Consider the following 52,941-nt stretch of genomic DNA (forward strand, 5'->3'; position numbering starts at 1 on the left):
TAAGGAAATGTGTTGGGCGTGTGGGGAGGTGGAAACCAGGGATACATAAAATATTGTGAATCGGTGTCCCAGACACAGACATGCAACTGACAGCGCTCTTCTTTCAGCCCTAACTGTTATCTTGTTTCAGTTGTTTTCTCATATCATAACCCCTAGTGTGCAAATGACAGAATTTCTGGTTTCAAATGCTTTTTCGATTTCTTTTTTTGTTTTGTTTTGTTTTGTTTTGAAAATGCAGTGGTCCTTTAAACTTTTAAATGAAATAATTCTATCCATGGGACACTTTGGCCTTGTTGGCACTATACTCCAAGGTTGCTTTGGTCTGTCCCAGACAGAGTCCACACGCAACCTTGATGAATTGCACAGTGGAAAGCATTTTCAAATGCACCCATATCACTATAACTACTGTCTACTGTCTTTTTCGTGTGGGAACATATATATATATATATATATATATATATATATATTACTGCATGTAATGATACATTATGTTGTATGTATAACAAAATTGAAATCAACATGCATCACATTGTATATATATATATATATATAGTTGCTATATAAAAGTTGCTTTTTTTGTAGCTGTCTCATTTTGCTGACTCCCATGACTGGGAACTTTTTCACCACTGTAATCAAATGGGTACAGTAGATAGTCACCTTTATTATTTTCTGAAAATTATTTGCGGACGTGCATAAGCACAGGAAATTCTGGTGACAAGTTTACTTTAGTTATGACACAATCTCCCATCATTAACATAACACGGAGAACCTTATTTTAAATCCTTGGATGTGTTGTTGTCAGCAGTACTGTAAAATATGTGACTTGTTACTAATTGGAAAAAATTCCATGACCATTGCAGAAAAGGAGAAATCAGGATTTGAGTATATCCTCAAAAGACTCCAGCTCCGCACTTTCCTCTCAACCATCTCTGTCAAAAACTTGGAGTGCCTGGGCGTGACCAACGAACATGTTTTATAAATAAAGATTGCAAATGCTCTTTGTTTATCTTAGATGGCCCTGTAGATAAAGCCAACTTCGCAGCTGGCGCGCTGAGTTTGATTCAATCACACAGCCTTCATCTAACATCCCCCACCAACACACACACACATACACACATATCCATAAACCCACCCCCTATGATTCAGGGTCAGCCATGCCCATCTCCTCTGCTCTGCATTTAGGACTCATGAATAAGTAATGACATCTCTCATCACCTCAGAGCACTGACAGTCAGGCCAAGAGCTTTCATCTGCTCCAGCCCATGTTCAATGTTAATGTTTTTCTTCCTTCCTGATCATGTGACAGACAAGCAGCTGACCCGAAACCACCATAAACAGTTGCAACCTGTAGATGCATGACGGCGAGGAAATGAGAGTATCTAGCTAGATTATTTTGTTTTCATTTAAAGTCATTTAAAGCCAACACTAAAGTTTGCAAAGTTTATATAAAACCCATTTGCTCAAAAGAGAACTTTTGAATTCCCAGCACTGGTAAACAGATAATTGAATTATCAAATCTGCTTGTCAAGGATACAAATAACAAATAGTTTGCTTTAAAAATATATATGTATATATGTACCAAAGGAGTCATAGTATTGTAGATAACACAACAGAGGATTTAAGATACTCAGTACTCAAAACGTTCACTTCAAAGACGTATCTTAATCTGGGTCTTAGATTGTTATAGTAACTTGTAAGTGGTTTGGTGGTGAGGTGGAGACTAATGTGACAAATGTTTGGTTGTGAGTCTCACCACCAAATCATCTATACAAAAAAAGGGTATTTTAATCTTTTAATCAGAGTGAAGGTTACTGAAAATGAGCATATGCAGAAATGATACACCTTTGTGGGATGTTGAGGGCTTCTGTTTGTTTAGTCAGAGCTAGTACTGTTGTGACATCATAAGGAATCGTAACGGAAAACATTAAGGCAATAATAGAAGGCCAAAGGTTTCTTATTTCACTGTCACCAGATGCAGCAAACTGAAGATCCGCTCAACAATACACACACATGAAAACATTGCTCTGTAGCAGTAAAAAGACTTACTATTTAATATGTACCTTTAAAAAATGTCTAGATGCCAAAAAAAGTTATAGCATCCCTTCTTTATATAACTGATACCACAATCTGTCACCAACATATCCCCCAGCAGACCTGGACTTTGGACTGAAGTTGTCCTTCGTAGAAACAAGGTTTGTGAGTGTTATCCTTACAGGTCTATTGATTCATCTTAAATGATGTTACAATGGTGGGTTTTATTAGCTGATCTATTGACGTCTGGAACAATGAATTACGTTTGTGATTTGGCTCCAGTGCATCTTATCTCTCATTTTGAAATATGGTGAAAACAAAGCACCTGGTGATAGATTAGCCGCAAAAATGAGTGTGGTTTTTGTAGGTAGTAACTAATAAAACCAAACCCATCGCTATCTGTTATGCTTCTCGCTCTCTCTTTCTATTCCCTTTCATTTATTTGTCCTCCTCTTTTGTCATTGTTGAAGAGGTTGGCTGATGCCCCCACCACCACCACCACCCCTCCTCCTTTTGCATATTCATTTCATGTTAAATTGATGGATTAAGTTATCCCTGGCTCAAAATCAATCGTGGCTTGCTATTCCTTATTCTTTTACACTGGACCACAAACCCAGAGAGGGAATGAGAGAGAAAGAAAGAGTGAGGCTAGGAGAGAGAGAGAGAGAGAGAAGGAGAGAGAGAGAGAGAGAGAATGCATTGAGACGCTGATAAGGCTCAGTCCCATTATATGTCATTTTAAACAAAGAAGCAAAGCAGCCTGTGGAGACTCCCTATCAGCTATTAAACAGAGACGTAGCATGCAGCCTGAGATTGATGATTAGCATTTTCTCTGGGTAGAATAAAGATGCCGGCCTGGACCGGCGATAACCGCAGAGAGTAAAAAGCTCGTTTTTTTTCCCCTCATTTTCTCCTTTTTCTTTTAGTTTTTTTTTTTTTTTTTATCCCCGCTGCTCTTGAGTGCGTAAATGCCCATATCCAGAAATAAGTATTTTTCTCTCTTTTTTTGCCCTCTCTTATTTCCCCTCGCTCCCATCACGTCCTCCCTTCTCTTATTCTCTCTTTACCGAGGCAAATAAATGCACAGGCCATGTTGCTGTCCTTTTGTCTTCCATCCTTGTGTAATCTGTTAGGAGTGGACAACACAGAATCCCTTATGTCACAGCCAGAGACTTGTAAGTCCTGGCCAGATACAAGACAGAATGACACAGAATGAAAGCGGGGTAAAAGGGGGGATTTAAGTAAGAGTTTGATAGGAGCGTGTCAGGCCATTGTTTTCTTTGCTGCAAGACCAATGTCAACAATTGGGACAGTTTTAACAGCATGTAAGAGCAGCAAGGCAGCTGGGTTTTAGGTGTGAAGAAAGAATGTTCCTGCTTGATAATCTCTCTGCTGTTGAAAGGCATTGTATTAATCCACAACAAAATTACATTTAATCCTCTACATTTATGGTCTGTTCCTCTATTTATCTGTAAAATCCATGTTTCAAAGTTTTCCAACCGTTTTAGATAATATATGTTACATCCATATTTTCCTCATAATTATTTGATAGGGGACCAGACCAGAGTCAAAAGCATACTGACTTTCGCTTCTTTATTTCTGTTTTTTTCTGTTTTATGGAACTCTTTTATATTGGATGAGTACATTTAATGTTTATTTGAAAGATTCAAAAACATTCCCTTTGTATTTTTTCATTCCATGACCTAACTTTCTAAAATGATCTTTTAAAAGCAGATACCACGTTAGGGTTAGGGTTAGCACGTTAGGGTTAGCACGTTAGGGTTAGCATGTTAGGGTTGCCATGTTACAGTCATGCCTGATCCACACAAGTCTGAACTAATTGTGTTGTATCCTGTACCAAAGGTTGCAAACATTTGGCTGGTTTGTAAAGTTTCCATTGCATTCTTCTCTTTTGTCTCTGCTTCTTCCATTATGTATTTCCTTATTACAGATGTTTGCACATTATTTTTGTATCACTAGTGTGCAGTGAGCCAAGTTATTGATCTACTTCATCATACAACACTGCACTGCACAATCACAATTAAGAGCGCTGATTTGCATAAAATTTCAGTCAGGATAGGTCATCATGAGGTCTTGTTTCAATTGTGTTTGGGAGAGCCACATTTTAGTTGCAACCACAGCACCAGCCATACTTCTATCTATTTGTAATAAAAATACTGTATCTATTTGAACAGTATTTAGTTAGTATACTAGAATTCACACTGTCACCCCTGCATGTACAAAATACTCATAAGAACACGCACACATTGACATACACATGAAACTTTATTTGACCCCTTAATGCATAGTAACAACAAAAATATAAAAAAGAAAATGTGGAGCTATTGTGGAAGGGTGCAATGTAACCTCACTAGCAACACATGTACAGATACAATTATGAGGCTTATTGCACTCATTCAGGCAAATTTAGATATTTACACACACATCAATACACAACATTTGTCTTTTGATCTTCCCAGTGGTCTTCCCAAGTGATCTGAAGAACATCACCAGAGCTCCTCCCTTTGCTCATAGCTAGTACTGCAACAAAAAACAAAAAAAAAAAAAAAAAAAACCTCCATGATTTGTTCCATCTTTTAGCAGATGGTAACAAACAAGTCCCTATTTACATTGATATGATCAGAAAAAACTTTACACATTTTGCATAACGGTGTATCAGGCGATGGGAATTTTTTTTTTTTTTGGCTTACACATGCAGTATGTATGGTGAGTGTCCATTTTCATGTTCCTCAACTGCCAAAAATTCTAAATATAGTGAAATAAAAAGCATACCTAATATATAAGCACGCATCCAAAGTAAAAACTGAAAACTTGAAGATGTCACATGCATAAAATTAACTGAAGTAGACAGAAGTAAACAGTAAATAATCATTTGAAGACGAATGACATGATGGTCATATTTTCCCAGGTGCGATAATTAAAGATGACTTTCCTTCAGTCACAGTTTAAGATCCCCACTATAAAGAGTTTAACTAAATATCTTGGTGAAGATAAAGAAATGACAAAGGGAGAGTATAAAGTTTGTCACCACCATGGATGGTTAATTAGACCGTATGGAAATGAAAACAAAGAAACATTTGTTTAAGTGTTGACAGATGTGGTGAGATGGAAGGACATTTCTCAAAAAAAAAAAAAAAGAAAAAAAAAAAACTTACCAAGAAACATGACACCAGCCTTTCACCAATCTGACAGCCTGTGTCCTCACCCATCTTTAAAATTCTTGCGTATTCTCACCAATTGCTCCGATCAAAGGCAAATAATTTTGTATTGAGTCTTTCGATCAGTCCATTCAGTCGGATTCTAGAGAAAATAATTACCCCCTCTGCTTCTCCAAATAATTCTTTCTCTCTTTTCTTCTCTATCCAGCTGTCCTGTTGGATGGCCTAAAAGAGGAAGAATTCAGAAGTACAGGTATATAAAAGTTTGATATTTGAAAAATATTTTACGGATTAATTGGACATACGCTCTCTCTCAAAATTGATACTACTTTTGTGGTTTCTATTTTACGGTATTAACTTGGCTTGATAACTTCCTGGCATCTCAGCTGATTTCCTGGCAACCCCGAAAGCAACAAGATTTCAACAGATGACCATAGCTGGTACAGAAATGCTGCAATAGCACGTTACCAAACATAACACTGAAAAGGTTTTTGGGTTTTGTTTTTTTTTTTTGCACTTGTGTTTTTGTATGGATGAAAGGATCTGCTTTATAAGTTTTTCTACTGCAATATTAGCCTTAACAGATGTCCAGTTAAGCGTTCTCTTCAGTGGTGGGAACCATTTCTCTTGTTTTGCATGCTGACAGGCTAGCATTGGCCAGTTGGCTGGCTTTCCCACTGAGTCACTGTGCTGTTGCCTTGAAGAAGTAGCACTGCTCAGAGGACCAATCCGAGTTTCTTGAATTGTAAACGCAAAGATGACTTCAGCGCTGAAGCACGACTGGAAATTAAACAGCTGTTAACAAAAGATACAAGAAAACAAAATTTAAGGGAATGCGATATGTTAAATTATTAAAGTTTAATGGTCGTATTGTCTTTAAAAGGAACGATTTTCTTTTAATTCCCAGCCTTTGTGCTTAGCTAAGCTAACCAGCCTCCAACTGACGCTATGTTGTCTTACAGTGTAAAACAAGAAGATTAATATCAAATCAAAATCAAATTTATTTGTATAGTGCCAAATCATAACAAAGTTACATCAAGGCACTTTACATTTAGAGCAGGTCTAGACCAAACTCTTTATAAATGTATTTAAAGAGACCCAACTGTGTAGAGCGTCTCATTAAGGTATCAGCGAGAGACAAAAATAAACCTGTTTCAAACATTTTCAAACCTGTGGCTCATGTGTTGCTTCTGCTTCATTATCTTTGAGTTAAGGACTCAACTTTGCGGGAATCAAAAATAAACTCTGTATTTCAACCTTTAAAACTGTCATCTAAAGCCATCTCTCCATCTAAATCTCAGGAGATACAGCTTCTGTTTGATATTAAATGAAGAAAGAAAGAAAGTTTGGCAAACATAAGCCAAACATGAAGCACATTAGAATGACAGAGACATTTCAAAGAGAAGTGCACCCTTATCTGAGAGTAGCACATACATAACAATAGATGAGGGCCACTAAAGCAATATGTGTGCTTTTTAGTGAGTATCATTTAAGCCAAATCATATACATAATGGATTATTCCTACTAAATTATGGAGCATAACACCTGCCACACTATCTATCAAGCTGGGAGTGTTGTTCTCTACCTCAGAAGCCAGAGTGACGCTCTTAACAGATGTACCATGTTAGTCTGGTGAGCATCAAGAGTTGCATTACGTGTTGTAAAAATCTTTCAGATTTTTAAAAGAAAAACCAACTGTTCAGTTAAAATTTGAGGAATCAATTAACACAGTGCAGTTTTGCCATCTAAAGCAGCGGTTTGTTCTTCACTGTGCGTTTCTGTCTGCCTTCTGCTATGTCACACACAGACAAAGGTCAAAGATGTCCTTGTGGTTTATCAAGGTTCTAACACTGAGGGAGATCGGCAGTTTCTGTCAACCAACACTCAACCCTTAATGATAGCACAACAGGGTACATGTCTCTGCATTGTGTGTGTGTGTCTGCTTATACAAGGGCTTCATGTAAGAGTTTATCTGTTTCCTCTTCCTGCTCTCTATCACTCAGTCACATTCCACAGCCACAACGAACTCCCTTTAAATCCCCAAATAGGTTTGTGTCTCCAATTAGTGTGTCGTCTCTGTTTATTCAATGCTTCAGTCTTTATTTTATAATTTTTTTTCTTTGTTTGAAGAGAATATTTGAGAAATTCAATTCGTGGAGGAGATTGAATCATGTTGAAAATCAGTTCATGAAACGAATGAATGAAAATCATTGAGATCCTCAGTGCTGCTGAATATTGCAAAAAAGAATTTTCACTGTCAAGTGTGAAATGTCATATTCATTTATTCAGTGTATCTGTCTCACCTCCTGAGAGGCTGATGCGGTTGAAATGGGGTGTGATGATCTTCCCCATCAAACGTTTCCCTTCTCAAGAGGGTATTCAATACCACTTACTGAAACCTTTACAAAAAAACAAAAATACACACAAAAACACAGGCCTATATAATCCCTCGTTAAACACCCAAACCGACCCACTTTGTGTAGCGTGTCTTTGTTCTTGCTTGTGTAAAATTACAGTTGTACAGATGTCCACCAGGCAAAACTATGCTGACAGACAGGCATGCAAAGAGGACAGCCAAGCACTTGTGTTTGCCACAAAGATCTTACTTGTCTAACAACTGGCTGTGTCCTGCCCAACATGTGGCGTTGGTTACAAAACCTGCTCCACTAAGCAGGAACCCCCTTCATCTCCCCGAGGAACACAGAGGACGATGGAAGGTGCTTTCCAAGATGAGCAGCAAAGTGGCTTCCTCTTTCAAAGACCCGTGGATGTACACGGATCATGGATTCCTGTGTTAGCTGTGAGATAGCACGGCACCTGGAGAGGCCAGACAGGAAGAAAGCACAAGAGGCGAGAGAAAAGAGATGAGAGGGCGGAAAAAAAAAAAAGAAACTGCAGAGAGAAGCCGCTTAGATTTGATGCCAGGGACCGGACAGGCAGCTCTCAGATTTCAATTGTCCGTTGTGTGAAATTGCAATTTCCAATGCTGACAATCTGACTACCTTCCCCATGCTACCCCTGTCATTCTGTGCTCATCATCAGCATATCATGAAATGTGTAGATTAGCACTTTCACAAAAGAGCACCGCATTGAGATTGACCGTTGTGAATTCCACTGTCACCAGTAGGCTTTTTACAAAATCCCCACTCTAGGATAAAACTGCAGCATGATACAATTGTTTGAGCTTTTGTTTTATTTTAGAAAAAAAGTCTCTCTTTTTCCTCAGTCCAAATGTAAAAAGACAAAATGTATGTCTTTATATCACATATAGGCAAATGGAACAGAGGGATATGTCTGCTTTTAAAGCTTGGGACGGGGGTAAAACAAAGGTACTTTGGTGATTGACACTTCCAGAGAGTCCCCTGCCAGTCTGGTGCACAATCCATTTCCTCAAGCCAAAGTGTTCTCTTTGTGTGTTGAATATGTTTTGGAACATGCCGGCCATTGATTGACATGGGCGCAGGGGCTGGTAAAACACTGCTGTGGTGTGAAGCAAACAACAGTCCGTCTGTCACTCTGCCTCAGATGTTTGGCCCGAGGGGGTATACTGGTATAATAGTTTTACAAAAACCTGGACATTCTCTTTATTGTCCTCATTCACTCTCCTCCCATTCTATTTCATTCATTCTAACAGCTTTAAAATGATCATTTTCATTTGTATTTTTCACCCCTTAATTTTTGACTTCTCTAACATCTCTTCTGTAAATTGTGCTCTTCCTCCTATTAAGTTTCTCTGCCTTCTTTTGTTAAGTAAGACACAACGACTCCTAAAATTTCCTTCAGGACAAAGTTAAAAGAGCTGATTTTACCAAGTTTTTAAAGGAGGGCGGGGGAATTTGAAGGTCTTAAGTCTGCTTACCATTGTGGGAGAGCCTTTACTCCCCAAGAGCAGTCAACAGTAAAAAGTACGGTCTATCAAGACTTCTCTTTTATTGAAGTTAGCATGCTCGCTCATTTCTTTCCGATAGTGAGTCACTGTAGCATCTTGAGGGGGCAGATTTGAAACGTTTCAATTCAAGAATTAATAATATTAATAATAATTTAAAAAAAGTCAACTGAGCAGCTATTCATCCAAATTGTAGTAATGTAGTAACTACTCAAACTCAAAAAAGCTCAACAACAGTGATCTTTTGCCTGCACCATTAGAGGACAAACAACTTCATTCTCCTCTGACCTCTATATTTGCATAGAAAAGTATGAAATTTTAGTTTGTCAAATAGCAATCAGCAGAAAACTATTTAAATAAACTTTACCATTTTAGAGTATTTGGTACAATCTGGCTTTCAGGCGGATATTACGTTAAACAATGATAGTGACATATTTATACTTGTTGAGGTTATTGAAACTTTTTTTTCTTCAAACAGTTGGAAGGCATAGTAGTTTCTTGCAACCTTGCACCTTTTTGTTTGAAATGAAAACGGTAGGAAAAAATATGCTGTCTATATAAAATGTCCTGATGCTTGTGTATTTCCAAAATGTCATATGGATTGATTCAACACAGGCATTACAATTTTAATCAGCGGTGTAGAACCAGGTGTTAAAACGCATGCGGCAGCCCTCCAGGCCATAAAAAATTGGACAAGGCAGCAGGAAATTGTGTCTCCTCCAGAAACAAGTGTTTTGTGATTGTTTACCCCATGTCTTTAAATTGCATTTCTTCCTTTTTAATTTAAGCACCTCAGCTGTGGGATTGAAAGGGGAAACGAGTGAGGGGAAGGTGCTGCAGGAGGAATGAGAGAAACCTTTACCACTATTTTTTTTTCTTCTTTTTTCTATTCCTCCTTTCTCTCTAGTATTAACCCTGTGTGATGTGATTTCTGTCAAATGCAAATGTCACGACCTGATATGGTCAGCCCACAGGGCACTTTGACTACATGCTCCACACCCAAATTAAAATAAGAAGTTGAACAGTGTGTCCACGTGTGAGTGTGTGTGGCTTCCCACAAGTAGGCACGTGCCACTTGTTTTTGCGTACGTGCCTGCATGACTGGTTGAGTTTGACATTGTTGCAATTACAAAAATGTAAGCAAAAACATGATTGTTTTGAGGACAAGGAGAAATCAAGTGTGATAAATAAAATACAACCTCCAAAATGAAGTGCCTTTTCTCACACTATGCTTGAGTACCTGTATGAGCATGTCTTCCAATCAATATGTTTGGGAGTAAGGGACTTGAGAAACTGCTGTGCGTGCACATTTCAACCTATAAACAATAGAGCAAAGCTCTGTGGTGTAGGTAAATGCTGCTTTTATCTCTTTACAATACATCACTTTGGTATCAAGTCTGTCTTCAAAAATGTTATTGTCCCAAACGGTTGTACCTGTGAGGGTCTAGCATCCACCGTGACCCTGACTGGTAAGCAGTAGGAAATGATAGAGGGAGAGGTTACACCTGAGAGTTGAAGGTTTTGAAGTTCAATAGCTTTGCCTTGAAAACTTTTTTTACAATCTTTTTTTAATTTGTATTTCAAGAAAATACCCTTTATTGTCTAATATTCCAATCTCTCTTTTTTCCTTTATGCCATTTGGTAAGAAAGTCAGTGAAGCATGTGATATCATGATTGAGAGCTAGTCTCATTTTGAAGACTCAACAGATGGAAATTACTGTGGAAATTACTTCTAACAATTATGCCACATGCTAGTCAAAAACCAGTGGAGTGTTGTCCTGTGAATGAATAAGCATATGTGTGTCCTTGTGTTTTTGTGAGCGTGTGTTGAGGTGAGAGGGTGTGAAGTTTATTCTGAAATAAGGCAATCTGAATGTACTGTGAGATTTTCACCACTAGAGGGCACTATAAAATCAGTTTTAAAGAGGCACTCATTTGAGACAAGGAACAATACTATGAACAAGCATTAACAAGTTGGCCATGTGAATAGGGCAAATATGTATTATGACTAAAATTTGCATATGTTTAAAACTTTAGTGCTGAATTCAACCATGTTATCAAATGCTTAATCTTAAACCTTAAACAGTTGGATCATAATTGAAGAGTTGTAAAAACACAGCTACCAATAATACATTAATAGAGCTCAATCTATTAATGTCTAACACAAATTTGTATTCAGTTGGATAAAATAATAAGTCAAAAAATTATATTTACATTTGTGACTAATATATAAAATAATCATTGGAGATAATCTTGGCAACCTAAATACTGTAGTTCCCAATAATTGCATGTAAATGATTTATTAATATTGTATTTATCATGTCATATATGGCTGTTACGAGCCATTTAAAGATCATCATCAATAATAGCACCCTGCATTAATTTAGGGAAACAGACACACACACACTCACACACAGAAGACAGATTGTTCTTTTGGCCCATACGGGGCATTTTCACCCAGCCATCCTAGAATAAACTCCAACTCTCACAACTCCCACTCTTTCACTGCAAGAAGCCTGAACGCAGCTCCATCCTGCTAATAATAGGTAAATACTTTCCTTTTGTTCTGAATATAGTAGTTTCTTCATTAGCAGATGGATGGATGAAGGGAGGGAGGGATATATAGATATAATGTGATGTGAAAAAATTAGGACATCCCATTAAATAGTCAGCTCTTTATTAAGAAATGTTCACACATCAATGTCCAATTTTGTTTTTATTTATTTCTGGAAAAAATGTATATAGTTTTTCTCATCAAACAGAAGATATGAACAAAAATGTGTATTTTAATGGAGGAAAAACTTAGGACACCCTACCCCCCAATAACTGGTGTTGCCCCCTTTGGCTGAAATAACTTCAATGAGACACTTCTTGGAACCCTCTACCAGTCTGATATCTGAAGAACGTTTGCCCCACTCCTCAATGCAGAATTCTTTCAGCTCTGAGATGCTTGAGGGGTTTCTTGCATGTACAGCAAGTTTCAAGTCACCCCACAGAATCTCAATGGGATTAAGATCTGGGCTTTGACTTGGCCATTCCAGGAGTCTCTACTTCTCAGTGTTTAGCCAGTCCTCTGTGGATGTACTGGTATGTTTTGGTTCATTGTGATGTTCCAACTCCTTTAATTTTTTTTACAAATGACTTCACATGTTCCTCAAGCACCCTCTGACGCACAGTAGAAATTGTAGTGGATTCTATGATGGTGAGCTGACCAGGTCCAGCTGCAGCAAGGCATCCCCAAACCATGACACTTCTTTGTCTACCTTCTCTCTGGCAAACTTCAGTCAGGCCTTAATGTTTTTGTTAGAGAGCAAAGGTTTCCTCGTTGCACACTTCCCATGAAAGTCAAGTTTGTGTAGTCTCTTTCTGATAGTAGAGTCATGCACTCTCACATCGACAGAAGCAAGAGCCTGCTGTAGGTCCTGTGATGACATTGTAGGATTCTTGATGACTTCTTTTGGCATCTTGCGGTCTGCTGTGGGGGTGAACCTGCTTGGACGGCCAGACCTGGGCGCGCTGGCAGTTGTTTTGAATGGCCTCACTTGTATACACTTTGTGGACTGGCTCAAATTCTGACTCAAATTCTTTTGAGATCTTTTTGAATCCCTTACCAGACTCCGACCTGGTAAGCAACTGAAATCTTCTTCTGAGGGCCTCAGACAGCTCTTTGAATCTCACCATGGTGCTCACTCTCACTTCAACAGTCAGGGGCACACTAAACTAAATGTCTGAGGTTCAAATATATTGCTCGGGTCCCTTAGTATTGTAGAAATTGATATTAAATATCCATATGCCCAAATATGTTAAAAAATATACAGGCTTTCGTAAGGTGTCCTACTTTTTCTCACTTGACTGTAGATAGATGGATAGATTTAAAAAATTTCTGACAAAAAGACCTGGGCTTCTGATAATATAAAATAAATGAATTGCAGAGGTAAGGCACACCATGTTTATTGCATGTGCTTAGTTCCAGTTGTCTGTTGTTATTCATTCAGGCTGAAATATAGATTAATTTAATTTTACTCTCTGTGGGAACAATTAAGGAATTTGAACTAAATTTGAATAACTATATTCCAAGTATTGGAATAACTACCTCCTCATAAGCATGTGTAACAGGAGAGCTTCAAACATAAAAAGGAGGTCTGACTTGTACACATTGTCAAGCACTTGTTGGGAACGCGGAGTTTACTGGTGTAATTTTACTGTATTCTTTATCCTATCCTATCCTGTTTATATCTTAAAAAAAATCAACACAGCTGAACATTATAAACTGAACCAATTACTGTAGATTTATTTTATTTTTTTTAATCATGCTGTTTGGAATGTCCATAAAAACACATTCCAAACAAATGCCAAGGTTTTGATGCGACATTATTACAATTGTTTTTTTCTTTCCTCTAAACGGAAGCTGCATCCACGTTTAAATGCCAGTTCAGATAAACCCAGTTTGTAGTTGGTGTCGTGAAGGCAGCATCACATCGTGAGATGCACAGGGCGCACCGTGATATGGATGCGAGCGCTGGCCCCTGCGCATGCGCCCTGTCCAAGAAACGAAATCGTGGTTCCGTTAAGTTAGCATCAAGAGCTAGCGGGGCTGCTCCAGGTTCGCGGTGTGCGGAGGAAGGCAGGAAGATATCTGCGAGTTCAGAAAAATCCCCCAGCTAATCCTCGAGCTAACCATTATCCCTCCATGCTGCCGGGGGAAAGGAAGATAGCGTTAATAACCCTGCACTGCCACCTCAATTAGCCACGGTGAAAGACAGATAAGTGGGGGGGAAACTGCGTCCTGTGCTAAGACTCTCTCAATCTGGATAAATCAGTTTTCCTGCTGAAGCGTCAAGAACAACAGTAAGACGAAGAAGAAGAAACATCTGCAGCCTCGACGTGTGTTACTTCTCGGAAGAATGAGGCTGCCCAGTCACAAACATTGTGCGGTGGAAGGAGATGGAAAAAAGATGGACCAAGCTCCTCCGTTCAGAAACCCTTTTGTGCACGTTTTGAAATTCACCCCTCTGGAGAAGGCAAAGGTAAGCGTTGCATTCCCAGCCAAAATTATTCAACCTAGTTGCGGATACGTTGACCTGCTGCTCGGGCCGTTTGTTGTGAACGTTGACGCTTCAGCGGCGACGCAGTGGAGAGAGACTGTCACTGCTGTTTAACTTGGCAGTTTTTTCCCCGTGATTGCATGTTGTCAGCTGAGCTAGTGTTAGCTAGCAAGCTAACGCTAGCTACATACATGTTGCTTTTCGCCTCCTGGCTTGCCCCCACCCCCTCCCTTCCCCGCTCTTAATGGCGCTGTAACTGGGGTGAGAGGCTTTTAATAAATGAACGCATAGGTGGGGTTTTTCCCACGACCACATACAACCTGCAAAAAAAAAAAAAAAAAAAACGTCTCTCCCAGGAACAGCCCACATAGATGAAATACAGTTATCTGAGCATGGCCGCCAATTCAGGACGGGCCTAGCTTGTTGCTCTGTAACCGTTGCCATAGATATCATGGCAGTGGATATCATGAGGGCATGTCTCTTGTTAAACGTAGTTATTTTAAACACTGCTCCGCTTCCAGATTTAATTTGCGTTCATTCGTATTTTCTTCTTTCCCCTCCTTCGTGCTTTGTTGGCCATCGCGGTGAGTCCTAGACACCAGCCAACACATGTGGCTGTGGAGGGGTGGAGGAAACGCGATGGAAAACTGACAGTCATGTTTCTCATTCCTCCCCACCAGTAGTTTATATAGTCCCCCCCCCCCCACACACACACACACACACACACACTCACACTCACACACACTCACACACACACACACACCGACAGCTGTTAATATTTACAGCCACTGCCAATCTATTTAAAGGAAGACCAGTCACCTGATTGATTTAATTTACGTTTTGCAACATAAAATGGACATGCAGTGTTTCCGTCAGTGGATAATCAGATTTAGAGGCTTCAGGCTTCTCTGCAAAAGGAGTTACCTCGAAGGCCACCTCAAGATTGCAGCCAGCACTTTAGGATTATCAGGCATCATTGCCCGAAAAACTATCAAAAGTTATAATTGAATTGCATCTTACATGGGTTTTACAAGGCAGAAATTGAAAAGCTACCCTAAGCTGATTGATATTGCATTAATTGCAGAATTGGACTGTCCAAATATTGCAACATGTTGCATCTTGCACGGATTATTGGAAACATCCACTCATCTGGTCTACCCGAGTGCACTGAAATGTGTTGTGCTTTCAAAGTGGGGGTTGTTATAAATTTGGACGTTCATATTGGGCCCTTAGTTGTTCACCTCATAGAGCTCTCAGGACAGATTTTTAGGAAGTGTTTTCTCTATGAGTTGGTATTTGTTAGACACCAAGTAAGTAGGTCCTTTTTCATGCGTTTATACACTAGCACAGAGATTAAAATGTGGGTTGTAGAGAAGTTTCTATGGGCTTAAGAAGTGTGAAGATATGTCCCTGTTGAGCAATTAATGCTAACATATCTTCAAGTGAGTAGTATATTCAGACTAGGGAGGAAAAAAGAACTAAAAAACATTTTGCATGCCTTTTAAAAACGGTTAAGAATATATTGTTTCTGGACTCTTATCACCATATCTTGAGAATAAAAAAAAAAAATAACCAAATAACCACATCTTGTGAAAACCAATTTTCTTTGTAAAGCCGACAAATTTGGAATTAGCAGAAGCTTTCCGAAGTTGCAGTTGCATCGAGGACCAGCAGTGTTTATCATGTTATCTGTAATGTCCAACCATGGTTTATCTTCATTTCTTGGTGCATAACTGCAAAATATTAAAATACCAACAACCATCGTGTTTCCTGTATAGTGTTAGTAAACCCTTTGAAACTGGTCCCCACCTGTATGATATTTTCAGTCACAGACCCCAGCCTAATGGGAGAGCTTCAGTTTATGAATGGCAGGTATGAGAGTCTCCTATTAGCTCTGACAGAGATCAAAGGGAATGTCAGACGGATCAAAACCAAGGGAACAGTTTTTGTTTCTTGTATAAGTTAGTAGAGCAATACATGATTATTATTTGTTGAGACTACAGAATGTACTACTGTCACAACCTTTCTTTTGCATTTGCTGCACCATGGTTTTGTATGCGCCAATGAGAATTTGAAGAATGTTTGATTTTTATCACTTGGTCAAAAATAGATTATTAAATATTACAGATTACATTGTCATTTTAACATAAACTGGCATGTAGCATGGCATGTATCTGGTCACAATGTGGTATTTTCCTCATACCTCATAATGTAAACTGTGTTTTATAATTATATTAAGGAAGCCAGAGCAACATGACACTTTAAACCAGCTTCTTGTAAACATAAGTGCTAAATAAAATAAACAGTCAAAGGCTGTTGAAAATGATTTTCCTAGTTTTCCTGATGGAACTGGACCCAACTGTCTTCAGAATGCTGGGCTGTCATTGCTTTCATACCCACAGCAATATGAAAAAGATGCAGTATTAACTGTAACACTGAGAACAACAGATGGTCCACCTGCTGACTTGCCAGTGAACTGGTGAACCCACAAAATGCATTTTAGGCTTTGAAAGTGAAATAATGTGTTCCTTGTTTGCCTATTGTGGCTATTCTACACTATAGGTGACAGACGGATACTGAATGGTGAAAGATGGCTAACAATTTTTTTCTTTAGTGTCACAACTACTATAAAAGACCATACATGTTTTTTTTATGTTGCAATAGTTGGCCAGAGATTCTCATATTTCAGTACTATTACAAACATTATAATCTGAAGAGACTAATTATGATGGATTGGGCTAAAGGCCTACTGCATATAGTAAACCATCCAACTTGACTGGAACTAAAGAAGTTTCACTTCTTTTCCAGTCAACTAGTTTTAGTTTTTTTTTTGTCTTTTGTCAAGAGATAGTTGCGGCAAAAAGACCTTCAAGTTAAAAAGGTGAAATTTTATGACAAAAAGCCACATTAGTTATTTGTCCCAGATGGTTGTTCAACTATTGATAATACCAGATACTCAATATGCCACTAGGTTCTAATCTTATTCAGTATAATGGCCCTTGAATCCACATACGGGTACTCATGCTGTAATGCACCTTGATCTTAGCTGCAGCTCAGCTCAGCTACCGATGAGCTAATTGATCTCAAGACTTGATTGGGTTAGTCCTTCTGTGAAAGCATATTGGAGTGTTTTGTTAGTGATTTAGGATTATTGGAAAACATCTCACTTTTAAAGTAGCCAAAAAGCTTCGAAATATTAAATTGTCAGAAGGAAGGCTACTAATTTTGAGGGTAATTTAATCCTAATTCTTAGGTCTGAGAAGCCTAAGTGACATTCCTGTATGATTTGTGGGGGGAACCGAACAAAAAAACTGAATCCGTCTTTATTCTGTGAACGAAGGAATTAGTCACAGATTCCCATTCCACAAAGCTACAAAGAGGTCCACAGAGAAGTCCGGTCTTTAGATTGACCTAAGCAAGTGACTACAAGTTCTCAAGGCCCTGTTTTTAAAAGGTTTATGAAAGTTTTGTGTCAGCAGCATGTAAAATACTGATTGTCACATTGCCCACATAACAGGTTTCCACCATAAATGTTACTTTTCTCGTTGGATCTAATCCTGCTAAATTGGTCTACATGCCCCACCACTAAAAGAGATCAATTTTACCAAGGAGGTAAAGAAACTTATTTCTCCTTGCAGCCGATCACGCCATGTGATCAAAGGGTAAAAAAAAATAAATTAAGTGTGAAAATCAGTGTTTAAAAAACCGAAGGATCAACCACATCTCTAAAATGAGTAACATAGCTGTGGTTCATAGTTTCTGTCAGATTTCAATTCGTATTTGCACAATGATGTTAATGTGATGTCTGAGTTTAGTAAAGAAAAGTAATTCAACATAAGCGGTTGCTCTGCGTTTGTTAATGTGAAACTGTAGATATCTCTGTGGATCTCACACAGTTAGAAAAAGCAGTGTTTCTACTGTAAGGGCCATCAGCTTCCTGGTCTGTCACAAGCTTTAAAAAGCAATGCCAAAGATGCCCTTCTAGTCTGACAATGGATTAAGAAACAAAGTAGATTACTTTTAAATTTACATCCGCACAAACACGCACACAAGGTCTATTCTTCTTACCTTCTAGGGGTGTACTCAGTAAGGCATAGAAATAAACGCAATACAGGTGACATCTGGTTCACAGTTGACTCCAGTTGCATTTTGTTTGTGTTACACATCTGCTCTTTTAAAGTAGCTGTAGCAGTTTTGCAGCCAAGATGCCTGATTTAATTCCGTACATTAGTTATACACTGTATATTTACAATCCAGAACATTTGTTGGCAGCTTCCATACAATTCTCAAGGCCCATTCATTCACATAAATGTTAATTTTGTGTCCCCAGTCATTTTCAAAGATGCCTCTGTCTAAATATGCATTTTATTACGATGTCTGAATTCACTCTAACTCCTAAATAACCCCTCGGCTTGTGTAATGTGTTTTAATTCCAAGTGACATTTATGCATTCTAATGCTTTGGGGGTGAATAAATAATTTAACAAATGCATTGTACAACTGTTCTGAAACATTTCTGTCAAGACCCTTTTAATATAAGATAAAGTACTAATGCTTACAGTGTTGTTCTTTCCTTTCTAAAACAATGAATGTTAAATACATATACAATGATAACTGTGTGATAGAAGTAAAAAAATAAGAAATAAAAAATTTGGGTCCATTAAGACCACTTTCCTCTGGGAAGGGCTGACTTTTGAGTCAGTATCTTAATACTGATAATTAGAAAAGTAAATATTTTGGGGCAAAGGAAAACGATCAGGGTATGTTACTGCTATATCTGCAGTAGGATTAGAGTGTAAGACCCTAAAAAGCACATATGCAATTGAGACAATGCCATTATAATGCAAGGAACACTGAAAACGTTTCAACTACTGTCACACTGTGTTTGTTTTTCATGGTTTATCAATAGTTTTCATCCGTTTGGAAAATTTAAATTGGCTATAATTGAAAACAAGAACTCCCCCTAGATAAGTGCAGATAGCCTTCATTCTTCCCAAAAGTGGTTGCAAACAAGACAAATATTGACAGAAGATAAGCACTATTATCAGTCAATCAGTCATAAAAAGCTCCAAAGTAAATAACCACCATTGAGCTCAAACAGTGAAGTGCCAGGTTTCATCAAAGCCTTCAAAAATGAAGAACATGTTAGATGGTAACACGTGCATATGAGCAGGCAGCAATTTTTTTCATTATTATCTCACATTTGCACTCTCCAAGTCATGAATATTGCTTTCTGCTTAAAATCATGGAATGCAGCGCTCTTTGCAATAATGGTATTGTTCGACTTACCACTTGTTTTGATGATGAGTCTACAAATTAGAGTATATAAGATGTGAGTAAGGGAATGATTATTTATTTTGCATACTATCTGTAAAGATGCCTACAATAATTATCACAGATGTACTCATTTAGATCAGTTCCTGTAACTCTGCTTTCCTCACTCTCTGACAGATCGCGTTAATGACAGTCACACTATTCCCCATCCGTCTACTCATAGCTGCATTCATGATGCTCCTTGCTTGGCCTTTTGCATTCCTGGCCTCAGTAGGACGCACCGAGATATCCGTCGAACCCCAGTGCCTCTGGAGGAGGTGGGTGACTTATTTGCATATGTGTACTTATTGAAAGGTAATGGGCTCAAAAATGTTGCTTAGCATGCAAGTCAAAAAACAACACTGTATTGTTTTGTTTTGTTTTTTTTTTTAACAACACAATACGTCATTTGTTTCCAGAAATATTTTACATGTATAGTTGTAAGACTGCAGTTAATTGAAAAGCACCAAAAGTCAAGTTGAAATTAGAAGAGTGAAAACATCCTATTTAAGGTTAGAAATATGTATGATTTTCTTAACCATATTTTTTTCAGAAACAGCTTTCTGAGATTAAGTATAGTTATTCACACGTGTGTCTGGTGCACCATACTCCCTGATTGTGTAATTGGCTGCCCAAAAAACTCCCACAGCAACCACAGGTCTCTCCTTCTTAAACACTTGTCTCAAACATCACACACACAAGGTTAATGAATGAGAAGGTGAAGATGTCATGTCTAGATAGGACACTTGGTTGTAGATGATACTCAAAAGTCCAATTGTGTGGGTGCAATAATGAGAGATGTCTACATTGAAGAAATGTTGTTGTTGTTTTTTTCCCTACTCTATCACTATACCTATCTCTAATCTGTATCTGTATTACAATTGCTGACAGTTTATTAACTGTGTGTCTACATTTTAAATTGAAATTGCACCTAACACATGAATTATTTCCTTTCTAGACTGGTGGACATAATTCTGAAGATCATCATGCGGGTCATGTGGTTTGCAGGAGGTTTTCATTGGATTACTGTGAAAGGGCAAAGAGCGTTGCCTGCAGAAGCACCCATCCTTACCCTAGCACCCCACTCTTCTTACTTTGATGCCATCCCTGTCACCATGACAATGGCTTCAATTGTCATGAAGGCTGAGAGCAAGGACATACCTCTCTGGGGCAGTAAGTAGCATTAGCTGAGAGATTATGACTTATGTTTTCACAGAGATATGGGTAGTATCATGACTCTAATATGAAGTGTAATTGGTTATGACAACACTACAAAGTATAATTCACAAATGCAGAATATTTGTGTGGGTTCTCTGGCATGTAAAGTATATATGCGCTTTCTGCTGTAGTGTTTGTTGAGACAGGCAAAGTGGTTTGATAGAAGAAAGGCCACAACAGTTTGTGTAATTTAGCTGCTGCATCGTCAGTAAACACCAGGGATTGCACAATTTACTTCTGAGAAATGTTACGAATGAAAGAAAAGGCTTGTAGTGGAAGCAGGACTGAGAGGCATCAGAGCTCAGATGTTTTTGCATGGTTAAATGATTGCACTCAGACTAGAAAAGGAAAATATCTCAGCCATAACTCACAACATCCTGTAAATACTTAATGCTATGGATGTTGAAGTCCAGCTTATCAGGCATTCTGCAATTGCCATTAATGCCCATGAAGCCAGGATTTTATTTAATGTTACTGACAGGAATGTTTTCAGGTCTACTTGCTTCTGATTGTAATCTGAACCAGAAATGTCTAGAAGTAAAACTGGAGATCTTGGTGACTAAAGTCGAAAAAACTAAAACTAGCAGTGTCTGTACCTTTTTTTTTACCTTCTGTTAATTGCAACTAAACCATGAAGACATAATGATCAGAAATGGTTAGATTTTAAGTACAACATTTATGATGATCGCTACATCTCATAATGTTCCCTACAAAGAAGGGTCCTCACCTATCTAGAGTTACTGTCTGGACACTGACCAAGGTCTTCAGTACAGTTCAAGTAGGTATTTTGCAGTAAGGCTCAGTACTCACACTGGTGTAATAGCAGATCCTATTAACTAGCTTGAAAGTTCAGTTGCATTTCCAGTTGCCAAATTAAGCATTTGTTCGAATGCCCTTGGCAGCAGGGCGCACAGTACAAGGGCTAGGTATGTGTTATTTTAGGGCTCCTTTCGCCCCTTCCTCCCTTTCTTCCCGCTATATCTGTGATTATCCATGAAGGCTGCCAGTTTTACTTCAGGGATTGAAATATTGAAACAATATTTTGACTCGATTGCATAATGGCAGCAACATCAACTTCAGTCAGTTAAAGTGATGCTTTGAAGGAATTTAGGAATTATAAACAATAAACCATACAGTTTGAGGATTTTGTTTGGTTGTATGGCAATACATATATAGCATGTTTTGTCACTGAATCTTTTGTAATATCTCAAAGTTGTTGAATAAAGGCAATCCACTAATATGTGTGATCAACTTTAGGTTGACTGGGCTTGTTAGCCTTGGCATAGTAACCAGCCAACAATGACTGGACAAGTAAGTGGAATCCAGAATAAGCACTAAGACCTGATCAGCCACTGTGACGTGTGTAAAGTGTGTGTCAAGGTACTAGCCAGAGTCATAATCCTTTCCTGCCGGAAGACAGCTCACTATGGGAGTCAGTTTCTTCACCTCATTGCTTCACCTTCTTCTTTTGTCACTTTGTCTTGACCTCACTGTCCTGAACTTGTTAGTTTGTTTTAAAAAAAAAAACTCTGTCAATGGGCTGCAATCACAATCAGTTTAGCTCTTTTTTCTGATGAGATTGTAGATGCCAGAAGCATCTTCAAAACCTTTGCCAAGGCTAGACACAATGAGTCTTAGCTGCAGATTGAACACTACTACTAATTTATTTTAGTTGTTAAGGTTCATTGCTCGGAGTTTATCTGTCTGTCACAAACAACAGCTAAACAAGAGAAACTTCAAAGTGGTTTCACTCCTGTGAACCTTTACTGGTTGTTAGAACTTTCTTTAAGAAATAAGTGTTGTAATTGTAATCAGTGAGCAGCTGTGTGAATACAGTATTAATAATGAAAAGGAAAAATGTGGACGGAAACCTATAATAGTTTACATTAACAGGTTTACACATTTGAATGAAAAATATGCATTGAAGCTCATTGATTAAATAGTAGTATTGTGTGATCACATAATTTTCTACATTTCTACGAATGGTTATGAGTTTTATCTCAGTCCCACAATATGGCTGAGTTTATACAAGCTGGTATGGATGAAATATGATATCTGAAATAAGAGATACTCTGTAGTAGTGTAATAATGATTAGTGAGCAGTACTGGATACAACTTTGCCCTTGTCACTTGTAGATTCCACAATTGTTATTCAGCAGTCCTTTACTGTTTAAATGAATGCCACATTAATATAGAGCAATCTTTCAGGACAACCACATTCTCCCACTCTTTATCATGGTGCAGCTCTCTAAGTGCTTTGTGAAAAACCACCATTTAAGTGGTGGCTGATGGAAAGAGGAGCTCTCCTGAGTCAGTAGAGCAAAGTTTTTGTACAACTGTATAGCTTATTTATCAGTTTTAAATATACCAAACTGGTATATATTTGCGAAATATTCTTTCTTTAGCCAGTACTGGCCATGTTCTTTTCAAATGAAGTGAAAACATCAGACTGGGCTATTTGAAATTATTGTGTTATATGGTATATGCCTAATCAACGGAATCACAATATGTAGTAGACACAGATAATCACAAGAAGCTGTTCTTCTCAGCTATCAGAAGAAAAAACAACACAATAACCTTCTGTGGATTTGTGTTTTCGCTAATGATCCCCCCCTCCTTTTTTTTTTTTTTTTTGTTTTTAGCTTTGATTAAGTACATCCGACCAGTGTTTGTGTCACGATCAGACCAGGACTCAAGAAAGAAGACTGTGGAGGAAATCAGACGCAGAGCCCACTCTGGAGGAGAATGGCCTCAGGTAAGTGAATGGAAGTCAAACACCTAAAAACAGCATACTTGTAGTGGCTGAGAGTTTAGTGCGCATGTTATCGGAGCGTGCTGGGTTCGGTTTTAGCCCGGGACCTATGCTGCAAGGTGGTTCCCCTCTCTCTCCCTGTTTCCTGTTTCCCTCTCTGCCACTTAATAGTTGAAATAAAGGCATGTAAAACCCCTGAAATAATGCTTTTTAAAACAAGATACTTAGAGCTACCAAATTACCAAAACCAACTGAAACTACCTGACATTAATATTGAAAAGCAAAAAGAAAGATGAAATTGTAGAATATTAAAATTAATTATAAAAAACAACATAAGTCTTTCTAACTTGATGTTTGGGTGGTTTGTTTTTTTTTTGTTTGTTTTTTTTCTGCTGCTTTTCAGTGTGTAAACCATTATTTATTTTATCTGCAGATAATGATTTTTCCAGAGGGAACATGCACCAACAGATCTTGCTTAATCACCTTTAAACCAGGTAGCTCCTCGATCATCAGTTTCATTTGTTTTTAGCTTTTTACTGCTTGTCGTTGACCTTTGATATGTAAGATATAAAAAATTATTTTAACATCATATTAACTAATTATATATATATATATTTTTATTATTTATTTTTTTTTCCCCAAGTTTCTTATACATAAGCATGAAATAAGAAAAAGTGATTTGACTTCCTTATTGTGTATACAATCATGTCAATTGAATGTATTTCATCATTGATTCTTGTAGGAGCCTTCATTCCAGCTGTGCCAGTGCAGCCGGTGGTGATTCGTTACCCTAATTTACTGGTAAGATTGTTTAAGGGTATTTTTTGTGACACTGCTTAATAGTGAACTGTTTGTAGAGTCACATTTTTGTTATTATGTCGTCATTTGGTTTGAAATATTAAGTCTGTAATATCAGGGAGAATAGAAATACAGGTAAATAACCTAATGTTATTCATGGGTTATCTGTGCAATTTACAAATGTGATTGGCTCCCACAACAGTAGTTTCCCTGGAGTGGTCCATCACCTATCCAGTGATCTGCATCATGAGCCTTCTATACTCTGTTCTTACACAGATTTAGCTCTGAATTTGACTCTTGTATTATATATACAGAGCTGTTTCTGTTATTCCTCCTACCTTCATTCATTTAAATAGGAGATAGACAAAATAAAACAAATAACTTATTACTAATGATTGATGTGTTTATGAGTGTGATGTTTGTATCTGTATCAGGCCTGACTAATGATCTGTATCATTATTGGCCGTAACTAGCAATGAGTTCTGTATCAGACTTTGATAGTGATTGGTGTCGGAACCAAACCTTGCCAAAGATCGGGGTCTGTATCTGACCTCTCAAGATAAGTATTCAACCCTGTTAATGACTGGTCTCAGAACAAGTCCCAACAAAAACCATATCAGTTGACCCTAAATATTATCCATTGTAACCACACACTTTAGACCACTACAATTTTTATGAAGCAAATTTTCCAACAGTGTCAACATAAAAGTGGAGCATGTTATACACAGCATAACGTCAAAACCATATGGTGGCAGTGGTTGAAGAATAAATTATGATTCTGCATTAGCAAAAATGTTTGTGCTCCGTGTGCTGTGAGGCATTTGCATGGGCTGTGTTTTTGTGTGTACAAAACACATATCTTGAGGTTGCTCGGCATCTTTCCAAAGTCAGGCTCACTAACTAGGTAAATATTTCACTAGTCACATGGTAGACCAAAGATATATATATATATATATATAGACATAGACTCCACAAAGGAGAAAATGTTGTAGGGCAAATGCATTTTGCAAACTCAGCAGAATGCCATACAGGATTGTGAGATCCTCCCTCACTCAACACATGGCGTTGTGGTCATATTCCTGAGGCTGTAATGGTAGTACCATCTTGGAATATTAATGATAAATGACAAACTTGACACAGCAGTTTTTACGAATCCCTGGAATATTGAGGCTTTTTGCCTTAAACTAACTTTCCATTCAATTTGAATACATCTAGCATGCAGGCAGGTTTTCCATATGTGGGGAGTGGCAAAAAGCTGCTACAGCACGGTTCAATGATAAACAAAAGTCAGAAAAGATGTTTCAAGAAATATCTCAATTTATACATGCATTAAACGCAAATAATGAATATTTTGATGTGGAAATACACAAAGCTTATTTACTGAAAGCCTGTGAATGCTTGCCAGCAATGCTCCACCGCTGAAATCCACAGACATAATGCAGGTCTGTTTTACGTTGTAATCAGGTAGAGAATTGCATACAACGCTCCATAAGGGACTTTTGAGTGTTGTTTTTTTTTTTTTTTTTAGTAAGAATTAATTCAGTATATCTATTAATTTGTGACTCATATTTGTCTTGGTCAAGTATGAGCAACTTTGTTTGAGTCAAAAGGCCTCAAATTCTGCAAGTTCACATGAGGAAAACTTGGATCTGACTGTCTGTGAAGCATAGCTGACTCTTAATTCAATAAACACCTATTGGCAAGCTTTTATCTGTACTCTTTTTCTTTCTTTTTTTAGATGTTCTTCAGTAATTTACAAAACATCTGCTGTAAAAGTGTGTTTAGGCTATTCAATTCAGTGGAGTCACATTTTTTTTTCTTTCTAGCCTAAACACTTGAATCCTTTCGCTTTTTTTTTTTTTTTTTAAGGTACGTGACCAGCTGCAGTCAAAGCTGATCTAAAACTACACCCTGGAAATTTTAAAATCTGTGTAATGCTAATTTGGATTCATGTGCTTTTTACAGGACACAATCACATGGACATGGCAAGGACCTGGAGCGTAAGTACACATTTTCATGTTCCTCAATTCTGCGTGCTGTTAGGTAAAGTTATAACACACTGTTCGAGTTATCCATTTCTGTTCTTCGCTTAGATTTGGAAGTGTTGTTTGTCCTGTAAAGGTACTTGATACACTATACTTTTTTACTTGGTCTAGCTAAGGACAAAAGTAATAATTTAAAAATACCTCTATCCAGAGCCAGGCATGTATGGGTAATTTAATCTAAATTTGGAAAGATATTTTTCTCCTTGTCACTCCAAGTATTGAGGAAAGCGTGAAATGCATGTTCACTGTTTTTGGACATTTTGAACCAACAAAGATTTTTTTTTGTCCTTGTATCATTCAGTTTTGAAATCTTGTGGCTAACACTCTGCCAGTTGCACAATGAGTTTGTGATTGAGGTGAGTATCTCTCCATGTTCACGTCATGACTATACAACATGCCCTAGCAATGCTCATACTTCTGCACTTGCAGATCTCAAAATAAGTATAAGAAAACATTTTTTTTCTTGCCTTGAAGACCTTGTTATGTATGTGCATATGTCTCCTTTTTTATGTCAATAATTTATTTTCTCATTCCTGTTTTAAAATTTGAGTTTTAAGTTTATTTAACTCATTTTTCTGGTCACCCCACAGTTTCTTCCTATCTACACACCCTCAGAGGAGGAAAAAAAGAATCCCACTCTGTTTGCCATCAACGTGAGGCGTGTCATGGCTAAGTAAGCTGCATGTATCGCTGTTGCGTGACAGGGTGAACAGGGGTTATTGTTTTCTCAGTCTCATTCTCCTCTCAACCAAAAGTTTATACACATATGCAATGTAATTCTGTAAGGTGGTTCCTAATGTAAACATTAAAATGTCATAAACCTACTTACCCAGTATTATGGCTCTGAACAACGCCACTTTACTTTTCATATAAACTATGCAGTGCTCATGTTGTACAGGCTGTTCTTACTACCTGTCCTCTCATACTCCCACTCTCAGTGCTTCACAGCTGTGAACCTGGGATGGAAATGTTTTGCAAGTGCCCAAAAAAAACTGTACACATAGTTCTCAATATCAAAAACGTAATATCAACTACTTATTGGCCATATAAGCATGAAGCACAGTTTGGATTGATGTCACACGTTGATGTCCTGCTATTGTCTCCTCCGTGCTGTGCTCAGAGCCCTGGGCGTACCCATCACAGACTATTCATTTGAAGACTGCCAGCTGGCCATGGCAGAAGGCCAGCTAAGACTGCCAGTCGACACCTGTCTGCTGGAGTTTGCCAAGCTCATAAGGAGACTAGGGTGAGTCACTCAAACCTCCCAATGCAATCAACTCATCAATGAGAATTAAGTGAGGTGCACAAGGGCAAAACGGACAAAATATTCACCAAACACCCTGGGCTTCCAAATTCAATATGTGGCAGTGGTATTTATGGTAAGGATTGTGTCCTTTTCCCCCATGTGTCCATGACTGGAAAACGGTTGGGGGGCATGCAAATATATTCAATTGAAACCAAAGTATTTCAAAATCATTTAGCCTGAACTGGTGATAAAACATTGTCAGAAAAGTTCATATAAAACTGTAGTTCAGTCTGGAAGAAAATGATACAGAAACAATGCCTCTCCACTGCTGTTTTAATTCTTTTTCTGCTATAGCCATGTTATTAATTAGCATAAACTCTCTTCTCCTCACCCTTCCAGGCTGAAGCCACAGAACACTGAGAAGGTTTTGCAGGAGTATGGGAATAGAGCCAGGAAGCTGGAGGGGCAAAAGCTGGGCTTGGATGACTTCGCTCAGTTCCTGGATGTGCCAGTTTCAGACATGCTGCGAGACATGTTTGCTCTTTTTGACGAGGTAAAGGCTGAGGAATTTTTTCAGCCATAACCTTGATTAGTTCCTGAGACTTTCCATTGGCATGCACAAAATTTTAACTTAAATCCAGAATTACTTCCATAGCCTTCCATTTACATCGATTGCAAATATAAAACTTCATATATAAGCACATACCATGCTGTAGTTTAGGCAAAGATGTGGCCTAAACTACAGCACAAATGCTTACACAAGCACTTGTGTAAGCATGGAAGCTCCACTGAACACTTTTAATTTTCACCCAGGGATAAATTTGCTATGTAGCACCCAGACAAGCTGTGAAGGTTTCATGTGTCACAGCGTGTTTAGGACTTCAACAACAGTCACTTGTAGCTACTCCTGTGAAATAAATAAATAGTCCTATCGCATGCTCTGTCTTGATCTTTTCCTAACGTGGTGTTTTCTCTCGATTTTCCAGCATGAAGACAACTGCATGGATATCAGAGAATATGTGATAGCCTTATCTGTTGTATGCAGACCTGCCAAAACTCTGGAGACGATGAAATTGGCCTTCAAGGTATGTTCTGGTCCAAGATTTATGCTTATCTAACGACTGAGCAGAGCAGAGTTTTATGTGTTTACTCGGGATTAGCATGACATTTGCTGTGTAAAATGCTTCATGCTGTTATACTGTTAGAGGTGTTGCAAGCAGCGTAATGAAATGAAAAGGCACATTCAGGGTGGTTACCACTGCAGCTAATCTGTTGTGGTCTCATGAAAATCAAATAGTTCGATTTGGAGACACTTCCATTTTTTCACCTGAATTGCTTTGTATAATTCTTATGAGTAAAGCAACTTACTTGACCTCAGAGCTTACAAACCCACTGAGAAGGAAATGTTTTATGTCAGAAAAAGGACATCCACTTAAAGTCTAATTTTGCTGGCATAGTCAAGGGGACACGTCATAAGTCAAAGGGCTGGCATTTACATGTCCTCCCCATTTTATCCACTCCAGATGTTTGAGGCAGAGGAAGACGGTGCCATCACAGAGATGGAGTTGGCAGTTATACTGAAGACAGCTTTAGGAGTCTCTCACCTCAGCGTGTCACGTCTGTTTACCGCTATCGACTCTGAAGACACAGGGAAGATCACTTTTGGTAAGAGTAGATGAAGAGTTGATGTCTCAAACTTTGTTTGGCTCTTGTCTGACATTTTCCACACTCTCATGAAGTAGATGTAAGAACCAGGTCAGCTTTTAGTGTAATCTGTCTCACTGTGTTATCTTGTTTTTGTTTGGTTAACACTTTCTGTGTCTCTGGTGCCCTCTTGTGGTCTTTCCACAGACAAGTTCAGATACTTTGTGGAGCAGCACCCAGACTTTGCTGAGGAGTACCTGCACACAGAAAACATAGGCCTCCACAGCAGTCCCCGCCAGGGTCACCAAATTAAGGCCAGCCTGTCATGTTTGAACCCGCACGACACTGCCACCTCCAAAACAGCTAATGGTATCTGCCCAGATTTCAGTCCCAAAGACCACGATGGCACAATATATGGACTTCTGAAGAAACACAACTGAAACCATTTCAAATGGGGAAACAAACTCCTCTCCTGGTGAGAGGTTGTTGTGTAAGGTGGAAAGGGTTGTTAGTTTCTTGTCAGATAGTATCCTCAAACAGTTCAAACAGTAAGGGACTACATTTCAGTAATCACAGCTATGAAGATGAAGAAGTTTACCTTACCTTTTTTTATTAGTAGTATATCCATGAAATTTTCTAAGGTTATTATCAGCATAGTAACAGTTTATTTTGTTATAAATGTCCCTTTTTTTTTTTTTTTGTTGGTCGCTGCAGCAAAGATCATCAAAATGCCAAACACTGGTTGTTTCAGATACCATGCTTGAATACTTGAAGGGCAAGCACTTACAAAATTCCTGGGGCAAAAGGTTTTTTTTTTTTTGTTTGTTTTTGTTTTTTTTTTGTGTGTGTGTGTGTGTGTGTGTGTGTGTGTGTTCGATTGTTTGTTTTGCTTTATTTTATTTTATCTTATTTTTTCCCTCCAATATAGTGTTCACTGCATGTTTTTAAAATGAGGGGAGCAAGAGAAAAACACAGTGAAGTGTATTAATTTTTAGTGAAATCTTTTTATTTCAAACTTTTGACTTCATTTCTTTAATAGTAGCTGCCTTTTGAACTGAAAGTGCAGAATGCATGGGCTCATGATATTTTGAGTAGTACTGAGGATTATTTATCTCAAAAGCAGAAGCCTGTTGGTACCAGTGAAAATTGTTGACCACTTGATGCGTCAAGCTTCAGTCGTCACATTTGAGGTGAACTCAGACCTCTGCAATTTGATGGTTGAAATTGCCATGAGCCTGTTTTTACTCACACACAGTGATATATTTGATTTAGCTCAGGGTTCAGTGACAATAATGAAAAATGTAACTTGTATGATGTCATAATTTTGATGCTCACTGGGTTACATGTTTCTTTGTTTTCTTTTATTCCCTCCTATGACATTAGTACTCATCTGCCCAATCCTTCATCCCTATAACTTTCATTTATATTTTTTTCTTTCAGGCTGGCAGATGCAAGTTTTTATATATATATATATATATATATATATATATATATATATATATATTTCAAATTACATAAAGTGGACCAAAAATGCACTGTGTGACTTCATGTCACTCGACCACTTTTTTCCAGTCATTGTGGTGTAGTGGCTTTAAAGGAAAAACAGAATGTGTGAACATTGAAAGAACATTCAGTTTTGTGGCCAAGTTGGGTTCCCCAAAAGTATGGTCATACTTTTCCTTTCTGCATTGCTCTGCTTCACACTTTTAAGCATTTTATTTCTCAGTCAGTCTGACATCCCCACTGATCCAATGAGTTTTAAAGGTCTAACAACTAAACTTTGGCCAAGTAGTCTGCTATTTTCTAAGAGAGGCATGTTGCACTTTGCTGCTTAATTTCACTATAGGGACCCGTCTGGAATTAAAAAAGTATATATTTCTGCCTAATTTTTTAGAATGATCATACTGGCACAAAAAGATTTGTCACAAATTGAGTTCAGTGACTATGTAAATTGCCATTCAGCTCCTGGGCATAAATTGTGTTTAAACTGTAGGCTGGGTGGCTTTCAAATTGAACTAAAATGAAGAAATTCACAAGATTTCACATTTTTTAGCGCAAATCAAAAAAATTGTTGAGTCGTTCCTTTGTGTTTACTAGTGTTTAATTTATTGATTTTTAGGACATGCCTACCTTAATTAACATTCGGAAAAAGGTCATTAAGGTTCAGCAGTTCTTACCTGAGATCTTCAAACTTGTGTCTTGTGCTTTCTTTTTTGTAAAACATTCACCTTAAATTACAATTCTGATGTCACTTTCTGAAGTGGTGACAAAACCTTTACTTGTGATACATCAACTTTTTGTTGATTATGATTTCAATCATTTCCTGACAATACTTTAATTGGTTCTATTTTTATTTTATTTTTTTTAATCTTTAATGTTTTTGGAAATGGATAAAATAACCCAAAACTATACAAAAAGGAGGTACATGCGCGCACACAGAAATGAAAGGTAGATTATGCTGCAGCTTCTTCTAAATGTACATACTGAGCTTCATGTCATATCAATTTCTAGGAATATGATTTGTTAAAGGGAACGCTCCTCCAGCAGATGAAACATAATACAATCTATTTCTAGCAAGTGGCATTGGGATCTGTGCATTCATAGTTTTATTCTTTTGACTTTTTGTTTATTGATACCACCATATGGATTTAAAACATGTGGTTTATACATGATTCTGTAAAGTCATCATGTCGGTGAGCATCACATTCCCATCACAGTCATGATCACACATGCTGTACACATGTCCCTGTTATGGCTTTCCGTGAAGCAATATTTCACATTTCTTAAGCCTTCTCAAGATATATGCTTTTGAAGAGTTCTGATATGTATTTTGAATATTCCAAATGCAGGACATTTTGTGAATTTTTGATATACGTATATGAATGATTTTTATTTTCACTGCCATGACAGAGATCTGTGATCTTCTCTCCTCTGCAGATTCTATTGATGATGAAAATTGAGCCACATTTTTTTCCCTTTGTATAATACTGCAATTGTTTTTGTGCTGTATTCCTCATACACAGTGTAAAGTTTTATTGTTGTTATTACTATTATCGCTGAGTTGATTGCTTAGAAACAAATGCAGATTTCATATGGAAACCGATAGCCTTGAATCTAAAGAATTTTTATGCTAAAAAAGAGAATGTATAGACAATCTTGTCACAATCAGAAGCAACTCAAAGTGCTGATCTCCAGTGGACATTTTCCTAAGAAGTCATGGTTTTCAAATGTATACTTTTTAACTTGTTTGATGCCCGTCTCCATTGACTTTCTCTTATTTTTGAGACGTGCAGGTTGAGCTAAGCAAAGTGTGAGTGTGCAAGTGCGTCAGGCCTTGAGGTGTCTGCCACCACATGACGGGCCGCATTGCACACCCAACACTCCAAATTCACAATCACAATCTTTTAGTATTGCCCTTGTACTCTTCTGTCCTTTAACTGTATGTATTTGTGCTTGCACTTTAGATTAATTTCTCTATTTTCTTTAAAGGAAATATCAGATTGCTGTAAAGCATGTTTGTAGGTTACAGTATTGTCGCTCACTTCTGTTTATGAATAATTTTTCATTCATCTATATATTTGCTGCGATAATGCAAGCAGCACAGAAGAAATTAAGGCTCACATTTGAATGGAAGTTGTCCTCTATCCCACATTTTTTAGATCGACTTTTCTGCTTTGTCTCAGGATTATGGATATTTTATAGCTTGAAAATGAATTTGACAACTTGTAGAACTCAGCAACACCATACAGATTTAAGTGGCTGAAAATTGTTTGCACCATGGAATGGCTAAGTATTAGATGTACTCTCAAGTGATGTGATTTTTACAACAGGTGGTTGAAAACAGTGCACCCTGTATGTATGTATTAGGGAAATGTTTTTGTACATAGGTGAGAAATCAGAGGGTGAATTACAAATGACACATTGATACAAATTGATCTCTGAAGACCTGACCCAGGATGAAATGTTCTGAGCCGCAGTAACCAATGACGTTTGTTTCAAAGTTGATCAGCAAGTCAAATACATACATTTATATTTACGTTTACACTCGGAACAACTCCGCTTTGCAGTTGTATGAGAGAACTTTCTTCTTTCTTTTCACACTTGTTTTACTTCCCTTTTTCTCAGTCAAGGAGAATCTCATTTTCTACTTGCTATCGGTCTAAAATGTAAACCTGCAAGAGATATTTATGCTACTGCTGCCTGCTTACAACAGTTTGTCCATCAGTGAGCCAAAGACGAAAGACCTGTGTACTCTAACAGAGCGATAATGTCTTTCTGATGGCTTATTGTGTGTGGACCAAGAAACTGAACTCTGTTTTCTCTGTAGATATATTTACTGTTTTGTTTGGTTTTTTTCAATAATCAACAGGTTTTATTTTATTAATGCATTTTGATGAGAGTCATTTCTGCAAGCTAATTTGGATTTGTCTGTTCAGGACTGCTATGATATAACTTGTTAGTGTGACTCTTGGATTGAATTAAAAAAAAAAAAAAAAAAACAATTAACATTCAGCTGTGTCACCCTCACAATGGTTATTTGTGCATGAAAGTGTCTGTTTTGTTCCAATGCATAGAGAATGAATGTGTTATCCTGAGTGTGTTTGACAATTTGTTAGCACATCTGCACGAAAATGAGCCAGCTCTGCTCAAGTCCCCCCCCAAAAAAAAGAAAGTATTCCCATATGCACTTGAGCGTAATAATGTCCTCACTATATGCTGTATCATTTTAGAAATGTCTCCCTCTTGAGGTTCACTGTGAACATGCAGTCCTTTTTCAGCATGCTCAACAGCAGGAATAGAAGATTTTCATACACTTACATTGCATCGTATTGTACAACCAAGACTGGCAGCAAAAATCTTTATTGGCAGTCAGTCAATAGATTTTGAATGAAATGTATATGATACATATTAGGGCTCTTCATGGACGAGTTGACATTGTTAAATCTATGCTTTTACTTGCCATCTCTTCTTTCAGTGACTTTAATGTTAATCCCAGTAAGTCTTCTGCCTAGCCAGCAGGAGGGTGAATTTAATGTAGTTTGTCATTTCTCATTCAACGTGTTGATCTCAATTATTTTTGTTGGTTTGCATGCCTGGCTAGTTAAAGTTTGTGTTTAAGCACTATTCTCTGGTCTCTCTCTCTACAGGTTTGACTGGCAGACTTGAATTGAAATAGCTCAACTCTTTCTGTTAAAACATTTCTCAGTTACCAGACCAACTAAAACAATGTCAGTGATATCCTGATTGCCATCTAGTGTCAACAGCATGTTAAAGGTACCACTTGTCAACAGATACTGGTTGGACTGGCGCACACTGTCACATTTTGCACATTAATGGTCCCCGCACATTGAATCCAAATGACTTTTTCCTCCATCACTCCAATGTGTAGTCTTCAGGGATATGTTTTGACAGCTATTTCGCGAGGGAAGGGGTGCATACTCTCTCCATAATAAATCCTCTCAGTTGTCCTATGTTCCTAATGACAGCCTCTACACCCATATCAACTTGCTGTAAACAAGAAATCATTAGCATCCTGACATGCTGTTGAAGATGGTAAACCTTATACCTGCTCAACAGCATGTTAGCAATGTTATTTTAAGCATGTGGCAATGGCAGCATCTACCTTAAGCTGCACACAGAGCCTTTACTTTAGCTGGCTGTAGACTCAGTTAACGAAACAAACTAATTGTTAACTGTATGTAAAAAAAAAAAAAAAAAAAAAAAACTACATTACTAATATTCCCTCGAGGTCTGGAAGTTGTAACAAAGTGCTTGTAATGTTTTCTCATTAACAGGCATATATTATTGTCAATAACAATGTTTATTACTGAAGGACAGTTTTTACCATTGCAGTGGTAAAATTGTGTTCTGTGTTTAAGGGGCATAGTTCTAATTGTCTGAAATCACCGGTTGTGAAAGACTTTGTCCTCATTCCTCTTTGGTGTCTTTATTAGTTTCTGGGCTTAGCAGCCAAACAGCAGGTGGAAGGGTTAGGGTTAGATCAAACAGCTTGAATTGAGCAGAGGAGACTGAACGTGATCTTTCTAGGATAATGTCATGATAATGTCAGCTTTTTAATGCTGTAAATTGAACTCCCCCCCAGACAGGAGATTGTCCTCTGCTTCATCTGTCTCTTACATCTCCTCCTCCTCTTCCTCCTCTTCTGTCTGGGTCTCAGCTGTTGCATTTAGGAAAACAAGACATTGATTATGTTCACCTCATCACTGTCCAAGCTCCATCAGAAACCTCGTACATCCAGCACGACTTACATTGACCCAACGATTTCTGATATGAGGCCTGAGGCATGATGGATGATTTCACTTTATAGGTGTGTGTGCTGCAGTGGCGGCAGTGTTAGTGTGGGGATTAGAGGCTGATTGATCATCATGATTGGCTTGCTAACAATAAGCTGTCGTTCCGCACATGAGGGGCATAACTCTGTCCATGGGCGAGTGAGCTGATTGTGTTATTTGATGCCCTGGTCCTGTTTTGGTTGGGTTTGAAATGGGAGAGCTCTGAGTGACAAGACAGATTGTGTTTGAGCCTGTCACACATTTATAGGTAATGAGGTTTCTGCCAATTGACAGGGTGATAAGGTGCATCATTGAGGTCCATTCAGGGGAGATGCAAGAAGAGGGAAAGTAAAATGAACACTCAAAGTCAGTGAAACCTTATAGTCTCAATTACTAAATAATCTGCTTTGCAGTTTTTGCTTTTTCAACCGAGGTGCTGCTTGAGGTGGATGGGACTCAGGATTTTGCAATAGATGAATCAGAAACCTTAAGCAGTGTGCAGGTCATCATCAACCAAGTGTGGGAAATATATATGCAAAGTCCTGTTCAGCTATATTCTTACTGTTGAAAAATACCAAAGGAGGTTTTTGTAACAACTCATCTGATTATTTCCTGAGGAGTTTAGTATATTTCCTGAACCAGAGGCCAATAAAAAATCTCATTATGTCTCATCTCTCTCCTCCTTCTCGTCCTTTTAATAGTGTAGTCCTAAATGTCTTTTCTCTTTTTAAGAAACTACATCTTATGATTAAAAATGGGCCTAAAATATGTGCAAAAATAAAGGAAATGTTGAATTTTCCTTTTGTTTTTGATTAACTTTTATTGACGAGTCAAAGAACAATATTTAAAGCGGTTTGAGATTAGAAAAAGAGAAACACTGTAACAAGCACTGTTTACACAGTGACTTTAACATGGTTCTTAGTTTTTTTTTGTTTTTTTAAATACAGATAGAAAAGCACAATGTGATGCTTTTGCATGCTGCGTCCACAGTATTTCCACAGTCAAGTCATGATATCCACATGTCAGCTCACTAACAGGCCGAGCTGACATCTGCTCATCATCAGCAGCTGGGTGATGACAGTGATGCTACTACTACAGAGGAAAGTAATCTAAATGTGTTTCTGTGCAGTATGTCATGCAATCATCCTCCAGTTTTTCTGTCAATGTGCAGGTGTAAAGAAAAGTCATCCAGGAACATGGTCAAATCAGGTGGCAAAAATGTGCTATGACAGGAAAGTGGAGGAGGAACAGACGGGGGGGGAGGGAGGAGAGTGATGGTGATGGGGGAGGGCGGGGGGTTTGTTGATTGTTTCTCATATTTCAAGAGTGGTCCCGCAGACAGATCTCCACACCACAGGAGAGTCCAGGCTCTGTGTGTCTGTCACTGGAGCCAAGGAAGGTGGGAGGGCTTCTTCCAACTCATCACACATTTTCCCAGTTCCTCTCTTCATCTCCTGTGTCTCACTGCATTTGTTTTCCTTCTGTTTTCAATAACATCCCCACATTAATCCGGGTTTGAGTCTGAACCTCTCAAGGACGGTCTGCGTGAATATGGTCAGCATCGGTTTGCAGCACATTGAAGAACATCAGCAGAACTGGAATTAAATTAAAACTGACAGGAAAAGCTTTCATCAGACGTTTTGTAAAGGTAAGTGTTTAATTTCCAATGGAACATTTCTTTTGTTGAACATTTGAAGAAGTAAAATTAAAATTTTGAATTTTAATGTCCAATTTTGTCATTTGATGTTTACTGTTATAGTGACAGAAAATATGCTGAATTAATAACTGAATTTGGCGGGTACAAAATAATTGTACTTCTTGATTGAATAAAAGATTTCATATCAATATAAAAAGTGCAAAGAACGTATGTTATATTCTGTAGAAATGTAAAACGTTCATTATGATCACTGTCCATCACACTCATTCTGGGAAAAAAAAAAAAAAAAAAAAATTCAAAATTAAAATGAGAAATATATCCGGGGAACAGCAGGATGTAATCAGACAGGGATTGCCGATGTTGGGCCGAATCTGTAAGCAAAATGGCGATCAACAAGTGTGAAATGAATAAGCTCTGATGGCCTTGTAGAGACTCGCACACCCCACCCCCCGTGTTACCCCCACCCCAGATCCCATCACCCCATATGAATGTTTTCTTCTCCTTTTGCTTTCTGGCAATTCTGAAATTCCGTATATGTCTTTTTAAATCCCACAAAAACATTACAGCTTGTGTCATCAAAACCTAAATGGTAAAGGCTTTTGTTAGATTATTATCAGATTTTATGTCTTTTTTTTTGCTGAATTATTCTGTTGAGTTTCCTCTCTGGCTTTTTATATTTGGAAAACGATTTCTCATAGAGGGCAAGTTCACGTTCTCTTGTGTTTTCTGTCTAATTCTGCACTCAAGACTCATCCACTTCATCTACCTCCCTTCCTCTCCCACAACGACTTAAAGCATTTCAAAGTCTGAAGCCCCGTGCACCCCTCCATGTTGACGGAGAGGGTCCCTGTCAGTCTGATGTCCTCGGTCGTAGCCCCGGAAAAGCCCACCTCAAACACCATGGGCCCTAAAGAGGTCAGTGTAGACCTGAAGCCTGTGGTGCATTAACGACATGTAATTCATCCTGATTAAGGACATCTTTGCTTTGACTTGGTCTTGAGCTATGGATTTTTATGCATCTTTACTGTGTGTACCATACAGATGACACAAAAAATGCATGAAATGAAGGTGATTGTGTCCGTCCATTTTGTGTGTGGGAAGTGAAAAGAATCATGCATTTGTGCATGTAAATGTCACACGCCGTAGAATTAGATAGACAGAGCTTGATAATTGTACTTTACGTCAAACTAATTGTTGTTATGACCCTCCAGGTGGAGCTGATCCTCGTAAAGGAGCAGAACGGGGTCCAGTTCACCTCGACCACCTTAGTGAATCCAACTGCGAGTCAGACCAACACCAGTGTGGAGGAGGAGAGAGAGACCTGGGGAAAGAAAATTGACTTTCTCCTGTCTGTCATCGGGTTTGCTGTGGATCTCGCCAATGTCTGGAGATTCCCCTACCTCTGCTACAAGAATGGAGGAGGTGAGACGGATGGAAGGAGGGGAGGAGGATGTTTTTGGCCCCGGTGTAAAGAGTTTAAAGGGTCTGAGAGAGAAAGCAAAGAGAGTAGTATGAAAACAGGGAAATGAAGACCACCCTCACTTGATGTATTTTTTCATCTGCAAACACTATACACATATGCACACACACACACACACACACACACAAACAGGCGTACATGTCTGCATGTGTGCTCCTTATTTGTACTGGTTGCTGTTTGTGATCAAAATAGGGGAAAAACTACCACAGCTGCTCCGAATAGATTAGCTCTAACAATCAGTGCCACTAATTATGGCTGTTTAACATAGAGCTCTCATTATGTTTAAGAGCAGTAAATGACACTGTAGTCCTGGTCAAAGCTGCCGCCCTGTTCCAACACGCCGTTGTACATGTATTTAGGGACAATATTGCTGACTTTCATTTGGAGCAATTAGTCCGAACTATTTTCACGTCGGCCAAGCACAGATTTTTATTTATTTAATTTTTATTTTTTTTTGTTCTGCTCTGAATTTTTAGGTTCAATAACTATTTTAAGTACATTAAAATGCCATATCAAACAAATTCTCAGTATACTCTGTTTGACTTAATTTGGTTCCAAAACTCAAAATATTATTATAACTGATGATAATAACATGCTTTTGTTATTAAATCTCGTGTGTTTGCAGGTGCATTTCTGGTGCCATACCTGTTCTTCATGGTGATAGCAGGCATGCCTCTCTTCTACATGGAGCTGGCTCTGGGACAGTATAACAGAGAGGGGGCAGCAGGGGTCTGGAAGATCTGTCCCATCTTTAAAGGTAGGAAGTGACTCAACTCATGCCCGCACATGTGCAAACACACATGATCATGCATGTGAATACTGTACATTTTCTGGATGTCCATCAGCCTGCACGCATGTCTCTCTGTGCGTCTGGTTATATACCTCCTTTAATATGTACGTGTCTTTCTGTCTGTTTGTCCTCCCACATGCCCGCCCGTCCACATGCCAGTCTCTTTTGTCTGCTCGTCTCCATGCTGAGCAGCGACAGGCATTGTTTATCCTCCCCAGAACATCAGCAGTTCTGTTGGCACTCAGATGGAAAGCAAATGAAAATTGGGCTTTTAGACTCTTGTCTGGATTGTCCAACTCCTTCTGTCAAGCAGTGGTGGGGAGCTGCTGGGCAAAGCGCAGTTTAGGACCCAACCAAACACACATTATTGGAGAAATGCGCATCAAGACCAATCCAAATTTCTGAGCAAAGGGAAATGTGGAAATATGCCAGTCATTTGTTGTTTATTTCAACCTATCTGTCTTTGTGCTGCATACCTGGCCCTGGTGTTAATTTGTTTACAAAGTTAGTAAACATTTTTCTATAAAACAAGAAGTGAAATAAAGCAGTCTCAGTTTAAAGGCAAACCCTTGGTTTATGCTGATTTGAAGGTGCCCCTCAGTGTGTATGTGTTGCTTCATGTGTTTCTGCTGTGCGTGTCTCTGAGCACGAGCCTCCTGTGTGCGAACATGTGCCGTCTGTCAGAGACCACACTGCGTACGTTGATGTTCTAATCACACGCTTCGCTCTCTCTCTGCCTCACAGCGGGGGGATAACAGTAATTATTCAAACACACACATACACATGCCCATATTGACAGTAATTATTCTGATCAACAGGCTGGTTTCCTCGCAGGATCAATGCGTTTGAAGAAAAGGACCGAGAATGGGAGACAGGGAGAGATGGAGAGATAGCATGGCCACATGTGGTGTTAATAAGAGGGATCGCTCTCCGGACAAATATCACATCCACATTACAAAGGAATCAATAAGGCGCAGTTCTGGTCATGCCTCTCAGCAAAGGTTAACGATTAAATTCAGCCTTAGAAGATTGGACATTGTTTCAGATTTATAGAAAGGGTAGATGTGTTGATAATTAAAGCATGAAGAGGCAATCTTAAGAAGTTGTGCGTTGTGAGATCTTAGGCATGTTTCACAGGCTACTGTACCCACCTTGAGCCCAGGATTGTGCTTTCTGTTGTGTGCTTTGGAAGGGATCATTCAGGATGTAGTCACTGCACTGCAAATCTGTGCCAAAGCCTAAACTATATGCAGAACAGGTTATCTTTTTCTTACTGATTAAGTGTATCCTGCATGATACTGTACAGTATGTTGCAGTGAAGAATGAAAAGGTGGCTTTGTGTCTCCAGCAAGACACTAAATGATTTCCTCATCATCTAAGTTTCACTAAATTCACCGTTATTTTTCACGCTCTAGCATTGTATTTTTGTGCGCTCCTGCCAAGACATAAGTTCATTTTCTTAAATGTGTCAAAAATATAAAAATAGGTCATTCAAAAGTGTGAGCAAATTGAAGTCCAAAAGCAAAGTTCAGAATAAGACTGAGTAACGTTTGATTACATTCCACTGAGCATCTTTACAGCCATGGAAATCAGGCATGAAAAGCAGGTGCCTGACCTGTAATTCAGTGTGGAGGACGCTTAAATATCCCTTTCAGATATCTCAGGTACTAAAGTGAGCAGTGTCCGATGTCTACCCAGTTGCCCACACCCCCACTCTCTGGCCAAACGCTTTTCTTTGCTGTCACTAAGTCTACTATTTGTTTTTCCCTCACAGGCGTTGGCTTTACAGTGATCCTCATTTCCCTCTATGTTGGCTTCTACTATAACGTCATCATCTCCTGGGCGCTCTTCTACCTTTTCTCCTCGTTCACCAGCGAGCTGCCTTGGGTCCACTGCAACAACACCTGGAATAGCCCTAACTGTTCAGACTGGGCAGACAACAGCTCAGTCAGTGACATTTATAAGGCCACGCCTGCTCAGGAATACTTTGAGTGAGTTGGTCCAAAATTCACATCTTCCCAATTTTGCTGATATATACAAACATGGAAAAGGCATTAAAGTCAAACGTACTGTATAAATTTCTGAGGAAGCTTTGGTGAAGTCAGGCTAGAGTTGGCATGACGGTTCTTTTTCAAGATTTAGTCACATATGTGAAGTACAATTCTGAGCAAGATGTAAAATAAGGACATCATGAATTATATTGTATAAAAATTGTATCTTCAGTTGAAATATTTGGTTGTTACAACCTCCCGCCACGTGCAGCTGACCAGGTGTCTGCTTTTTCAACAAGTGATGGGTTGTTCTATTGTGACAGATGAGGCATGTCATCCGTGCGAGTTGAAATGGCAGTGTGCTGTTTACCCAGAACCACCTGCAGACAATTTGACCACATCAACTGAACATAGATGATCTTTGGCAGTCCCATCATCCAAAATTACCTGAGTCAAGGTGTCAAGAATTTTCAGTGGTATTTTTTCCACCAAGCTTCCACCAAGGCTAGGCATTGATCGTTCACACAGCTTAACAAGTGCCACGAAGGTGGCTGTTCACTGCCATTTGTGAGAACTTTGGTAGCAATTCTTTACATTTAGTCTAGATTTTAATTGGAAATACCAGCCAAAAAGTTCAGACTTGTTCCTCTTCTACAATGAGAACAGTGGCTGTAGCTCTGCCATTGTCCTTTAAGCTTCTCATTCATAGACTGCAACAGACAACATAGTCCTGCTTAGTGGACATTTAGACATACTGATGGTGGATTGAGCAGTCGCCACTGTTCTTAAGAAGACTCAAACTTTTCCTCAGGCGAGGGGTGCTCCACATCCAGGACAGTAATGGGATTGATGACCTGGGTCGTCCACGTTGGCAGTTGACTTCCTGTCTGGCTGTGGTGATCGTTCTACTCTACTTCAGTCTCTGGAAGGGCGTCAAGACCTCTGGCAAGGTAGAAAATGACCCAGAAACCATGCTTTGTGCGAAAGTCATTCTCAGCTTTAAATTGAATCCATATCTAATGGCTTAGTAGCTATTGGGAACTTTTGCCAGTCATCTGTTTAGTTACCACTGTAGAAGACATTTTGCTTCATTCCTTCATTCATCAAGAGCTCTCTCCAGCAATGGAAAATGACACCATGTTATTTCTTGTCTGGTCTTCTGCTGAAGTTAGAATACTAATGAGTCTGGTTACCCCCCCCCCCTGCTGCTCAAAGGGTGGATTATCATTTGTCTGTCCCGCCTTGTCAAGCACAATCACCACTACCTGCTCCTGACAAAGAAACAAAACTTCCAAATAGCCCCATTTAGGTTGCATGGACAGTCACGTTAACAGTCAGGTTTAAATCCAGGAAAAAAGTTCACCATCTCTGTACAGCATAAATGTATATTTTCATTCTGTGACATGTACTCACCTGCCTCTGATTTTTCTGTTTGAATCTCTGGATATTCTGTGTGTGTGTGTTTCTTTCCGTGTGCCTTGGCGTGACCCCGACCAGGTCGTGTGGATAACAGCCACCATGCCCTATGTGGTCCTGACTGTGCTGCTGCTCCGCGGAGTCACTCTGCCTGGAGCCATCGATGGCATTAAGGCATACCTCTCTGTGGACTTCCTGAGACTCTGTGACGCCAAGGTGAGAGGGAGGGGGAGGAAACAAGTGAGGTGAGAGTGGTGGGGTTAGAAAAGATGAAGAGGAAGCAGCACCATGGGGTCTAAGAGCCAATTTGAAGAAAAGCGTTGACATTTTAAGTTAACTTAATATCTTAGTGTGTGATAGAAAGCAAGAAAGCGGGATTTTATTTTGATATTAGCAGACCCGGAAATGGAAAAGCGGTAGAAGATGGATGGCTGGATGGATGGAGTGGTTACTAATCAGCATTTACAGTGGAAGAAGGGTACATTATATCATCATGGCAAACATATCAAACTCCTCTGTCATTCGGTTTAATGAACGGGAATGAATGACAAAGGCCTGAATCTGTATTTACTTTAAACAGCTGTGGGATTAACCATCACTTTCCTTTTTCCTTTACCTAATTGGGAAAGGAAGTCAATTCATTGTTCAAGAGGGATTTTCTTGAGGTATAAAAACATGATAAAATTGCTGGTTTCACTGTCTCTACCATTTCCCTTATCCATGAATACTTTTAACACAGTTTATGACAATATCCTATTTACTTTAATAGCAGGCACAGAGGTCCTGAATAAGTAACCATGCTGGACTAAAGAACTCGGTTATGGAGAAAGAGAGAGAAAGCAAGATGGAGAGAGGTAGAGAGATGCATGGCAGAAATGGGAGAATTAGATTAGATAGATGCATGGAGCAGTAATTTGCAAAATTACCCCCCATATTCACAAGCGTCTTTCATCTACTGCCGTTGAATGAGTTTCCTGCAATTATCCCTAATAATGGCTTTTTTCCTCTCCTGTGCCTTTTGTTTGCCGCTTCACACAAGTGAGCTTGTTCTGTCGCTCCCCAGGTCTGGATTGAGGCAGCGACACAGATCTGTTTCTCACTGGGAGTGGGGTTTGGTGTGCTAATTGCCTTTTCGAGCTACAACAAATTCAGCAACAACTGTTACAGGTAAAGACACACAGGGAGAGGCAGGACGGGGAGTGGCCTCTACAGACGGCCGCACAAACACAAACACACACACACACACACACACACACACGTGCAGCATAAGCAGGTGAATTACAATAACCTTTGAAGCTCCTTGAAATCTGCTACGTCTTTGACGCCATGCTGTGCCCCAGGCAGCAATGGCGCCAATCAAAACTGTTGCACTCTTTGAAAATCATCAGCATCCCACAGGAGGCGTTTATCATCTTTTTAGCCTCATTTATCTTTCTGATAATTGACACCATCCACCTTGACAATTCCTCCTTAAGCTCTTTTTGTTGTTGGACATTAACAAAAGCCTACATTTTGTCAGTCTGTGAGACATACTTTGAGAAAGGTCCTGTCTTCATCTAACACTAGCCCACTCATTTAATTTGTGATTTTTATATTTACTTAACCTTTTGTATAGTTGAGGACAAGCAATTGCTTTTCTGTTCCCTAACGGACATGATATTGTCCAACTGACATAATAATCCATAAAATCCATCCATCCAGGCTCATTCCAGCAAGCTGGCATTATTTTCATAAAGAAGCTAAGATGAAACCAGCCCTGAAATTATTCTCTTATTGACTGACTTGCCAATAACATGGATGACAGGTGATTTTTTTTTTTTTTTTTTTTTAAATTCTCATTCTTGACTGTGTTTCTTTTTTTCTTTTGTCCAATTTGATCAATTCAGAGATGCCATCATCACCAGCTCCATCAACTCTTTAACCAGTTTCTTCTCTGGCTTCGTGGTCTTCTCCTTCCTTGGTTACATGTCCCATAAACACGACGTGGCCCTGGACAAAGTTGCCAGAGACGGTATGGTGTCATTGGTCTGGCTGTAATGTGTTCTTTTTATTTACAGTATCTTCACAAAGTCATCATATCATCAAGTTAAGCCTTAGCTTTGAAATGTAGATCATGAGAAATAATGTATTAAAAAACAGGACGCGGAAACATTTTCCTTGAGCCTGTTGATGTTATGTCTACATTGTAGTTTTTTCTGCATGCATCAGTAACAGTGTGTTATGGTGTTTTTACCTTAATTCCTTGGATATTGTTCCACAATGGTTGCTTGTAAATGACCCCTCAAACAGCTGATTAGAGCAGAAGCAACGTGTTCATCAGAGTCAGAAATATTTAAGTTGACCAGCACTGAAATTAACAGAGAAAATCCTGTTTGTGTGTGTGTTTTGAATGTTTCTACTTCCTTCTTTACTCTCTTGTTCCTTTAGGTGCTGGATTAGTGTTTGTCATCTACCCAGAAGCCATTGCAACGTTACCTGGGTCATCCGTGTGGGCAGTTATCTTTTTCATCATGTTGTTGTCACTGGGCATTGACAGTGCTGTGAGTATGTGCCCACCCACCCACACACAGACTAACTGTGTCTTTCCACCAGAGAACATGTGCTTTGAGTTCTGTGTTAAGGCAGACTGATGGTAATGCTACATCTTTGATAGAATGTTTTTATTTGTGCGGTATTTTATCCTATGCCCTGTAATGTTAGATGATTTCTCACATTTACTGTAGTAAATGTGATATTATTTTCACTTCACTGTTGTTGTCCTGGACAGTCGAGCCACTTCACAACAAAATGTGGGACGAACGTGGCGAGCCAGCACTCACTAACTGTGTTTTCTTCTGACGCTTCTTCCTTTTATTGTAGATGGGTGGGATGGAGTCAGTGATCACTGGCCTGATTGATGAGTTCAAATTCCTCCACAAGCACAGAGAGGTGTTCACCCTCTTCATTGTTATTGCCACCTTTCTCATATCCCTCTTCTGTGTTACCAATGTAAGTATCACAGGCTGTTAGCGTGCTTTGTATGATTGCTTATGCTTATCTTTGCAAAACTGTAACGCAATCGCAGTAAGATTGACAGATATCCGCAAATGAAGTTCACTATTTTATCAAAATGAATTCTTTTTCTGTGTTTTCTTACTGTAATCTCTATAATAAAAATGGACTTTATATTCATGCTTTTTTCCCGCTCTCTGGTCTTTCCAGGGTGGGATGTACGTGTTCACTCTGCTGGACCACTTTGCAGCAGGGACATCAATTCTCTTTGGAGTGCTTATTGAAGCCATCGGCATCGCTTGGTTCTATGGTGAGAAATGACGGACAGGAGAAAAGAGGAAAGAAAAGCAGATGGTTCAGATTTTCATGTCCAACAAGGCTGATGTCCCATTAGGAGTTTGATGAGAAATCTTTTGGTCTGTGCTTCAATATGACACGTTTTTATTAGAAATAGGAATACTGCAGTTAGAAGGTCTATTCCCGCTAGTGGTTTGGGCCTCCTCGGTCTCTATGCATGTATTGTTAAGGTACAATGATATACAGTAGCTAGGGCTGTCACAAGAGCTCAGTGAGGCTGAATGGCCAGAGTTAAGTAATAATAAACTGTGTTAATTCAGCAATAAGGGGGATCCCATAATAAAAACAAACAGATACCTGTAGACCTCCATTTTAAAATTCTCAAGGTTACAAGAGAAATTACAACTGTGTAGATTTTTAATAAAGTCACAAATTGTATTGAGGCCCAGAGTTCAAAATTGAGCATGTGCCAATTTGACTGACAGTTGGTTGAACATTTCTTTCTAGGCTGATTTTTTTTTTTTTTTTTTCTCCCCCCCCCGTACCATAGAGGAAATCTTCCAGTTGTCTAGAAGTGAATACACTTTACATAGGCTTTACAGACAGAATAGACAACCCCATATCTCTGCTACACAGACGTCTTATGATTGTTAAGACAGCTGGCGTGGTTTGCGGTTTGGATTTTCCCCAGGTGCAGCAGAGTTTTGGAAGGTTCCTCCAGGTCTGTCTTTTTTTGGAAGTGAATGGCTGAGGAGCAACTGTTTGCCTTTTTATACCACTAGCAGAAGAAAAACATGTTTCTTAGCGTGTGAAAACCTGACTGCTATTTTAACATCAGCTGGCACAAAATATTGTAAAGGCAGTCTAAAAGGTCGAGAAAAACAATTGACCTAAACTTCTGTATTGAGTTTCTTGCCTCGTGTCTCCTGAACCTGACTGCAGAGAGATCCATAAACGGCTAAATGCGAACCAGGCCCCAGGCAGTGAAGGTCAGCATTCTGCCCCACTTTGCTGGGTCCTGACCTTGGCAGGCCAGATAAATCAAGCCTAAGGCTCAACCGGCTCTTTTCCCCTTCCTCTTAACTGCTGACAGGAACCCTTGACCTCTGGCCAATGCAGTCTCTCGTTCTTCTGTCCACCAAAGTACATTTAGTTGTGCTGAATACCTGGTCGTCAGTCTGGATATTTTCTTCCTCAGTGAAAAATGCCTTCCAGGCAGGAAAGCACAGGAGAGAAAATGCAGAGCCTGTTTCTCAGAGAAGGAAAATTGGGATGGGATGAAAACGTTGCAGAAACTTCTTCTATTGGACTTTGCAGGGAGGTTTTAGTGATTTTAATAGCCTACTGGTTATCCATAATGTTTCCATGTGTTCCAGGAGTGGATCGTTTCAGTGATGACATTGAGGAAATGATTGGCCAGCGCCCAGGCAGGTACTGGAGGCTGTGCTGGAAGTTTGTCAGCCCTTGCTTCCTCTTGGTGAGTCCTACAATAGATAAAAGAGGGACAAAGGAAACTGAAGTCAAACTGTGAGTTTAACCCTGCCAAAAAAAAAACAAAAAACAAAAAAAAACAGCCAATGGTCTCACTTTGACTCCGAACCACTTTTCTACCAATCACCCTAGATCCTTATTTATGTCCAGTTCATAGAGAACACAAGTCAAGTCAATCAGACCTCCAGCTCTTCCTGGCCAAGACTCAATTAGCAGACAATGAAATAAAATAACACGATAAGCCATGAAGGAGCTTTTCCCCTGAACTACTACCAAGGTTTTTGGAATGTACATGTCTGATTCGTAGATTTCGCAGCTATGTGCTTATTAATACAAGCATCTTTGTATTCTGTTTCCTTGGACAGCTGAGGCATGATTCATTGAAAGTGGGAATGATAAATGAATGCATGGCTTGGGATCCAACCACACAGTCTCCTCTCCAGCTCACTTTAATGGCTTGGCAACAGGGAGATTGCGGCTGTCATCGGCAGTGACAGTCTGAATTTGTTTTCCCTTTGAACAGATGGTTTTTCAAGTGACTGTGAACATTTTCATTTATAGTTTATGGTGGTGGTGAGTTTTGCCACGTTCAATCCTCCAAACTATGGCTCCTATATGTTTCCTCCGTGGGCTAACATGGTGGGGTGGTGTCTGGCCATTTCCTCCATGACCATGGTGCCTCTCTATGCCATCTACAAACTCTGCACGCTACCTGGGAAGTTTTGTGATGTAAGTCTCAGCTGTGGATGCAGTAAAATGACTGTGTTAATTATTCACATTTGGTCATTCAGTTTAAGATCAAGTATAGTGTTCTACCACAGCAGAGGCTCTAACTACTCATCTCCCTCTGTGCTGTAACAGAGACTGGCCTACGCCATCACCCCAGAGACAGAGCATCATTTGGTTGATAATGGGGAGGTTCGGCAGTTCACTGTGAGTCTTTATCATCATTATGCACTTTAGCATGGCATATCTGCAGGTTTTACACATGTATGTGTACTCATATTCCTGTCTTTACTTTCCCCTTTCAAATACATTTTACCATTACGAATGTGCAGAATTATGGTGTTTTGTTTCGGTTTTTTTTATTGTTGTTCTTTCTTTTCTCCACAGCTGCATCACTGGCTGGTGGTCTGAGCACTACAGAGAGAGAATGGAGGAAGTGAATGAATGAGAGAGAGAGAGGAAATGACAATATGAACTTTGGATGGATGAATGCATGGATAGAAAAGGCCTAAAGAGCAAAGAGGAAGAGAGAAATAGCCATTTAAATCTATCAGCGGTGGTGGTGGTGGGAACAGTCTAAAAGTGCCGATTAAAAAAAAAACAAAAAACAAACAAACAAAAAGAAACCCCACATACGTATAAAACGTAGTGATCTCTAATTTCAACAGTGGATGTGTGAAGCTGTGCATTAACCATCACCACCATTGTGTTGGCTGGTGAATGGGATTCAGCCAAACGAGTAATGTGGCATTTCAGCCTGCTACTTCCATAAATATAAAAAAGATCGCAGTGTAACTTCTAGCTTGTTCATTAGCTTCTCTTTGCACTTGAAATATAAACACATTATAAAATTTTTGTGCATTGAAAGCCACAATGTCGAGGGGTTTACCAATGACATCTTTGTCAGCTAAAACCTTATTTTGCTAAAATTTGTCAATGTACATGTAAACTTTGAGGTGCATCAGAGGACAATCGTAAGTTTTGTTTGATTTCACTTATAATTAGAAACTAACAGCAGTAGGCAGCTTTTTTTATTTTAGTATTATTTTTATAGTTATTCTTAAGACTTGTCAAGCATGTAATGAATGCTCCATGTTTTACTGAATCCTGCTCCATTTTTATTTTTGTGTAATTATTTATTTTCCCTGCTCTTTTTAAAGACTGTTATGATGTTATGTCATAGACTTCTATAGGCCTTCATTAAAAAGGACTCTTACTTGTGTTTACAGCAAAATAACGTGAAGGAGACCAGCTGCTATAAAACAATATGATTTGAATTAGTTAAGTCCACATCTGAGTAAATAATTTCATTAACACCAAACACTCATCAGTTCAACAAAGCAATAGAATTGATTGGAAAAACAAATCTTACTTCCTCTTGCAGTTAGTGGGCCAACCGAAACACAAAGCAGCATGATTTGTTGTCGTTTTGTTGTGATAATATCTTTTAAGATAATAACTTTTAGAAAATACTGGATCTGAACCTGTCTGTCACTGATACAGCTTAAAACACCTTATAACATTTCGGATGTTAGCCAGAATTAATAGTTTGAAAGAGATGCACCAGAGCCCCGTCAGTCCTATAGATGGACACAAAGTCCACAGTAGCTTCCCAATATTCATTACAGGCACACTGTAAAAAAAAAAATAAATAAATAAACCCAGCATCACAAGCCAATGCCACTGATTTATCAACCAAAGACTGCCATGAACTCCAAAATTCAGATCTCACATCTTTGCTTGTCAATTTTGCGAAGGCATTTTCTTTTTTTCAATCACTTAGACCGTTTGACCTGTTACTGGCTCATTCTAGGTTCATCTTCCTTCCCCAGTGTAACAAATTTACCACCAATGCAAATTCTCCTTTCATTTTCATAAAATCAGATTTGTTGCCTTTTTAGCCCCTCAGAGTTTCAGGTGGTCATAAGGAAGCTATGACTCACGTTTTCCTCCAGAAAGCATAAAGTGTTCACGTTACGGTTTACAAACTCTTATTCGGTATTTCAAGACTGTTTAAAAAAAAAAAAGTAAAAAGCTGCTTTTTATCAAACTGCAAATGAATAGTGTGTAATGTAATATATGAAGTAAATTATATATCTGTGTAATTAAATGTAATGTAGAGGGGCTTGTACTGTATTGTACTGTATGATATTTAATCACAAGACCAACAAGATAATACAGTATATGGAGGTTATTGCTTTGTTACTGTGAAGTTGATACATATTAGCCTTAAGGAGCTTAATGAGAATTACACAAACTCTTTCTGTTTCATCAGAAACCATTAACCCTTTTAAACCAACTCAGCAGTGACTTGTTCTGACTTTGTGGTGCATGTAACACACGAAAGGGTTAATTATGTCCCAAATTGTATGCCCGTGCTGCTGTACTGTGCCTTGTGGTGTTTTTTGACTGTATGACTTTGTTTTGTACTGTCAAAGTACGATTCATTAAATTATTACATTTAAAATGACACTTAAAAAAAAATGGTTTTGTTTTGTAATGAAACACTTTATTACTTTTTATTATTACTTTATTATTACTATATTGTGCCACTTTCAGTGAAAATGCTTCTTTGGAATTTTTGGGGAGAGAGGCAAAAAGTCCTCGACGTATTGGGGCATTTTATTTCTTTACTTAGGCATGAACATTTCTTTCATTCTAATTTGTTTTGTTTAGTTACAGGAAATTAATGCTCTCTGGTTGATGAGATGTTTATTCGATAAAGCTATTATTTTGGTATTCTGCCATATTTGAATATTGAATAGTATTTCTATTCAATTGCAGTCAACCACTGGGCTTACACATAAAAAAACGTTTTCCCAGTAACTGGGTTTTCATTTTAGTAGGTTTTCTGTAGCAGCTGTTGAAATATAATAGACTACTATTATTACACGCAGTGGAAATGTCAAGGGCGTCCTGACTTAAGCGCTTTCAAAGACAGCATAGATAAATATTAATGATGTTCGATGAGCTTCCAAACAGGAAATGCACAGATGTGACAACATCAGCATAGCCCAAAGCCGCGACCGGGAGTGTCTGTAATTCTTGCCAGCTTCTTCAAGATGGGTCAACATGACTGTGAATCAGCAGCGTTCATTACTGTAACCAGAGTGTGAAAACAAGAGCCACAGCAGACCAATCTGAGGGTGATTGCTGTCTGTAAAGCTTTGAGACATATTGACATGCGCTCTCACCGGTGGCCTGTCTGATCATGACACCTGAGTCGGATATGTTTTACCAGCTTTACTCACTATTGACCTGTGGCATACAGCAGGCAGTCAAATGTGTTCAGTGCAGCGCCGTCTCGCCTCCCATTGTGCATGTATGTGTAGTTCTGTGTAGTAGTGACCTATTGCATGTTGTTTTGTCACCAGAAAAGGCAGAAAATACTTTGTGGATAAAATCTATGTGTCATTTCCCCCTATTTCACCCCTGACCAAGCACAAAATCTCCTCACCATTTGTCCCAGTGCACACTGCCGCAGAGGGAGAGGGAATTACTGCAGTGGCAAATGCATTTATTAGCAGTTACATTTTAACTGGCTTTGAAATGAACCTATTCCCTCTTATTTTTCTCTATGACGTTTATATTCTGTAAAAATTGCTCCCTGAACAAGCCTCTGACTCAAAGTCATCCAGGAGGAAAGAACAGAGAGGCTGAATAAAGCTGTAACAGTAGAGACCAGATTGAATGTATTCCTTTACAACTGAGCGTGACCCCGCTGTGAGGGGGAGCCTGTCAACTCTCACTTATTCTTCCTATCATTCTTTTGCCATCGCACCGGGGGGTCCTTATAATAAATCTAAATATGCGCTTGTTGAGGCGACCTTCCCCATTGGCTGGCCCCCACTAAAGAGCGATGGCAGGTGTTGCTGAATGGTTTTCAAATGCTGTAAGGCTGGAGCAGTTGCAGAGCATTTTGGGCCATACAAGAACAGGGTTTAAAAGGTGCCATTATCACATCCAATAACCAACAGCAATTATGTATAATTCCATGTCTTGGCACTGATGAAAAGGACATACACAGGGAGAGGTGGGAGGGAACAGGATTTCTCTCTTTGTGTGACACCGCCTCCGTCTTGACATTGTGCAAAGTAGGACACACAAGGTGATAAACACTGGACTCATCGGCTTTGACTGGAACATATCTGGCTCTCCGTTTGTGAAAATGGAGTAGATGATCAATATGTGGTGAAGTGTAAGCCTTTCTTTGTTGTGCGCTGCCTTCTGCTGGTGACAAAACAAAGTGCATATCACTCCATGTAGTCGCACCAATCAGCAAGCTTCACTTTTGAGGAAGGAGCACCCGTGTGGCACAGTCAGAGCCCAACAAACGTTTTCAAAAACAACAAAAAACCTCGTAGAAATAGTAGACACGATGTCTTAGAGTGGCTTCAGATTTATCGTCATTCATTTGTCGTTCAGTTGTTTCATAAAATGCATTGTTATTTATACGATTGAATGAATGTGTAGTCAACATTGTGTACTATAACACCATCTGCTGGCTTCAGGGGCAGATTACATCTGAAGAAGTTCTTTCATGAGTAAAGCTGAGGTGCATCTGCTGTAGGTTTATGGGATTCTGTTGCTTGGTTTCTGTTCTATTCAACTCAGTCCTCCTTCTTTTTTAGCTAATATAAGCCAGCTAGTACA

General features: G+C 38.9%; 2 protein-coding genes across 3 annotated transcripts; both read left to right on the top strand.

The window, feature by feature from the left end:
- The first annotated feature begins 13,668 nt into the window (after positions 1 to 13,668).
- Positions 13,669 to 29,933, top strand: LOC115045054 (lysophosphatidylcholine acyltransferase 1). 2 transcript variants are annotated; one of them, XM_029504531.1, is made up of 14 exons: positions 13,669 to 14,123; positions 19,592 to 19,731; positions 20,412 to 20,626; positions 23,314 to 23,426; positions 23,857 to 23,917; positions 24,166 to 24,224; positions 26,187 to 26,221; positions 26,568 to 26,622; positions 26,857 to 26,939; positions 27,387 to 27,512; positions 27,912 to 28,065; positions 28,499 to 28,597; positions 29,036 to 29,177; positions 29,364 to 29,933. In XM_029504531.1, exons 1-14 carry the CDS (start codon positions 14,001 to 14,003, stop codon positions 29,594 to 29,596), a joined length of 1,638 nt encoding a protein of 545 aa, XP_029360391.1. In that variant the 5' UTR covers positions 13,669 to 14,000; the 3' UTR covers positions 29,597 to 29,933. The 2 variants fall into 2 exon arrangements, with proteins under 2 accessions (XP_029360391.1, XP_029360393.1); XM_029504533.1 differs by lacking the exon at positions 19,592 to 19,731 and having other exon boundaries at positions 14,080 to 14,123.
- An 8,001-nt stretch (positions 29,934 to 37,934) lies between these two features.
- On the top strand, positions 37,935 to 48,699 carry slc6a3 (solute carrier family 6 member 3). Its single transcript, XM_029503756.1, has 15 exons — positions 37,935 to 38,021; positions 38,318 to 38,528; positions 39,212 to 39,343; positions 41,151 to 41,367; positions 42,179 to 42,317; positions 42,865 to 42,999; positions 43,847 to 43,950; positions 44,670 to 44,794; positions 45,211 to 45,323; positions 45,643 to 45,771; positions 45,985 to 46,084; positions 47,448 to 47,548; positions 48,124 to 48,291; positions 48,424 to 48,495; positions 48,676 to 48,699. The coding sequence occupies exons 1-15, from the start codon at positions 37,935 to 37,937 to the stop codon at positions 48,697 to 48,699; spliced, it is 1,857 nt and encodes a 618-aa protein (XP_029359616.1).
- The last annotated feature ends 4,242 nt before the right edge of the window (positions 48,700 to 52,941 follow it).

Source organism: Echeneis naucrates, chromosome 6, assembly GCF_900963305.1.
Source record: "Echeneis naucrates chromosome 6, fEcheNa1.1, whole genome shotgun sequence".
NCBI lineage: Eukaryota > Metazoa > Chordata > Actinopteri > Carangiformes > Echeneidae > Echeneis > Echeneis naucrates.

Bases quoted from the DNA above. Each gene is read 5' to 3' on its own strand.
- LOC115045054 (XM_029504531.1), top strand. From the start codon at position 14,001: ATGAGGCTGCCCAGTCACAAACATTGTGCGGTGGAAGGAGATGGAAAA. The intron at 23,918-24,165 runs GTAGCTCCTCGA...TGATTCTTGTAG, and splicing joins CTTAATCACCTTTAAACCAG to GAGCCTTCATTCCAGCTGTG. The intron at 28,066-28,498 runs GTAAAGGCTGAG...TCGATTTTCCAG, and splicing joins TGTTTGCTCTTTTTGACGAG to CATGAAGACAACTGCATGGA.
- slc6a3 (XM_029503756.1), top strand. From the start codon at position 37,935: ATGTTGACGGAGAGGGTCCCTGTCAGTCTGATGTCCTCGGTCGTAGCC. The intron at 38,529-39,211 runs GTGAGACGGATG...GTGTGTTTGCAG, and splicing joins CTGCTACAAGAATGGAGGAG to GTGCATTTCTGGTGCCATAC. The intron at 42,318-42,864 runs GTAGAAAATGAC...GACCCCGACCAG, and splicing joins GCGTCAAGACCTCTGGCAAG to GTCGTGTGGATAACAGCCAC.